This window comes from Polistes canadensis, unplaced genomic scaffold (assembly GCF_001313835.1).
Source record: "Polistes canadensis isolate GaletaPanama2010 unplaced genomic scaffold, ASM131383v1 scaffold_18, whole genome shotgun sequence".
NCBI lineage: Eukaryota > Metazoa > Arthropoda > Insecta > Hymenoptera > Vespidae > Polistes > Polistes canadensis.
In genome coordinates, this window is record NW_014569565.1 from 13,966 (window position 1) to 86,054 (window position 72,089).

The 72,089-nt window shown below is 37.0% G+C and overlaps 2 long non-coding RNA genes across 3 annotated transcripts; one reads left to right on the forward strand and one right to left on the reverse strand.

Annotated features, from left to right (window-relative positions):
- Nucleotides 1-29,183: 29,183 nt before the first annotated feature.
- Nucleotides 29,184-37,391, forward strand: LOC106793753. Of its 2 annotated transcripts, none has more exons than XR_001382458.1 (6): nucleotides 29,184-29,386; nucleotides 32,776-33,306; nucleotides 34,635-34,722; nucleotides 35,970-36,164; nucleotides 36,452-36,772; nucleotides 36,981-37,391. It is a non-coding gene; the product is annotated as an uncharacterized LOC106793753 (long non-coding RNA). The 2 variants fall into 2 exon arrangements; XR_001382457.1 differs by having other exon boundaries at nucleotides 36,873-37,259.
- Nucleotides 31,590-36,606, reverse strand: LOC106793754. Its single transcript, XR_001382459.1, has 2 exons — nucleotides 36,558-36,606; nucleotides 31,590-33,334 (listed from the first exon to the last, which is right to left on the reverse strand). It is a non-coding gene; the product is annotated as an uncharacterized LOC106793754 (long non-coding RNA).
- Nucleotides 37,392-72,089: the final 34,698 nt, after the last annotated feature.

Consider the following 72,089-nt stretch of genomic DNA (forward strand, 5'->3'; position numbering starts at 1 on the left):
TGGAAGATTCTAGCATTAGTCAGATGTGTGCGTGTATGCGTATGCGATACATCGATGGATGGACAATTGAACAAAAACGTAGAAAGTTCGGGCAATAGTTAGTTGTATGTATGGGTACAAGGTAAGTCGACCGACAGTTGAAGAATAATATAGAAGATTCCAGCATCAGTAAATGTGTGCAATGTGTATGCGATAAATCGATAGGACGAAAGGCTCTAACATTACTTACGTTAGTTGTATATAAAGCCAGGAATTAGGAGTACTGGGCAGTTTCGAGTAGACCAGCAAAGAAAAAAGAGAACAGAGAGTAAAGAGTACAATCTCGAATAGATTGATTTAAGAGTAAAGAGTTAAAAGGAAAAAGGGATAATATTATATCCAATTATATTGTTAATTAATAAAATCTCTGCGAATTATAAAAGTAAGCGATCCGAATTTTCTTAACCTGCATCTTTCACATAGAATTACGAAAAATATCCTATGATATATAAAAATATTATTTATTGACAGGGAGCGATCTTTTGTTTGTAATAACAATTTTTCGAGAGTTTGGATTATTATTAAAAAGGAAATGTTGAAATGTATACAGTTTTTGAAAAATAATATTTATCTGTATAGAAAGAAGACCATTAGTTGAAAATCGATCTCTTTCTGTTCGTCGTCAAGCATTACGATTCCAACTTTACCGTTGGCATATATGAGATCACAAAAACAGCAGAGCTGTTTCGCATTCGGTGAGCAAGCCGGTTCACTTGAAAGCTTCTCTACCTTTGGCAAGGGCTACCAACGCCGTCGTCGTCACGTGTATCGGATAACAAGGACCGTATGCGCAGATATCGAAGCCCGAGGCACCGCGAGCGCTACCTCGTTCGGCTTTGCTTTCCATCAAGAGTATAAATATCCAAGAGGCATTGGAAAAGTAGAGAGATGGCCGGTAAAATAAAGTAATGAATTTCTTTTTTCTTCTCTATTTCTCTCTCTCTCTCTCTCTCTCTATTTTCCTCTTTTGTATCGCATCACTTCCTTTGCCTGGAATACTTTTTCATTGAAAGTACACCGAGAAAAAGAGATAACTTAGACAAATATTTCTTCATTACGCTTCTATATATTTCAAAATATAATCCATGTTTCTAAACGTTAAATATTTTTAATAAGATTCATTTAGATTTCATGGAAATATCTTTTCTTACGGATTTTTCATCCGTATAATTCCCTCTCTCACCTTTTACTTGTTCGAATAGAATATTGACTAAATTTGTTTGCATGGATGAGAGAAAGAAAAACGAGCTTGGAACATGAAGTAAGAAAGAGGAATAAGAAAGAAACAGACGTTAAAGAAGGGAACACTCCCTTGAGTACTAAATTTATATTTCATCACTTTTACATTCAATCTCGACATAAGTATTCGTCGACCTACTTCGCTATCCTTATCCGTCTCTTACGTACATTAGGCAAAGTCACGCGAATGCACATTCCTAATAAAACAATAGATATCTGTTTCTTCTTCTACTTCTTCTTCTTCTTCTTCTTCTTTCACCCTATTGAAAACATCGACTTTTTATATGTTCAACACTTTTTGTTTTTCGATTTAATTTGACGTATGATATTATCGAGCCTTTGCACGTGTATGGTAAGAAAAAAGAAATGGTTTTATCAAGCCGAACGATTATAATTGAAACAAATAAATAAAATAATTATATTAATAGAAAATCGCGATCTCTTTTTTTCTTTTTCACTTGAAAGTGATGACAATTGTCCTGTTAAACTACAACCGAAATAGTAGTATTGTTAATTGAAATTGAAAGAACAAAGACGTAAGAAAAAGTTTGTGAGCCGTTGTAAGAGCAACCGATAGCCCAGGGCACTTGGTCTACAGAAGGGTGTTACGTATTTAACTCACGTGCCTTCCTAAGCCCGGAAATCAATCGTTCGTTTCTCGCGAACGAATTCGAGCATCCTTCTGGGATGGATTTTCCACCTGACGAAAATCAAGATCGCTATATTGAATCGTTAACATTGATAGATAAAAGAATATTCTATAGTATTAAAGTTGTCTAAAAAATTCTTTTTCTAATATAATAAAACATAATAATTTATGACATATACGGTTTATCATTGTAAAATTCGATCGGACGTATTTAATCAAAATGTACATGTATTATGTGATAATCCATTGAACATAATGTCTTCCGAGATATCTCATCGATTAGAAATCGCAGAAAATTATTTTTTATGGAAATGTGTTTCGACGCTCTTTATAAATTTTGTGACTAGTATCGCAACACGAGTCGCATGTTGTGTTTATACCAGTAACTTCGTTCCTGAATCGCCAGGGATTGAAACAATGAGAGAGCTGAAAAGAGAGAAATAGATGAACGGTGGAAAGGGGAAGAGAACGTACGGGTTTCTATACGCACAGATATGTATAGGCGAGTTAAGCGCTCATATCCGGTTCTGAAGCATTAAACTTAAGCCTGTATTTTATTGGACGAGCGTATAAATCAAAAGCTTGCGCTAGTCAAATATTGGAAGCTTTGCATGCTCCAATACACGCCAGTGATGCGCAAATCGTGGATACTTGCCTATGTATGCCATATACTGGCTTGTATCTTTCTCTCTCTCTTTGTTTCTCTCTCTCTCTCTCTCTCTCTCTCTCTCTCTCTCTTTCCCTCTATCTATTTCTCTCTCTTTTTGCACCCATCTGCCCATCGCTTAGCCGTTTTCACTAACACAAGCATGTAAACATATCCCAATGTTTATTGTGCTAGAGTAAAACCGTGTTTGATTACTCTACGGATAATAATTAGCCATCCGATATATTTGTTTGACAAATAGGGCATTTTTATTGAAATGATTCGTCAGCCGATAATAGATACGTTGATTCGTACCTTTTACACTATACTGTTTCTACGATATATAATCTTATAATCCTCAAAAAGTGATAAACATTAGAGTAAACAAATTTAGTTGTTTAATTTAAAAGAAATGTTTTTGAAAATTTAATAAACTTGTTACATATATATATATATATATATATATATATATATATATATATATATGTATTGTGACAGGAAAGTACATCAGGAGGGATTCCTCGACGTCATTGCATTCAACAGAACACTTTATTATATACGTTACACCGACTATGTACTCGTGTTGTCCTGGTCAGCGATATTGTTTCAGCTCCATAACGATAGAAACCTCAATTACTGATGCTTATAAGAGACTATCCAAAGAGAAACTAGGAAATAATAGTACGCTGCTATTCGACAATTCGAAAAGAAACGCCCTGGCAATAATCGAAACCGTAAGTCGAAGCTAATCGCTTGTCTTTTCGACAAAAGAAAGACACTTCACCGTCATCTTTGAGCTCGACTCGTCACTTAGAGATAGTATTAATCTCTCTAATATATTTAGACTCTTTCGAAGACCGTCTTAGAGAGCGATCGGATTAGTCAATTGAATTCTTCCGAAGATCGTCTTAGCGTCCACTTTAGTCGTATATTTTTTATCTTTAGATTCTTCCAAGTAATGTCTTTGTAATCGGATTAGTCATTTAAAGAATAGTATTAATTTGTCTTAATTAACATTGAGTGATTCTTAGTAATTCGACTGGTAAAGTCGTTTACGCACTTTACAACTGAGTTTATATTATTCGTAGTAATTCGACTAGTAATGTCGTTTACGTATTATCTGTATTGGTAATACTAATAAATTTGATTCAAAATAGAATTAGAAGTATCGTTTAATGTTTCTCGCGGACAGAAGGAAATACGTAAGTTTATTTAAATACCTTCATTTCTTGCTTCATTGATTTACTGATATTTCGTAATTCCTTTTCACCGGGTCATCCAACTTTATCTGCTCTGTGTTTGTTTCAAGTTCATTAACCCTAGCTGAATGGGCATTTGTAATTTGTTAATTAAGAATAAAACTAGAACACTGGCAACTTCTGACCCCGGTCGCACCAGGTGAGAAGTAGATAGGTAAAATTAAAATTTAACTCTATTTCAGTATATTTATAGGTACATGTAAAAATGAAAAAATATGGCGAAGGATATTTAAACGTGGATGTGTGTGAATGTGACGGAAAATATGTAAGGTCCAAAATTTGTTGGAGAATTTTGGGAATAACAGGAGAAATCTGTCATTACTATAAGATTGGAAGAAAATAGGTATAAGTAGCGAAAGAAGATTGTTACAACTCTCGACAGCAATTGTATTTTATGTCGAGATCTTACAACTCTCGGAAATAAATTGTTTTTTGTTGAACAAGAACCTCATTTATTATAACCCCGTGTTCAAATACTCGCTAAAGGTGCAAAAGTGACAGTCTGTTGAGTAAAGACTACGGAAGCGGAAAAGAGTATTATGTAAGTTAGGGTGATAAGAAGGTAGCAAAAGATACATTAGGATAAGTGAAGATGATTGAGAATACAACGAATGAGATGTAGATGAATGGGGATTAGTGAGAATACAACGGATGATTTGTAAATGTGGCTGAAAAATTGAAGCGTGAAACGAAAAATGTTAAGTGAGAAAAAAAGCCACTAAGGGATAGTCAAATGTTCGAGAAACGTCGAGAAAGAAGATTAATTAATTAAGCGTAACCGGATGTCCGATAAAGCATTGAAAGAAAGATACGTAGAGAAAATAATCGTAAGACGTGTTCGCGAAGCAACTCAAGTAAGACGTATAACACTTATTTCTGGATCATTAACGTATATCTTTAGTAGTTCATATATTTTAATAAACCATCAATTCCTATCATTAATATTATTTAACAAACGTCAAATTTAATCCTAATCCTACATACATACATACAGTAGAGTGCCCCTCAAAGTCGTAAACCAATACATTTAGTAGATTTTCGTCTAAGAACTATTGATATAGTATCTTCAAAATGAAGAAAATACATTAGTATACCCTAATTACATATTTTTAATGAGTTTAACTTAAAAGCATTATTTATAACAAATGAATTAAACAAATAAGAAAATAATATACATAAAACACCCTTATTTAAAAACGTACATGTTGGTATTGTTACGGTTTAGGATATTTTCTCTTTCCCCATTTGTTACGCTCGATATTTTCCTCATGGAGGGCGAAGGTCAAGTAATCCGAGAAGATTTTATGTTAGACCTAAAGGACCTGATACACAACATTTTCCAGACCCGCGCCTCACTGTCGCCTAAATGTTTAGAAAAGCTTCATGTGGTCTAAATATTCAGGGAATCAAGTTTTCTCCTATCGTTCTTCGGATATATAAATTATTTGAAGAGGATTAGTTTTCGAATAACTTCTGGATTTCACTTCTAAAAATATAGTCAAATATTTGTTAAAATGTCAAGCCAATAAGTCTTGTAATTAGCTGAGTTAATGTGCCTATCCAATAAGGAACCAGGTTTGCATTTCATAAGAAATGATTCGTTATGCAAGTAAGCAACTGGTCCAGAAAGTAGGGGCAGGGATAAGTGTTGAAGGAAAAGTGAAGCTAATTCTAATTCTTCTTATATTTTAATCTTATATTAATAAGCTTGTATTTATGTTTTCGTTAATAAGCCCTGTGTATTCTGCATCCTGTAATCGGTATAATGAATAAATCTTTTATTAAGTCTGTTCGTTAATTTGAAGAAATAAAATTGAAGATATATGAATTTTAAAGAGTATATTTCGGTAGAATCAGTTAATCCCGTGGTTAGTATTATTTCATAGTTGTTGATTAAGGTGACAATAGAGGCCTATATCTCCACGCTCCAAGACAGAAATAAGGACTTTATTTTAATTTTTAATCTGCTATCTCTACTGTAATAGAAGTTTAACTAAACTCCAACTGTAAATACCCTCCTTCCCCCTATGGGCCATGCGTCTCAGTTTCACCATTCACCCTCACGATTCCTTAGGTTACTAACTCATGAAGACTTCATGGCTTGACCAAAAACAGACTACATTCTATATTACACCACACGTAACAGTATAATTGTAAAAATAACTATAAAAATAGAAGGAATAGGTACTTAGTCTTTTTCGTGATTAACAATTGATTATTTTATGTTTTTACTGTTATTTAAATGTTTTTTAGTATTATTGTAGAATCAGTTGAATACCTATTAAAATAAGAATAATATAAAGTACATTTATTTAAAAATTAAATATCTATTAATATATTTCGAATATTAAACAATTTCGGTCTAATATTTTATTCGATAAAAATCTTCAATTGAAAGTCATCATTCTTCAGGAACGTTAAAACAAATGTTTTTTAGTTTAAAAAATCCTACATATTAGTATAGTACATGAGAGTATTAGACGTACCTTAAATGAATGTTAATTAATCGAAAAAAATGTATATTTTAATCTAAAAACACGGAGTATAAATTCAACGTACTGTTCTGCTCGAAATACACTGTTAGACTGACTCATTGTCCGTTATGAAAGTCAATTAAAATTTCTTTATTGATTGTTGTTTATATGACTTTTAAAAGAATAAATTCTATTTATTACGAATATTATTTTCATTATACGTGTATATAGCCTTCAGAAAGTGATGTAAACAACAATCAATAGAAGAATTTTAACCGACATTCATAGAGGACAATCTGCCAGTCTAACAGTGTATTTCGAAGAGGACGGGTGCGTTGAATTTATACTCCGTGTTTTTAGATTAAAATATACATTTTTTTTTGATTAATTAACAATCATTTAAGGTATGTAGAATCATCTCAAGGTATTATATAACATTCCTATTAATCTTTTTATTAACTAACGCATCTCGCAATAAGTATCAATCGACTTATCGCATAAATACAAGCACACACACACATAAAACATCTGTGATATTCAATTGGACAATAGAAAAAAGCGATATCCTAAATAAACAACGTGTACATCTCCACTCAAAAAACTGGTTTCTCAGTCTCTCCTTTTCTAACATAATTTTTACTTTAATGGATATTCAACTGATCCTAATAATCAAAAATATTTAAATAACAGTAAAAATGTAGAACGACCCTAATTGTTAAACACGAAAAAACCAAGTAATTCTCCTGTTATACAACATGTACGATTTTAACGTACAGACGCTTTTGTATATTATTTTTGTATTTGTTTAATTTACTTGTTATAAAAAAAGCTTCCAAGTTAAATTCATTATATATGTAATTATGATATACTCATGTATTTATCTTTTTTCCGATCTATTTCCGATCATTTCCAACTATTTCTAATTCGCTATCTTATTATATCGCAAATGTATGTATTAATGGATATGTATGTGTAATTTATTACATTTTTTTTATATAATATATTATGCAAACATTATATATATATATATATGTAATATGTAGATTTATGAAATTATCGTTTCGATAATTTAGGCGTTTATATATTATATTTATACGCAAAGTTCTCATATCTTTGAATAATAGATTCCAAAATGACATGTGATTACAGCTAACGGCAGCCAACGTTCGGCAGGTATCGCTTACCTTCGTCAATCTTCGTCATCTGTTTGAACAGTGACAGCTTTGTTCGCTGGACGCTTCCAAGTTGCAACGGAATTTACTTTGTCAACATCGTAATTACAGGTAATTAACATATTTTTTCTAAGGTGTAACTTCTTTTAATATGACTAATGATCGTTAAAAAGTTAATTTTTATGGTGTAAAATAGGAATAAAAGAAATTCGTAGTGAAAATCGTGATTGTACGTATTGCATCATAATTTTTTCGCTTTGTCGGACATTGTTCTCATAAGTATCGAAATCTTGTAATTTATTTCTATAAGTGGAATTAAGAAGGTATCGATCTTGATACTTGATTTTGGGGTTCGTATATGATGTTTTTAAATAATTAATATTTTCATAAAATACATTACGAAATATATTTTTCCAAGATTACTAATAGTGCAATGATGCAATGCGTATTCATAACTATAGTTGCTATTCTTAAAAATGCCTAAGATTACCGTTATTTTGTTTTATAGACAAAACCTACTTGCAACTATATTTCATAGTCATTTTAATTACAAATAATTTGCGTAATTTATTAAGCGTATATTTTCTTTCAATACATCAATCGATTGTCGAACATGTTATTTTTATTTATGAATGTATGCAAGTATCGTATTTAAAAAATTTTATCAAAAAGAAAAAGTACTGGTTTGTCGTACTTTTCTTGAGAGTCATAACATAATATTTTTGTCGAATTTTCCAATTTATTTATGATATATTAGTTAGTATTTTTCTTGCTTTTCAATAATGCTTGGATAAATAATTATTTATTCATATATAAAAATCGATTGAATTTTGCGGTATTCGATTTTCATAGTTTTCAAATAAATGTGTTCGAGTACATAAATACATACATATAAACATAGAGCATATTTACTTGCATAAATAATAAATTTGAAAATTCAGTATTACGAAACTAGATCATTGTATAAATGTATCTATAATAATAATAATCTATTTGTAATTATAAATATACCTACATAATATACATATGTATTTTTGCTTTAAATTGTATAATACAGTTAATACTTGTTACATTAGAAACCTTTCATTTTATCCAAAAAAAATAAGCGTCGCACTAATGTTCGAACGTTTTGAAAAGTAGATAATATTCTATCGTTAAATATTTTATTCGATTTCATTTATAATGAATAATTAAATATTTTAACTTTCTGATAATTAATATTAAATCAATGTATTTTTATTTTTTTCGAACCATTCAGTATTGTTTAAATGAAGAAAAAATAACTAATATAAGTTGAGTCAGAATTTGTTTGTTAATTATTATCTCTTTGCATTTCGTTATTTACATTGACTTTTGGAAATATGTTTATTTTAATTAATTATGCACACAAAGAGTTATAGAATCAATGTTTTTTTTAATGAAAAGTTCATTCTATAATTAATAAATAATTAAGAAAATATAACGCTTTTTCGGTAGGAAAATATAAAATAATTTACATTTATACTCATACATTATTTTTTCAATATTTTTTCATATTATCATCATATTTAATTTCTTTATGCAAAATAACAGCGATTTTAACCAATTTCAATAATGAACATCGTTTGCTGACACCTATTCTTCAAACTCCTATGGAATTATCTATTACACCACAAAATATTTTGCAGTCATCAAAAATCTTCGTAGTAAGCGAAGAAAATTTAAAGTCTCTTCGATGTTCAATCATATTAAGTACGAAAAATTTGACCTCGCAATAATAACTGATTAGTAACGCGAACAAGACCGTGAATAATTATCTTTTTTGAATTACTCGCGAGTGGTAAATTTTTCGTTGCATGTGTTTTTTTTATTGTTTGTCTACTATGCATGGACATATTTATTAACTCGAAATAGAGTTTTCTTATTTCATCGATTCGCGTCGTATAATTAACAGTACAATTAATTATCACTTATTTTGTTCGGCGCGCGTATTTGCTCGTGATATTAGTGGTGAAATCGGGCTTTCATTTATTTGATATCGTCCAAAAAAAAACATGTCATGTAGTTTACCATTCAAACATCGTTTCCTGCTTAGTCTATTTAATCACGATCTTATTAGATATATCGATATCGATATACCAAAAATTGAACAAGAAGAAAACCTCGAAAAATAGATTCTGGGAATCGACTGGTGGTGGATCGTGATCTTATTTTATTGATATGAGTCATTCATGATTTATTTTTTTTATTATTTTTGCATGAAAAATAAATGAAATATTTAATCGATTTTGTGTTGATGATAAGAAAGTTTCAATAGAGTTATTGACTTAAAATGATAAAAATATACTTACAATAAGAATCAGAAGCGTTTAAGAAAGGTTGTCGAAAATATCCTCTCTAGTATAGATTTGTGCACCTTGATGATAACTTTTGTGAATCATGAAGTTTATTTGTTAAAATTAATATTTTGCTATGTTTTAAATACATGAACAAATGAATAGAAACTTGTCTTTGGTTTTCCACCAAATGGTTAGAAATTATTTAATTTTCAACATGTTTGTTTCGTACATTGCAACACACAGCAAATATATATTATACTATATAAAGTATTTATTTTGATTGTAGTTTTTGTATGCAAGATTTGGATGATTACAATTTTATCAAACTCTTAAAAAATTTGTAATTTTTTTGAATACTTTACAATAGAAATTTTACATAAATATTTGTAATTTCTATACAATATCATTATTTAAACGTCTATGAAATAAATTAATAATTATAAATATTTTTTGGGTAGGAATAACTCATTATAAGGGAACATATTAAAATGAAAAGAAAAGAAAAAAAATTTTTGCTCTCTCTCTCTCGAAAAAAGAAAAGTATTCGATTTCGCGTTGTAAGTTAAACTTTTGCGTCTAGAAAAGTACACTCGAAACGGAGTTTAATTAAGCATAATGCGTTATGTGCGTGTTTCTCGAGCGAGAAAGAATATTATTCATTTCGTTGCTTAAAATAGCGCACATTCATTCGATAACGGGCGCTTTTTAATTAAGACGTACCGCGAAGTACATTCGCCGAGCGTTTTATACGCCCCTTGTTGCTACATTGTTCCGGAGTGGTGTCAGTACTTTACTAAACGCTTATGAATATTCAAATCTACCTTTTACTATCTTGTTTCGAAATATATATTAGTTCTACGCTTGGTAAGCAGCGAAATAAACGGCTTATTTCTAGATTAAATCGCATCGCGCGTTCGCGCCGTTAATTTAACTCGCGTTTCTTCGGCTCCGTTGTCAAAATTTCTTATCTCCGTTCGTGGCTTTTCGTGCGAACTAGAAAAGGAATGAACGAACGTACACATGAAGCTCGCAGTTTCAAAATTACCTTCGAAGGTCTTACTCGTTTTAAAACGCGTGGCTACGTATAATTAAAAGGAATTAAAAACGTACGTGACAAACGACTTACAAAAACGTGTGATCCGTTTTTTTCTCTTTTTTTCTTTTTTCTTTTGTTATAAAAAAAAAAAAAAAACCAAAAGAAATAAAACCATGGAAGGAAAAGGTAGTTTGTAATGCATTAACTCATTTTGAAAAAAGATTTATCGTCCTGAGAATTTGTTCCATTTGTCATCTTCGCTCTTTTGCGTAGAAAAAGATACGAACAGATATTTTAGAAGTAGAAGTATTCGCGTAGGCGTGTTGCTTAATTTCATAATTTTGTATAATGTTCTGAAACAACACCTGAGACAATGAAAACACGAAACTGGAAAGAGAAAAAGTATTTACATATAAAGTTAAGGTTTGCTCGTACCACTATTTTCAGAAAGTGAGTAAGAGAAAGAAAGAAAGAAAAAGGAAAGACAAGGAAATGTTTTAACTTTCCATGATAAAAACGTAGAATTTTTTCTTTCTTGCTAAAAAAATACTCATGTTTTCATCGTTAGACTTATTTTAGACAAAAGCACATAAGTTGTAAATTAATCACTCCCACGAACGAAGATACTCAACTTTTTTTTCCCTTCATTATATAATCTTTCGTGTTATAGAAATCTGACAAAATAATAATAAGTTTAAGCCTTATCTTGAACATATATTTACTTTTATTTTTGCTTCAACAGAGCGAGTTTCTTTCAACGATAGAAAATATCCCGTTTTTTTCTTTATTTTTTTTTGCGGAACAGTGAAGGAGACACGTCGAATACTCCACATCGTGATCCTGGATAGAAAGTCAATTTGCCATGATTCGAAGTAAGTCACGCGCGCGGCTTTCATCTAACGACTTCCGGATAAGGCTTCCGGTCGGCGAGTAGCCAGTTTGGCTAGTTTGTTACGAAATGCGATGCTGTAAATATAGATATAGAAAGCGTTGCTCTAGCAAGGATCGACCCCAACAAGATTGAAAGTCAATCTCCGCTCGGCTGAACTTGATGGGTCCACCTTCCTATGTAGGTATCCTCCTATGTATTTCTTCGGTGAACGATGACGATCTTGAAATTGATTACGAATCTTCCGATTAGATCTTGTAGAAAAAAAATATATATATATATAAAGAAGTAGAAGAAGAAGAAGAAGATGTAGAGAAAATCGTTATGTCAAGGTAATAAAACCGATCGACAAGATACTCGAAACGATTTTAACGTGTTTCGATCGAAGAACATTAAATATTTCTTATCCTTTATATAAAGGACTATCTCCTTAATAATTGAACGGCCGATTATAATACGTTGGCCCAATTCGACATCGCGATTACCATCACCCTTTGTCGCTTACGACAAGTCAGAAACCACGAAGAATGTCCTTGGAAGAAACTCTAACGCCGGAAACGCCAATGGACTTCTCTTTTTGGAAGTTACGCTTCTGGTTTTCAGCCAAGCGCAGCCTCTTAATAATACATCTTCCTTGAATCCACGCCAAACCGATAATTTCAGAGCCGGTGATAGTTCAGAAAAGATGCTGCTGCCATGTTAGAAGACGTTCTTACTACCGGGCATATAAACTTGATATAAACGTGATTCGAAACGTTCTCGAAATACGTGGCTATCGGGGAAATCGCGAAAACGATAACCTCCATTAGCGATAGAAAAGGATTCGTTTGGTGAAACGTTTTCAACCTCGGCCAATTTTCTGTCTAACGTTTGATTTGATCCTTTGTATATTTTTTTCCTCGTCGAATGAATTAAAACGGGATCACGTTAATTCTCATCTTTGGCTCCTCGCAGCACAAACGCACTCTCTCTCTCTCTCTCTCTCTCTCTCTCTCTCTCTTTCTGTCTCTGTCTCTGTCTCTGTCTCGAATTAACGAAAGGTAACGTTAAAAATGAAGAACCGAATCGGACGACAATGGAAAATGATAGGACGCGTTCTGACGGCTTTGTAATCGGATCAGGATCCAGTAGAATGCAAATCGAAACTGGTCAAAAGAGATAGAGAAAGAGAACGGAATAGAAGAGACAGGCATCTCGTTTCGGAAGACGCAATGGGAATTTGCAATAACGTCAGCCTCGAGACTTTGCGACGGCGAGCTTACTTGTACAGACAAAGCTTTGCTTTGGTTTTCGACCACAAAGAGAACCCTGTGCATCGCACACATATCTCTATATATATATAATATATATATAATACATATATATATATACAAACTCTCACACGTTCTTATCAAATATACGCGAAAATACTTGTGCACGTTCAGTACGTGTATACGTACGTTCTGGCGATTTTCATTTCACGCGTTACGCCAGTACGTGGAAGGGCCGACATGCGGTTTCTGCGGCACCACGCGCCCCTCCTATATCATCGTTTAAAATAATATTGCGTCCAGAGGGGCATTCACCGCTCTCATATCCGCTGCGACAAATCACCCTCGCCCGGCTACTCGCCGCCGTCTAACGCCTACCACTACTACTACTACTACTATTATACTACTATTACTACCACCTTCGTTCTTGCTACCTCGACGCACCACTACCCCTGTCATACAACTGGCCCGTTGAATTTAAAAAAAGGAAGAAAAATAGCTACGGGAAAAACGATGAGGGGAAAAAAGAGGAATGAAAGAAGAAAGAAGTTGAGATTTTCCACCAATGTCGCATTCTTATTTCACGTTTCTCCCTGTTTACGTTTATTGCCAGATATGATTAATAACGCGAACGTTTTATGGTAGACACCATTTTTTTTGTATGAAAAAAACATAGGTTCACGCGTAGGTATTTACATATATATATTTATATATATATATATATATATATATATATATATACATAATATGTTTTAGGTATTTCGCGAAATCCTGTAGGATCGTGCCTATTCGAGGATTTTGATTTTAATCTTGATAAAAAGCGTTGATAGAAAATAGCTTGTTAATCCGTGATTATCGTTTGATGCGGGGAGGCTCGTTGGTTTTTTACGTTCTTTTTCAATTTACTTTCGTGTCTGTGTACATCGATTATTCAAAATCGCTCGGAGCTTTTTACACGTTCGGCAAATGAAAGTTTTATTTAAATCGAAATAATTTGCATCCTTATCGCCAGGCTTTCGATTATTATTAACCATTACTATACGCGATCGCAGTGGCTTATTAATAATGACGAAGCGAAGGTGCTTTCGGGCTAATGCACGCAAAAACATACAAATAACCAATTCTTCGATGAATATATTCATTGCGTATAAATTTATATTTAACAAAATCACCGTCTGATTTTAATAATACGTAAATTCGTGCATACTCGTCGAATAAAATGAAATATTGCCTTGTTGGTCGAAACGACGCGAGTTTCATTCGATATAATGATCGAAATTCGAGAGTTTTTGGAGTTGATCACGGCAAACATTCTAACTAACGTAACATAACGTACATAATGTAAACTTGCAAAATGAGCTGGAAACGTATCAAATTGAGCACGTACGCATAGAATTAAATAACGGGAGTTTTAGTTATATCTATCTTTCCGTATTCTAATATTCATCCATTGTGTTTTCCTAATATAAGATAAATGCAATAACGCAAATACAAAAGAAGACGCGATTGTAATAAGCAATTTAGTCGAAAAAAAAAAAGAATGTTTTCGGTCGTTAAAGGCAACGAAACATATAAATACGAGGCGTAGAGCGATCGTTAGTGCAACTATAAGCCACAACCCAACGATATAATGTTAATGAAGCAATTCCAGTATCAACACATTCCCCGGTAATGATCGCGTTACGCCGGCTACTCGTTGCGGACAGAACATAAGTAGAAACAAATGACCCGACATCGGCCGTTCGTAAACGCGGAACTTTTGTCCCTCTCTTTCTCTAGCTAAACTACTAGACTACTTGGTTAACCGTACTCACCGACCACTACTTACAACCTCGTGGCTTCTCCGTACAGCCTGACTTCTTTTTACAACGTTTAATCTAAATCCAACTAAGATCTTACAACTGGCCGAGGGAGAATCGTTTCGAGTCTCTTTCTCCTTCTCTCTTTCCTTCTTCCTCTCTTTTCTTTTTTCTCTCTTTCTTTTTTGCCCGAGGTTCTTCCGGCTCGCTCGTTCTACGTTTCACCGCCTCTGGAATAACGAAGCTCCGAACTAAATGGCAAAATTGTATCGGACAAGGTTCGGTCATTTAACCGAGGACGACTTCCGCGAGTTTCTTTTACGAAATTAGAAAGAACGTTATCAAGTACCGTAACAATTAACGCGAATACTCTATTCTACGTGATCTTTTTTTTTTACATTCGCCTTCGCTCATCTACCGAAAAAGAGATCCATTAATATACTCTCATTGTCAATGAAATCTTAAGTATCATTTAATTCCGATAGATATACGTTCGATATTCTTTAGATATTTTTGTGAACTTAATTAAAAAGTTGGTTTATATTATTATGTATATATTATTCTTATGACTTATACTAATATAATTACATTTATATGTACAGTGAATCACAGGAGTATTCGTAACCGTCCCCACTGTAAATTTTAAATAATTGATATTTAGTTGTAATGCAGACTTTCAAAATTCCTATAAACTAAAACCTATTTTAGGATTATTAAATTTTCAAACTGATATAAATTTCAATGCAGAGAAAAAACATCAAGGAGATATTAATTGTTTAAAATTTAAAGTAATAGTACGAATACTTATGTGACTCTCGCTGCACATATATTACTTCAATATTATTTTTCTATATCGTTTTAAAGCAATTATAAACAATTTCATTTATCATGATTTAAAACATATTGTATTTATACCTTCTGAAGTGGAAAGAAATTGGGTTCATTTTTGTAAATCGCCGTTAAGCAGGAAGATTATAGGATTAGAAGAGTAAATAGGAAATAGAAGAAAATAGCGCTAAAAGTAAAACTTTCAAACACTCTGCAAATAATGTAGAAATGCATTTGTAAATTATCTGTAATTATTATCAAGTTTTTGCAGACAACATTTCATTCCTCTTTCGCTGATATGTCGACAGATATTAAGATCCATTTAAAGAACTCATATTAACTTAAGTCAACTTAAAAAGAAAAGTTAATCTCCGATAATTTATTTTTGATTATCTTAACAACGTCTTTAACTTTCCTTTTAATCGTATGATTTATATTCCTTAAAAAGAGATAACATTATACCGTATTGTAATCGAGCGACGCGTTTACACGTTAAAAAATAACACGTATATCGACTTTTCTCTCATAGTATAAGAAATTTAAAAACAAATAATTAAGTTACGAACAACAACGATCACGCCAACACTTGCAACGAGTTTTATTTAAACTTTATTATATTGTTAGATACAATGTGGAAAGTTCATGAATAAAATACGTAGGTTTGCGATGGCCATATTTTATAATAAGAATAATATTATATCGTTATAACAATATAATACAAAATATTCAATATTTCATTTATATGATATTACGATGATCATAATTGAAATCGCAGGACACCGGCAACGACAACGACGACGACGACGACGACAACGACGACGAATCGTCTTTGACGGACGTCGATTGGACGGAAATGACGTTGGAAGAGGTTGTGAAAAGTCGATCGATTTCACACAACGACGACACTCGAAGCGTTGGCTAATTATTCGAACAAATTATCGACAGGATTAAAGCAATTACTCGTACAGCTGATTAGTGCATGAAATTGGAATTACATCGGTCTCCCGCATTTCTCTTGCTGTCTCTCTCCCTCTTTTTCTCTTATATCTCTCTTCGACAGTCTATTCACTTCTCTCTCCAATTCCCTTGAATCCGAATCTCTATTTTCTCTCTCTCTCTCTCGCTCTATATCTGTTTTTCGCTTTCTCTCATTCGAACCAGTTCTATCCATTTTGTCGCGTACGCTCATTCACCATAAATATGAGATGAATGCATTGTAATATCGGTGATGTCACGCGCGGGGCTAGTAGGTATCATATATTAGTCTCGTCGCCAGACGTGTTAATTAATTAAATATCGCCGATAATCATCACGAAACTGGCTACAGGAGGTATCCGCGTGTCGTTCTCGTCGTGCTTTTGTTTTTCACCACTAAATTATCCTCCTCGCATTGTTCCCCCGGCATTAACATTAATGAGTTTATTGTTAAAACTCGCATGCATTTCGATTAGCTGCCGACAATCAAATTAGTTTTCATCAGTGGTCGTAGATCTCGTGGCAAAACGAGATACATTGATCTCCCGTGAATTCACTTATCTTTACTTTTTTTACAAGGAGTGTTAAAATACTTAGAGCTTTTTTAGGGTTACGAAAAAACCTTATTCGATTTGTACGAGTTAAAGAAAGAAAGAAAAAATAAATAATAAATAAATAAATAAATAAACGGAATCACCTTGGTGATGTACGTTGTCAAAAGTTAATGAATTTTAAACGCGAACATACGTTCGTAACAGTTGGGAGTAAAGTACAAAGCACAGAGATTACGATGAGAAAAAGAACGTGAGGGAATAGAATCGGGAAAGGGAGGACGATTGTTGCAGCGAATGGTTATAGCTGAGGCTCATACGAACGAACGAGGAGCGTTAGTTGGAAAGCTGGATCAGAGTGAGAGAGATAGAAAGAGAAAGGGGCGTTGTATTTTAGGTACGCGCAATTACATCGTGATTAATTAGTCAGCCACGTGGAACCCTCCTTTTCTTCTCCCTTGGGTCTCTGCCGAACCCATCCTCGCGTTCCTCCTCTTCCTTCACCTCTTCTTCCTTCCCACTCACTCTTTCTCTTTCTCTATCTCTATCTCTTTCTCTTTCTCTTTTCCTCCCTCTCGTCGTTTAAAAAGTCGGTCTTTCTAGGTCGGTTTATCGCGCACGTTTTCGTGCGTTTATATACCGTGGACGTAGAGGAAAAAACCATTAACTTCCCTCAGGCTTTCATTTGACGTGAGGTTAATCGAAAAATATCGAGCGCAGCGAAAAACAAACGCACGGGAGCGCGAGCTAGTTCGTCGTCGTTGCTTCTCTTCTCTTCTCTTCTCTACGAGAAGGAGAAAGAAAGATAGAGGGAAATCGTGGCAAACGGCCGGAGGGATAGAAAAGCCCCCTCCCTCACCCCTTCTTCTTCTTCTTCTTCTTCTTCATTGCTCGTCTAGCCATTTTTTCGAATTATTATTTGGTAGGTGAAGGAGAACGCCGCGTTGTTGGGCGTTGACTGATAGAGAGATCAGACCGTAAAGATGCAGGCTCCTGTTAAAACCAAGAGACAGACGTCTGAGAAACGAGCCGTTGTCTCCTCTCGTATTACTTCAATTTTTCTCGCTCATAAACGTCCGTACGATACACAACGTTTACCGTCGATAGCCATGGCTCTTGTAGTTTTTCCTCGTGAAAAATTTGTCGATCCACCCGACACGTCGATCGCGTGCGCCCGAGGATTTAACTTTATATAGGCAATTTCGTTGCTAGATATAAGATTTACGAACGATTAGGCTGTCAGCGTATTTCATTTTAATTCCTAAAAAAGAAACGCGGATTTTGGTCTTATCTGGGGAATTAAAGAAATTCAATGTATTTCATTTTTAAAAGCCCCTTTTTTCTTTCCGTGCAAATTCATTTAAAAAGGTATTACAATTTATAATTTTTTGTTTATGATAGATACGTTAACTAGAATGATTAGTTCCTCTACCAATCGTGTATCTCTATTTATCGATTGAAAGGAATGGTCCAATTAAATCACGTCGATTCGTCCAGTGATGTTTCGTCCATCATCGTGATCGAATATCGACACCTTGGAAAAGCCGGTGACCGATGAACTCGTTGCTGAACGCATAAGTCACTCGTTCTGCGACTCAACAAAAGCTAATAGATGCAACCTCCTTGCAGTCACGTCATTTGAAAATTAATTACAGTTACTTGCAGTGGCTCGTAAAGAACAAGGCCTGAATAATTAACGTAACTGTTGTATCGCGCTCCAAGCTAATTATAGGCCCCTCCTTTTCTATTCACCCGATTAGCATATTCGTTAATTATCGGCCCCACCATTTTCTGTTGCTTGTACTTTTATACAACGAACCGTTTCTCTTCCTTTCTCTCTTTCTCTCTCTCTCTCTCTCCCTTTCTTATACTCTTTATTCTTTTCTGAGCTTGCGTGCATTTATATTCCCACGAACTATGCGTGTCACAAAATATACGTGTATATATTTTGTATGTACATATAAAATATATATATATATATATATATATATTTATTGGTGTCGAATTTATAATCCTGTCCAACATGTCGAGATATGCGGAAATTTCAACACCATTAGTTTTTTCTGTACCCTTTCGACCCATAATAAAACATTTGTAAATTCTTGTAAACGATAATCGATCCCTACAAAAATCTACTTTTCGTCGATACAATTAGTGTTCAAATATTTACGTTTCACTAGCACACTGCAATCAACAGAAACTTCCTTTTAATTTATTTTCACGAAGCGGAATCGAGAGCTGTATTTGGAAAAAACACACTCGAAAGATGCTTGATGTTGTTTTCCCTGCGTTTGTGCTTACGCAAGCGGAAAGTATAAAGTTTTATACGCGTTAGTACATAGGTAGTTAGGTGCTTTTAAAATGAATACCACGGAACGTTTGAATGGTTTGCATTTTTTATGCACATACGTTTATTTGTTACCAATAAATTGAGAGCGTGGTAAATAATTTCATGCTTCGTTACTTTTACGGGTACGAATATTTCCGAGTTTTGCTTTAGCACGTTCTAAAAATAAAAGAATTTGATTAACGAGCAGTAAATCATACTTTTTCAGTATTATTACGTCACGAAAAATGAAAGGGAAGTAGGTATCTCGGAAAGATCAAAGATACTAAAAGCTTCTTCCTTCATTCATCATGTTCTTCCCCCTATTATAGGACAACGAGGGATTCGAGTAAACCATTTCTTTGTCAGTAAAACGATTGATTTGATTCAGACTAAGTGAGAGGAAAGGTTCTTCGTATGAAGACGTATACTTCACGGGGGGTATTGCGACGGCATAAGAATGAAGTTGGGCATATTCGCACGTTTATCGTGTCGCCTCGAGCAAGACACGCGATCTCGACACGAGTCCCGAACATAGTACACGCCTTTCGCGTTCTATACGACCACCCTTAACACGGTTTCTCGTTCAAGGTATACGGAAATCCAGTACCGACGACATGCTCGTAAGAATTGATAATAGTGGCTTACAAGTGTAGAGACGTATTCGAATTTCGATAACAATTCATACGTCGTCATACAATTATTACAATTAATCGTCATCATTGTCGATTTTATTTATTATCATCTACCAAAGCTTTTTTTTTTTTATTACTTTAATTATAACATTAATTCTAAATCGATATTATCCTGTGATATCAAGTTTCTTAAATTGATAGAGAAAATTGTCAAGGAAGAGTGCAGATAGAAAGAGGGACGGAAGTTTGTCGAGCCGTGTGAAAAAACAAGGAAACGAGAGGAAAGGGACTTCCCTTTTAGGGTAGTCCAAACGATCGTGAAAAGAACGAATGAAGGAAGGGTGGTAGTATCGTCGTGTCACGCCTAGACTAGTCACGAAGAACAGTTTGGTCGGAACCCCTGCCGATAAATGAACAATAATGATATTCGAGTTAAGGGTAATGGTTTCGTTTAGGATATAATCGATCGATCAGATAATGTGATATAACGATGGTATATATTTTATTACGAGAAGAATGAATTTATCATTGAGATAATAAAAGTTTTATTCTCTAATCCATTACGTATGAAAAATCTTTGTAATGAAATATAAAATTCAGATGAGATAAAATTCGTAGATATAAAAAAAAAATAAAGAAAAAACTTATAGTAGTGTATAACATACATTTAAAGGAAACTCAACGAGATTGTTATACAATGTAATCGTCTATCGAGTAATATGTTTGAAAAAGACATAAAAGCTCTTCTTGCGAGTTAAACTTCCGCCGCAAAAAATGTGTTTTTCTCGCTTCGCGCCAGTTACAGGCTCGCTCTTACATCTACGTGCTCCGGTTTTAGCGCCGTGCTATCAAGTTTTTGTCACTGTCTGCAAAATGGCAGTGAGAAACGAGCAGGAACCTGTCGTGCCACGGTTAAAATGGTAGATTAAACGTCTCGCTGACGACCAACCCCCCGATCGATTCGCTTCTCTCTTCTTTTCTCTTTCGAATATATGACATCTGGATGAAGAATAACGAAAGTTAAAGCCTAATTGCGATATCTCGCGTGAAACGTTTTATTCTAATACACTATCAATACTGTTGTTATGATAACGTTGTAGAATTTTTGTTGGTTTATCAAATTAGTAAAGAGGCAGTAACACGTTGACGTCAGTTGAAGTTATAAAATATTACAGTTAAAAAAAAAAGAAAATAAAAATATAAAGTGATTTTTATTTTATTGTTTGAATCTCTCGGTAATCATACAATCAAAACGAGTGTTTCCTAGCGAAAGAGCATACGTAAATGGTATTAGCTCTGTTAGAAGTGGGTAATGTTGCACGATATTACTCGTTGAAACGATACTTTTGAAAGCAATATTTTAGTAGAGTCATTACTCAAGTGTTTTTGTTTTGTATTCACAGTCCAGTTAAGTTAGACGAGGAGTGAAAGAAGGATAGTAGAAGAGAAAATGCAAAAGCGTTGGATCGCGACGCCTAAAATAATTACTATCCGAGACACGACGTGAGAGCAACACAAAAGCATATCCGTTACACTCAACGAATACGCAAATGCAGAGAAAAAAGAGAGAGAGAGAGAGAGAGAGAGAGAGAGAGAGAGAGAGAGAGAGAAGGATATAGACATAGAAAGAGCGAATAAACGCGTAGAAATCGTATACGTGTAAGTATACATATATCATATAACGTTACATTTGGATAAGTGGTGTATGCTTTTATGAAATATAATTACTAATTGTTCTCAATCGTGTGTATTCTTTCGATGGTTTTATGTTTGAGCATTTTTAAGAACTTTTTATACGCTTTGAAATGCTTTCAAACATTGCACCCAACCATATTTTTATGTTAAACCGCCTTGATTTTTCCAGCCCATTCTCGCGTCGTTAGATTACATCGTAAAAAGTCATACAAAGTTGACGCTGCATTCAAAAACCAATTCGTAGGAAAAATTCAAAGGAAAATTCGACGCTTGGTTTGTCCATTTTGTACAAGCCAACGAGAGACAGAGAGAGAGAGAGAGAGAGAGATCCCTTCTTTTTCTTTTACGCTCTTTAGCTACTAGACTCTTGCTACTATTATTTTAACCGTGTTATTTTAACAGAGAGCTTCTTATAAAAATGTGCTAGGAAATAAAAGAGGCCACGATAAATAGTTAGAAATCGATTGGCTGATAATCACGACAGAATAATAGCCGTCGATTTTATCACTAACGATTATGTTTAAAATGACATTGTTTATTTTTCTTTTAAATTTTAGTTTCCTTTCATTACTTTCACGAAGTATTTGCGAATACGATAGGAATTCCATAATTCATGGTTGGTTACCTAGTACATATTCCGTTTAATTACGATACGGTTAATTCGTGATTTCACCAAACAAAAGGCGAACGGAGCCACTAACGTAATTATAGTTTATTTGGAATTCGTGAATGCGAGTTGTAGAATGGATAATCTGACTTTTGGATTATGCTTATGTTCATACATTCATATGTACTCTTGTTCGAGATAGAAATTAATTTCTACAATAGAGAACAATAAAAAATTAGGTTTATTTTCGGAAAGAAATTCAACAATGAATTTTTGCGAATTCATAAAGAGCGTATACTAATATTATAATTTATTCAAAATTTTACCCAACAAGTATCGCGTTTAAAAAGAACATAATCAAATCGTCTTAAACGAAGACAAAGGATATTGCATTTTTTAAAACAATCGAGGTTTACTTATTATTCATGTTCATTAGGAAACCGTGGCATGGCTTTACAATAGCGTATAAGGGGGTAAAGAGCGGACGCTCGACAATGGACCCGCGGGTAGGATTCCCAGATCTGAATTTGGAATTCCCAACATCCCCAAGTACCCCGCTTTCGTTCTAGCGTGAAATAAGTCTGGGACCTCGGAGCTCGTTCACCATCTCACTCTTCCTCCCTCTAACCCTCACTCTTTCTCTCTTTCTCTCTTCCTTTTCTCCGGTTCTCCTTCTATCCCAAAGCTGACTATTTGCACTTAGCAACTAGTGGCATGGTACCTAGGTGCCCTCAACTAAAATACTACTTTCCGTCGACTGACCTTTCTACAAAGTAAAGCAATGAATACATTTAGATCGTAAATGTTCCCCTACTTCGGTCCAACAGTCGTCGTTCCATCTCGTGCATTATGTATTTCCCTCTAATGCGTCCATTAAGTGCGATGCAAACGTTTAAATCAAATTTCTATTAACTGTAATTAATGCGCGTGACACCTAGACGAGCCGAAGTTACATTCTTATCTCTGCGAACTGCCGTTACTAAGAGTAGAAAGCACAGTTGCCCGCGTTAATTCTCGAAAAGTACACGAACGAAATTCCCTTTCTACACCAAACTCCGAACTCCTAATTTTCTACCTTTATTGCCTTCGTTACAATCGCGGTTTGATGTATTTTCCTAACGTTTCCTGGAAAAAAAGAGAACAAAATATTAAATCGAAAAAGTATGAAATAACAGAGAAAAGCAAAGAATAGAAAAAAAAAAAAGCAAAATATACGAAACGAATAGAATATCCTAAAAAGGCCTATGAATTTTCCATACGTATACTGTTCGCTACCGAAAAATGAAATAACTTCCACCTACTACTACTACTACTACTACTACTACTACTACTACCCTAGCTCCTTTTTCTAGTTTAAAGCTTTTTGCCAGATATTCGCGAGCAGGTGCACTCGCTTCTCTCTCGATTGGGTCGGTTTCGTCCTCTTCGAAAGAAAGCCGAAAGGTTGGATAAATTATCGGTGACGATGCTTGAAGATGAAGTCACATTCGAATAAGAAATTTTCGAATATAAGAGAGAGAGAGATAGAATATCACCGTGCGGAACGTAGAAGAACGCGCTTCTGTTTACAAGATGAGCGTCGCTGGTTGTAAATCATGGGAGCGAGAGATGGGTTGAGCGACCACGTTGCATGGAAAGAGGGTCGGAGAGCAAGAAGAGGAATGTTCGTAGGGCAGAGCGAGGGCAGAGGGTAGAGCGAGCGAGTCTGTTGGGAAATAAGGAGGCAAAGTTACGTTTCCTCGCATTCACTCTCTTCCCTCTTTCTCCTCTCCTCCTCGCCCCTCCCTCTCTCACCGTCTCTCTTTACCCTCTCCGGGCAGCATCGCCACAGCCTCATCGCATCCTACCTTGCCCTCGGCAAATAGCTATGTAACCCTACCGTATTCGCTTTCTCGCTTTCTCTCTCTCTCTCTCTCTCTCTCTCTCTCTCTCTCTCTCTCTCACTCTAGTTTTATCTCTTTCATTCTATCTCAAACATTATAGCCGTATATTCCAACGTGATGAAGACTTACCTTCGAACCATGTAGTTTGCATCGTTTATTCGTTCCTTGTTATATAAGTCGAATCTACTTACTTTGATACTTTATTTCATTTTGTTGTTAAATAAAAAAAAAAAAAAAAGATGGAGTGGAAGAATAATCGAATAAAATGATTTCTATAACTTTTGGTCTTATATTATATATTTAATAGAAAGAAATATTAGAATTCATTGTGCGCTCAATATCATTTATTAAATTATTTCTTCCTTTTTCTCTTTTTAGTCAATATACGTAAATTGTATTTATTGTCTAGAAAAAAAAAAAGAAAAAAAAGATTTGTTTCAATAAGTTGTCCACTTTTCTTTTAGTATTCTACTTTGCAATAAACTTTATACACGTTTCGCGAAGCAGCTCTTTTTCTTTGATGGCGGTAAAAGCGCTCCCATCTAAGATTTATTTAACTCATATCTGCCATTTCGTGCAAACGCTTCCACCTATCCTACGTTCGTGGCATGGCCATTAAAGCGTCCACGTACGTGCGCCCTTTTTTCTCCAGCGACAATTTCCGAAAATTTTGCCATCTGCGTGGGGTCGATTCGGATATGACACAAGAAGGAAGAAAAAATGATATTGCCTGCTGGTGTACACACAGCGTGTGTTCCCCATCGTTTTCTGAGGGAAAAGAAAATATACCGCGAGAAATTTGATCCTCCATGACGTTAATTTTCTTAAAATGATTAACGACGATATTACGAAATATTTTCGGAAATCGCAAGCAACACCACCGACGTGCTCGTTGTTTTAAATAATCTAATGAGAATATTTTAATGAATAATTTTTAAATAATAAATAAATATGTAAATATCCGAGAGTGAATCTCATTAATCTTGCTATCAAAAAAAAAAAAGGAAAAAGAAATTATATAAAATTCTTTTCTCCTTTTTTTCCGCTTCGTTGCCTCATTTTGGAATAGAGCTACATTAACGTTGAAGTAAATTAAATTAAATATTACGAAAAATCTAAGTCGAACCTTAAGCCATCTTTTGTACTTTTCGAAGAAAAAGAAAAATACATTTTAAAAGTTCGAATTAATAAATAAAGTAGTAATATAAATTAAGTTAAATTAAGTATATTTAAATGTATGCATTAACAATTAATTATAAGAAAATAAAACAATAATATTTAGACTCGTAACGATCGTTGAAATATATAAAAAATCCTCTCTTTATTAAAAATATATACTTTGAATGACAACGTAATTCGAGAACAACGTTTGTTCGAATAAAAGATTCGAATGGGTTTATGAAGAATTGGAGATGGACTGTTCGTTCGCGTGAACGCGAACGATACCATGCGGAATGAGAATATCAAAGGTATTCAATTCAACAAAATTTTGTTTGCAGAGAGGACAATGGGAAATGCGAAGCTCTTTCTACGGTATTTGTAACTAGCGTTGCTTGCAGATCCGTCTGCGAAGCGTCTCGCTTCTCATTTCGAAATTGCATCTTCGAGGCATGTACATAGAGAAGAGGAGAGAGTGAGAGAGTGAGTGAGAGAGAGAGAGAGAAAAGGCGTGCCTCGACGACGATCGACGATCTTGTCGCCTCGGCAAAGTGAATATTTGCATATTAATGTGATTACGGTAGACATTCGCTGGAGGGACAGCTTGTGCACAGGCAAATGGGAAGTGGGAATGAGAGAAACGGAGGGTAGAAATGAAAGCGAAATACCATGAGTAACAAGGAGAGAGACAAAGCAACTTTAAAGATACCAAAGATGAGAGAAAGAGACCCGCTGAGAGAGGGTCGAGAGAAATGAATCACATCATTATGAATAATAATACGACCTGTCTATCGTACTATCTCTCTCTCTCTCTTTCTCCCACCCTTTTTTTCTCTCCTTCTGGTTGTCTGGTTATTAATAGTAATGACTTAGCAAGGGTTTTTGCTTAGGCGATGGTAAGGGTGGTTGTGTCGTGTAAAACACCCACTACTCTTTCGTTAACTCCTTCTCTTCTGTTTCACCGTCCAAACGTCCTACTTCTTCCCGTCCCTTATCCATCAACTATGCCTAACACAAACGTAAATAGTTCTTCGTTTCTCTCTCTCTCTCTCTCTTTCTCTCTCTCTATCTCTATATCTATCTCTTTTTCCTGTCATTGTAACCCTCACTAGCATATACGGAATCCTCTCGTGTAACGCCGCAGGAAAAGCATGTAAAATATTTCACAAGAGCCTGGTTCCTACAGCTGCTCGAGCTCGTCCAGTATAAGCATCTCTCTCTGCCTCTCCCTCACTCTCACTCTCTCTCTCTCTCTCTCTCTATTTATCTATCTATCTCTCTTTCTCTCTGATTGCTATGCAACTGTACGTCGAGTACATCGTGAGACCAATGGAGCAATGTAAACACCCTCGCGGCTCATTGTCACAAGCTTTCGAGTACAATCGTCATGTTACTCCAACTTCAATTTAAATAAAGAGAGTTGAGAAAAGTAATTATTTTTACATATTATTTAATACATTAAAATGTTCGTATGATTGATTTCAAACTTTATTGTCTTACATTTTAAATTTATATCACAAATTATTATTAAACTGTTATCAATTATTTATTATAATCTTTATGAAGATTTAAGATTACGTCATGATACGATATGAGGCTTAGACGAAGCAGTTACGAACGCAATGGTTTTCCGGTGTTCGATTATCAAAAGACTGGAAGAGGATCCACGCGGACCATGATGAACCCGGATCTGGTTACTCTGATATTAAATCCCCCTTTAAAACTACACACTCCGGTAGGGGTTTATATCTACCGAGTCGAGTCTTCGTCCATCCAAGCAAGAATAACCGTGGCAGAACAAAAGGACTGGCCTCGAAATAACTCTATTATTTTTCCGAAAGAGAATAAGCGTAGAATCTCAACGTTGACTTTTCCCATAAAATATTTCTAGTCAAAGCGAGGTCATAAATTCGCGATGATAACTATGATCGTACTTTGACTATTCTTTCGTTTTTTTTTTTTCTTTAGTCGATTATACCAAAAAGACAAAGAGAGAAGGAAAGACCTAAATCGTCGAGTTTAGTATCATATACGGTATACGCGGGCAACTAGCGGTTTGCGGATTGCATGCTGGCCCTTTGTCATCGAAAGATAAATAAGGAAATAATATTGACGGTAGAACTAAGTATACCCCAAGGGTTTTACTATAGTTATACTGTCACGCTTAATAATGAAAAATGGGAATACCGAGGAGAAATAAATTAGAAATGACATAGCCTAGCGACGGTCGTCTTCTATTCGAATTAAGGTGAGATAGCTCATTAACGAGTTATGCACGCGAACGAATTTAAAACCAGGAAGAAAAAAAGGATAAGGTTGCGTGGTTATATTTATTTTGTGTAGTCGTTGAAAAAAAGTACACGCACGTAACGGCAGACACGTGGCTATGGGATCGTTCATTTCTACGGTCCTATGCCATGTCGCACTAGGATTCAAAAGGGAATAAAAAAGATAGAGACAGAAGGAAAAAGAAACGAATGCATTTATTCCACCCCCTAAAAATAATGATAGCGTGAGCCGACACCGCGGTGAAATTCCGAAACCCCGAATACAAAGTACTCGAGAGCTTGGGAGTCGTAGAAAAAGTTGAAAAGTAGTCTGGTTGAAAGAATGGAAGGTAAGAGAGTGCCGAAGTCAGATGCAAGCAAGAGTCGAAAGGAAAGGACAGGCACGCTCGCCGCATTACTTTGTACAAATAACGCTCGCCGCTGTAATTTGCGAAATTCCCGTTATTTTACATTTTAAACTAGAAAATAAAACGGCCTAGCTGGCGGCCGCTTATCCGTCCAACGCGATCTCGATCGTATCACCCTCAGTCACGCTTACCCTGCTACAAGCCGAGCACGACTGCTCTGAAAATTACTGTACTACCCTACGTGGCGTGAGTATTATTTTTTCCCGTTTGCTACCTTTCCACATTCCCCCTCCCTCCCACGACCCCCTACTTACCCACTACCACCTACTTTTCTTCGATCTTTTCTGCGTCCTTTAGTTTTTCATTTGTATCTCTTCTTTGCACGTATATACTATATTTAACATTTCAAATTTGAGAGAAAGAGAAGATTCAAGTCGGGTGTTCGCTCTGGCGGAGCCCGCCGAAAAGTTCGAATATTTTTATCGGTAAGGGATGATTTTCCACCTTACCAACATAGGGGTGACTAGCATTTCACTTTTTGGAAGATAAAACCGAACGCTGTCGCCATCCTACGGACGATGGCCGAACTACGGTTGGTTTTCCAACGTTAGAGGGGTTGTAGGGGTGGTTCGACGTTTGCTCGGAGAGGGATGTCTTTGGTCAAGTGGGGGAACTCTGTACAAGTCCATGTTACCCTCCTCGAAACTTCGTTCTCATTCGTTATTTTTTTAATACGACCAAAATTCTTGCCTATTGTTAAGATATCATTTTTTTTTTAGATAAATATTTTCAAAGACGATCATTTCATAACTATAAAATTAATTAAGTTTATAAAAAAATTGCACACATAGAAATTCAACGAAGTAAGAGAAATCGTATCCTTTGTAAATATCGATGCACTGTTCGTAAATGTTTAGTAGATTCTTTGTAACATTTTACATGAAAAACAATTGTTCGAATTTAGTGATCTCATTTTAGAGGGTTACTTTTTTGTTGTTGTTCTTAATCCATATTTTTAGGAAATCATGAAATTTTGCCTCGTGCAAAATGAGCTGTCCGTGGCGTATCCCCACCAGAAAGAGGAAGAAATAGTAGTGGGGTTGAATCGATACAGCCACGATACAACAGTTGATGTCTCGAAACTCGAAATAGGAATGCGCACGCACCCCCTCCTGTCACGGGGGCTATCGAGCCTCGAAACAATGTAACAGGAGCGGATCGTTTGTCGCGAACAGGTGACTCTCCCGTCACGATACAGACGGCATACATACGTTTAGTTTTTAAACGCTAAGAAACAAAGCCTCCCCCGTCAATAAACAAAACGTAAGTACCCTTCATACTGATCATGGAAAACAAAAGAATTTCATGTGTCATTTCGAGGAATAGATACGAGTCGCGTATGAGAGTCAAACGTTGGTGTTATTTTTCTTTTGTCAATAAAAGTTCTTTAATAATATATCGCGTTGAAATTCAATACTCATTTTTTCTTATCAGACGTTACTTGATATAGTGATTTTAAAAGTGATTGCACCTTCATTTCGTATACATATGTAGTAGACGGATTGTAAGTTTATCACTGTCCTGTCATAAACATTGTCGAATTTTACAAATTACTTGCCATTTTTATATTTTTCTCTCTTTCTCTCTTTCTCTCTTTACCGTCAATTTTTTCCGTACATTTTCTAATAATAAAGCAAGCAATTTTCTCTTTTAACTATGTAATTCTTAAAAAAAAGAAATAATATAATCGTATGGAGAATTTATGTTAATGTGTAATTAGTAATTCTCAAATACGATCGAACGATTCAAGTGTAAGAATAAACAGTCAATATAGTTCATTGGGTATACATCGGACGCTCATCAGTCTGAAATGTCATCCGCCATCTCGAGTAAAGACAAATATGTGCTACGATGATAAGAGAGAGAGAGAGAGAGAGAGAGAGAGAGAGGGAGGCTTATAAATAAAGGCAATGACGATAGCGAGGATGCATACAATCTAATTGGTAAATATCGGCCTACCTAACAAAGCTGTATTTCTTTTTACAATCACGTAGAACAATTAACAATTCTAATGTCATCCTTAACGGTCAACGACAAATGTTTGACTAATGTTTAACTAATGATTCATTTCATTCTAGCAGTCCATTTGTACTTTTCTTTCGGAAAGGTGTAAGAGAATACATTAGAAGCTAAATTCGTTATATATATTTCAATTGTAACGATTCATTCAACATGATTCGATCTGAATAAACATAAAAAATAAATATAATAAGAAAATCTTGAAAAAAACGTTATATATACGCATTACTTAACAAAATTGTTATTCGAATAATAAAACAAAAATCAGAATAAAAGTTTAACAAGATAATCTTCTCGTGATCGCGTTCGCACGAGTAGTTTATTCAAAAATGTTTCTGTATTAACGGAATAGAACGATAGGCAATAGGAAGAGGAAGTAAAATGGGCAGAAAGCCTCGTGAGAGCGATAATCGTAAAATGTGCGAGAGAGAGAGAGAGAGAGAGAGAGAGAGAGTGTGTGTATGTGTGCGTGCGTATGTGTATATAGGGGTAGTATGCGTGAGAGTAGTATTCATGGTGGGTGGTTAAAGTGTCAGGGCGAAAGCAACGATACAAGTTCGAGATGCATGGTACTCGAGAGCGATCGAGATCTAAGGGAAAACCTGAAAGTTCGCGTGCGAGCGACTAATAAAGCGGTTGTCCGGTAGAAAAAAAAAAAAAAAGAGACCGAGCAAAAATATATTTATTGAAATTGAAATATTATCGTGTGTGTCCAAAAAGATAAGATGGAAGGAAAATAAGGGTAACGATGTAATCAAATAATGAATATTTTAAAATATATATATATATTAGGATGAACCAAAAGTTCGTGCGTTGATTGTGTTGTTTCAGATAGTGCAATTTTTTCAAGTCAATAAAATTACTTTATATATGCAAGTGAAATAATATTAATTAAAAAAAACGCACGAACTTTTGATTCACCTCACAATAATATATTTAATAAAAACTAAAAATATAGTGTGTTATGTTATTAATTATTAAAACCAATAAAACAAAAAATAAAGTAGATAATAAGAGAGGGAAGATTTATAGATCAATCATTAACGAAGGAAGTAAAAAATCGATCGGGGTTTTCCATGTGGTCTTGAATCGTAACGCGAATCCTCGAGTTTCGCGATATTCGACGTGTATACCTAGAGGGACAACCACCCTTGCTACCCCTGTCGCTCACACCAACGCAAAACGAACGTGGGCGAAGGTTCGCGAGCGCGCGCGCGCGCGCGCGTATTCGTATTCGAGCTTCTATAACGTACGGGGGTGGACGGGAGTATGAGGGAGTGAGAGACAGATTAATGTGACCCCGTCACCGTTCGAACAAAGCTTCGCACAATGGCCGCACACACCAGGGACAGTGGACGATCGCAACGAGAGACGCTTGCAACGATCTACGCTTACGGATGGCTGGGATGGTAGTTTTGCTATGCGAACGAGCCCTCTGGATATATTACCCGCCACTCGTGGCTATCACCAATGAGATTCAATGCGTGATCATGCCCGTCCGCCAGCGTTCCCTCGTTTTCTTCTCTCTCTCTCTTTCATGTTAGCCCCGATACAAGCAGATATTCTACCAGATAATCATTCTTTTTCCTGTTTTTTGTTTTTCTCCTATTTATACTTTATCTTTTCATCCTATCGCGTTACACTGTTGCCTCAACCCTTCTCACAACGCTTTAAAATTCAACCAGATGATCAGAACAATAAGAGAGAAACAAAAGAATAGTCTAAACAAGTTACTTTCGTGTTATTCCTCTTATTAAATTATTTTTCATAATAATCTGTTCGATTTTTATCTATTTATTGTACATTTCTCAATTAGGTTTCTTTTTCTTTATTTTATCGAATGTTCATTTAAATTCTGTTTGACTAATCTTCGGGATTGACTACTTGCCGCGTTCTCCAAACCGTCCTCTTCAATTATACCCTCGTATTTTCGTTCATATTTCCTCGATCACATTCATCCCTTTTACGTGAAACGGGGGGGGGGCGATGATAGTTGTGACCACACCCCCCGGGCGTGGGTTTTCCTGCGCGCGCAGAAAATTCTTACTTCTTATCGGAGGGACTTCCTATCCTTCCTTGCTCACATTCTGCGAGACGATAGCTAGAAGGTTAGGTGATACACAAACCGATTTGAGAAAAGGATCGGATTTGAATTTTTCCTACACTTTATCTTGTATCTTTCTTTTTTTTTTCGATCAATCTCGAGAAAGAGTATCAAGGGACGACGAGTTTCCATGCAATAAACATATTCCAACCTGGTAGATGGGAAAATCATAAAATAAACAATGGCAATCGAGTTGCGATTGGAAGGATTGTGTTACATAGTTTGAACAAAAATTAGATCCATTTCATGGATTCAATGAATCGTAACGATACTCGATGAAAACGATTTCAGTATAGAAGAATATTTCTTTTCCGATTAAATGAATTTATTTTATCCGATAACAAAATGTTTAATATCAAAGAATTATGGCAGAAATTATGTTTCTTTTTTTTTTCTTAAAATTTCAAAAAGAAATAAGTACGATCAAGGAGATGACGCGGTGGCACGATCGGCCGGCTAAAAATGTTAGTTTCAGGTTCTTGGTATTTTTACTATGGTCTCCATTAAATCACTGGAAAATCTGTTCCAGTGCCTAGCGGCATGGTCGCCACGCCAGTGGAGAATAAAGAGGGGCTTATTATAAGCGACGTTAATTCTCGAATAAATAACCGCGGGCTTGCGCGAAGATCGAGAAGAGAAAGAGGGTTGTTTTAAGAGTAAGAAGGAGAGAGAGAGAGAGAAAGAAGGTGAGTAAAGATTGAACTTGGAAAGAACGATGAAAGAGAAGGAAGAAAGGAAGGAAGGAAGGAAGAGAGGGAAGAAACGAAAAAGGGATGAGAATGTAGGTGGTTGATTTATTTCGGCGCCGCAAAGATCTGGATTCGCGTACGTGTCCCGTGCTTCAAATTACCAACTTATAAACTCTCTTCTTCTCTCTTTCTTTCTTCAGGAAACCCTCCCATAGATCATTCCGTTGTACGAGGAGAAAAGCAATATGTGCCCAACTGTCGACACCTCTTCGAATCGAGAGAAATGTCATCGAAATATCTCTTTACAAATTTACAACCATCTCGTACCTTCGCGGTCGATAAATCCTGCTGATCATCGCGAGTCCGTCTTTGTGAGTATTCCTCTGCCGGTCATCTTACCTGAAACAATAAAGTACAATCTTCGATAATAAAGAAAACGTTCGTACGTATTATAAGTTTGTACTTTAATAAATTGTTATTAAATAACTGTGATAAAATTGTTAGCAATAATTTGATTTACATATTTATGCATATTTATTTTAATTGCTTGAAATTCGATTTTACATCAGATCTTATTAGATAGAAGAAAATGGGACAAAGACAAACGAGAAGAAGAAGACCGAACGGTAAGTCGAGGTCCGGGAAAGTCTAAACTTTTTACAGCGGTGTTAGCGCATTTAATTTATCTGGCGATAATGGAGACGAGGAAGAAGCGGTGTTGCGTTGAGGAGAAGAAGAAACGAAGAAAGAAGGGAAGAAGGAAGGGTGAAAACCTCGAGCCACGAGAAGAACAGAGAATCCTTATTAAAATTCATTAATTTCGCCCATCTATGAAAGTTTCATTTTCATGCAAATCTGAGGAATAATCCGGCTGAAAAAAACCAATTTGAATGACTTCGGAAGAGTCGTGCCGGTCGCTAGGGAAACTTGCTTGTTGTGCGAGAGAATGAACGTGCGTACGCACAAGTTTGCCTCTGTAAATGTGTATGATAAAGAAAGATAGAATAAACGGTACGTCAAACGTGGCAGGATAAAGCGACATCGTATTCTTACTAAACGGTATTATGCAAATGACGATCCCAACTCATGAAATTTTGGATAGCACGAAAATAAAACTAATGTGATGGAGAAGAAAAGCTATTTCCTGTAGAGTTTCGTAAAAACGATGGAGAATAAGAGAAAGAGAAATAAAGAGAGAGAGAGAGAGAGAGAGCGAGAGAAAGAAAGAATGATTGTGAAAAAAGGGTGAGGGGTTGCTCGCAGTGAGTAGAACGAGCGAACAAATCGTCACGACAGGAATCTGGGCCGACGTGCAATGAGTGATCGCGCGTTTCCAGTGGTAACCTCGAGAGAAGCGAAATTTTCCGACCGACAGCCACGTCAAAACGATTTGTCGTCGGCCTTCTAAAGAGAAATGCGAGTCACTCTCCCTTCTCTCTTCTTGTGAGCGGACGACAACCATTTCCTCGAGTCTCAAGGAATCACCCCATGCTTCTGTTTGCTCCTATCTTTGCTTTTGCACACGTGCATTCATGAAGGACATACGCAAACTCGAAGGAGTACAACCTTCTGTCGATTCTCTCTTTTTTTTTTTTTTATTTCTTCTTCTTCTTCTTCTTCGTCTTATTTTCTTTTCTCTTCTCTTCTCTTTCTTTTACCATTTTCTCAGACCGTTCTTATCTGTTTGCTATTTATTTAGGAGGATCGGACGAATGGCACTCGACTGATACCAAGCGGACAAACCCAAGCGATGCTGGAATCACCTCTTAAGAATACACATGCCCCAGGTGACGGCTTATCGCGTTTATGCAACATTACCCTTTCCCACCGTTATTTACACCACTTTCCATATTTTTTCGTTACGTTTAGTATCTAACCGTGCTTTTCTTTTAACGCTCTCTAAAATGCAGTTTGAGAAATAAAAATTATTATCTGTCACTTATATTCAATCTTTCTAAACATATTCTTTTTTTTTTTTGGTTTTACTTTTAAGTCCGACGAAATATTTATATAAGATTTGTTTTTATTCTATATAAAGATTTTACAAACCATAGATTGTTTTATTTGCGTAATATGGTTTCGTCGATATTTATAAGGGTTTTATCCTAAAGAATCTAAAAGATGTTGACGATTTCGTTGAATTCAGTTCGCGTGACAAGAAAACCTAAATGGCGTTGTCGTAAGTCGCGACGCGTTAACGATTGCGATTAATCGTTTCGACGTGTTATCAATTGACAAACGAAAAGTTTCAATCGATACGATTAACCACGATCTCGAGCGTTATTTTGATTTCGACGCTCTCCCACCCACGTAAATCGTATTTTCCGTGATTATCAAATTTGCCCATCGACTCATGCGCGTTCATGAAAGTGCATTTATTTTCAAAGAAATCGATGAATTCGCTTTATTTTCGCTCAGCCGATTTAAATATCGGATTGATTTCGCTCATATGCACGCGACCGTCCCGTCCACATATCCCGACTATTGTTTTGCATAAATTTTTTTTCACACTACGGTAAACATATCTATTTTTTTTCTAAGGTAAAGAAATTCTTCTTTATAAATAACGTACAAACAGAAATGTTCGATTAAACAAACAAATTAATCGGATAATTGGACAACAAATATGGATGAATAAATATTTATATTAGAATTATTATAATATGAAAAAAAATGAGGATAATTTAAAAATAATTATCTTTGTAAATAACGAATAGTACGAATAACATTTTATAATGTCTCTGAGTTAAAATCTTTTTTATTTACTCTTTTATAAAATGTAATTTGCTTAAAGCGTATTTCGTGCTGCAGTCGATTCGAACGATCCCGGTCGAGCGACCGTTGTCGAATTTTATGCTTGAACGATTATGTTAATATGGATAACGAAGATAACACGACCGCATGCATGATCTATCTCTCTCTCTCTCTCTCTCTCTTTCACTTGTTCCATGTACTCTGTTCTCCCTTTCATACATACCTATGCAATTCCAGTATATTTTACGAACACTTCCTACTTTTTTGTATTTTTCTCCAGCCCTTCGATGAAGCAAGCGCTCTTTTGCCTCGGCAGCATCGTTCCAGGGCGCATACGCGAATACACATAAAAATATGCGGACTTGCGAGGCTGCACGAGTTCGCTGCATAATCATGCAGTCGATGAACGCGAGGGAGTTAACCATGCGAGAAAGGATAGGGCAGGGAAAAAGAAATTTACGGGGATCCGCATCGAGTACGATACTATTTTCTGTCTCGTCGTATATCATTCTGTGTTTCCCATCTCTACGTAACCTTCCAATTTAATGCATTCTTTGTTAATATTCAGTATGTTATACATTTTCTGGCATAGGTGTTGTCCAAAATTATTATTATTATTATTATTGTTGTTATTGTTTTTTAATTTTTGTTTTTTTTTAATCGATACCAACACGAAATATTATAGTAATAATATAATGTTAATTTTAATGAAGACTTTTTTCTTACTAGGGATATAATTGTTGCAATCTGATTGATTCGTAGAATATGAAATAAATCGACAAATATCAGAGCGATTTGGAAGCATTCGACAAATCGACAGAGAAAGATACTCGATAAGGGAGATACACGAAGTTTCCATTCGTCTTACCTTAGCGAATCGGAGGTCTGCCCGCTGTCAAGATAAAGGATGTTTAGGACAGTTGGCTGAGTTCGACGATCGATGAACCTCTTCTTCCTGTCAAAACACCACATACAACGGTTACCGTTCCTTTTAAGAGATATGGACAACTCTCAAGGGAAGAAATTGTTGGACGATGAATCAAGAGTTGAAAAGGTGTCGAACGACGGCTGTCGGCCATTATTGTTAGTTCTTCTTCGACTATACTACGTCTATATATTTTATTATTGCGCATGGTTGAAGAAAATACATTTAGTAATTGTTTTCCTGTTATTCGTTTGTTAGAAGTTTTAAAAAGAAAACTAAAAGAAAAATAGGGAAGAAAGATAGGGCGTCCCTTTGGCTCGATTTTACGCAAGAAAGACGAATGAAACGTAGGTCTGGTTTCTCTAGGATAAAAGAAGCCGATATGGTCGATATACGAGCGTAACTCTTATCGCGAAGAAGCCGGCGCGTGGAAGAAGAAACATCCCTCGTAAATATAAAAGGTATAAAAGCTACCCTTTTGATGGAGTGCCCTCTTAAGGGTCAAACTGGTATCGGCCAGTACGTTCACCGCAGGATGACCAAGAAGAGGATCGAGAAGAGAGGTCAACGGGTATGCGAAGGGTAGGTCCTTGAATCGTGCTTAACCACCCTTACTTTACGGTCTTCGTATTTTGTTTAAAATTTATCCCATAAAACACAGACACATTGATGCCATTCGACTAAACGCGTAACTCTCGAACGTTAAATTAACTTTATTTTCGATACTATATAATCGATTTCCAATCAGGCATAATCTATTATTCCATAATATAATTTTATTCCGAATCATTTAAAAAAAGAAAGAAAAAAAACACCGTAGAATTTGATTATAAAATATTCTTTAGAAACTTCGACGTTTATCTAAATAGTAACGATCGATAAAGTTTTTTTGATTATAGATGAAACAAGCTCGTAGAATTGCGTATAATAAAATATATTTTGCAATTCGATATGTTTTCTTAGAAAGTTAACAAACGACATCGAACATGAATAAGAAATAGCAATTGGAAATTCGACGATGGTAGAGCCGATATCGTTTTCATTTTCACCCCCTGGCAATATAGAAAGCTATTTGTCTCCGTAGCTGAAGCAAACTGGTACGATGCGATGATAGAAAGCATCATCGAAATTCAGAAGAAAGCGTCACAAGATATTCCCATTTCCTACGCGCCATCTCGGTCATATGGTATCGCGTGTCGGCCTGTTTGCTTAAGGATATCAGCGAGAGACGCAGCGGTAGCTCTTGCTTGCCAGCTAGGGGTGAATAACTTATGTTTACCCGCATGAATTCTCATATTCAGCGTAGCTTAAAGCTGCAACTTTTCACGGCGTTAAGCGATAACAAGCTTGAATAGACCTGTCATTTAAACGAGTCTCTTAAAAAATCACTTTTCAACAATCCATATTCTGTTTCCCTCTCTTTCACACATGCGGATATTTATCTAACTATTTTTAAACGAATAGAGATAATATATAGATATCTATCAATATTTGAAGTGCAATCTCTCATGGACGTTCGTTTAGATTAAAAATAAATTCAAATTAATCGAAGAATTGTGAAACGTCTTTTAAAACACTTTCGTTTTGTCAATCATATACGAATCGTTAATAAACCTAAACGATTGACTCAAGTTTTAAAATTGTAGAATATTCTATTGCGGGAAGTATTTCATATATGCTAAATTTTTTATATTAAAAAATTAACGTTTGTAATAATTAAACTGAAAATCGCGTTAATAAATGAACAAAATAAATAATCCAATTGAATAATAAATGATACGACAATGCGTGTAGAATTTCATTAATTTTCTTTACATTTTATTTCGTAGAGTTAATCGATGTATTAAATGAGCGAGCGGCCTGTATAACAAAGAACTACGATGGTTTTTTTAAAAAATGTGTGCTGTGAAAGGATATTAAATAAAAGTGATTTTAATAAACCGTGCAGTCGAAGTATTCACGAACGAGCGAATAATAGAGAGTGCGTATAAGCCGAAGATATAAAAGGCTAGCTAGCACATAACTAATGTATATGACAGAGATAGTAGCACAGTCAACTCGAGTCTCGCCATATTCGTTGCACTTCTACTAGCTAGTCGATCTTCAAGACCGTAGATGATGTATTTTGTTAATGTACCGTATGCGTCATAGAAACGATACGCGGATGTATATCAAGGGAGACATACCACTGAGAAGTTATATTTTTGGAAAGTAACCATCCAGCCACAGCTAGCGTGTCGGCCATAAAGCCGTTTTATTTCTTCGGGGGCGGTTTTAAAATTCCACTACTGAAATGGCGCGTGTGTGAGTGTCGGTTGAGAAGGAGGAGGAGGAGGAGGAGGAGGAGATGAAGGAAGTGGAAAAGAGAAAGGGACAAAATAAAAAGAATCGAAAGAGAGAGAGAGAGATGCGTTTCTGTTGGAAAAAGTGAAACAAAAAGAGAGAGTCAGATATAGAGACGTAAGCTCAGCGAGTGAGTCGAGTAACAGGGAAAAAAGGGCATGCGGAGAGTAAAACGAAAAATGTATATGTATATGTGAGTTTGCTTGTGTAGTACACGCTCGCACGTACATTCCATCCCTTTTTAGTCTTGAATTCGGTGGGGCTTCGCTCATACATATGGGACCAATTTACAAAAATTATTCAGAAACCAAGGACATTCAGGGTGCGCCTACGCGCCATTTTTTGTAACACAGTTGGAACACATACATCGTCTATAGGATTTGAGAGATTTTTACTGAATTCGAGGGAGTGTAGACGAAAAAGAAAAAGACATCATGAGCAATAAAAATGAAAGAAAAAACAAAACATAACACTAAGGAGACAATGGTATAATCGTGTTTTCTCGATCGAATTTTTCACATTTGCACGCATGTAACGTGAGTCGCGATTTTTATTATTACATTGTGATTATCGCGACGAGATCGAGATAAAGGGAAAAGATTTAGAGAAAAAATTGAGAGGATGTTTTTGAGAAGACACTGTGTATCACATATAAGAAAAAAAAAAATCTTTTCGCGTCTATTGCTATACGCGTTTCATAGTCGGGAAAACATAAAGAGATGAGAAGAAGGAAGAAAAATAGCACGAGGAGTGTGAGTGAAAGAGAAAGAAGAAAAAAGGAAAGGTAGATAGAAAGAAAGAAAGAAAGAAAGAAAAGTGAGAGAGTAAGAGAGAGAGAGAGAGAGAGAGAGAGAGTGAAAAAGGGGCTTATGAGAATGCCTCGCTACACTAAATAAATAAAGCAAAACGTACAGAAGGGCGTGTACCTGAGACTAAAAAAGTAAACCAAAGAATTGTCGGGCTTCCAGGTGGCCGAAAGAGAAGACAATAGTGGGTGGAGGAAGGAGAGAAAAGTATCCGAGAAGAAGAACATGAGAGAAAGAGAAAGAAGAAACAAAAGCCCGCGGGTGACCCGCCCGACTTTGCGAAATAAAAACTCACTTTACGGGGAACTTTTATTGCGAGCTCAACGTTTCTTTTGTATCCCTTTGCCCCTGTACGCTACAGCGCTTTCAATCGGTTCAACGAATACATAGTTTACCAATGGTCGCGTTGAGAATACCGCCTTTCTTTCTTCCCTAACAACCTCTATCTTTTGCCTTCTACCATTTTCTCGTTTCATTTTCTTATCTCGTAGTTCCTCTTAATTCCTCTCCTTCTTCTTTTGATTCAAACGAGACCTCTTCTAAGAAAAAAGGAGCTAAGTAAAGAAAGAAAAGGAAAAAATTGAAAAAAGAGGGAAGAAGAAAAAGAAAGAAGAAGAAGAAGAAAAAGAAAGAGAAAAAGATAGCAAAACGTAGTAGGAAACCCTCACCATTTTTTTCCTTCCGGCTTGGCCTTGGTCTTTGAAGTTTTCTCTTATTTTTCATTTAGGTATTACGGAAGAGTCATTTAAACAACAAAAACGATCTTCCAACTGGCCGATTCTTGTCGCCTATTGTTGCATTTATTTCGGTTGGAAGTGAATTATGTTGCGAATAAGGTGAAAAAGTTTAAATGGGATTTAACTAATGAGGATACGAATTTAACTAATGACCACTACTAAAGTCGTCACTCGAGATAGTTTTGTATGTTTTTTTTTCTTGTTTCTTTCTTTCTTTCTTTCTTTCTTTCTTTCTTTATGGTAAAGCGTATCTTTTAGAGAGAAAAAAAAAACGTTATGCGATCACAGACGAAAATTTAATTTAATATTCGTTTAGAAATGGAAATACGTGGAAAAAAAAAAAGATACGAACTTGGGCATTGAAAAAGTTTCCTTTTTAATTTTTCGCATAATATTCGGGAATTGTTATAGTCTCCTTTATTTTTATACGTTCTCGAAAATACAACAGCACTCAACGAGAAAAGTTGAAAAGTTATGAAACATTTGTAACGATGTGCGCTCTTCGAAAATGCGATGATTAATTTTTCATGGTTAATTTACCGATTAATTTGCCAGGAGGAAAAGTGGTTCTTGCATCAAGTTGAGGAGGGGGTCTGTCAAGAGCACTGATTGAAATATAGGGTAGAAAGGCCTCAGGCTGCAAAATCGAGGGTGGAATACCGGTCGGATTTAAAGCGGCTGACAGCGTTTCTACGACGAAATATTTCCTTAGAGTTTGTAGAAAAAGCATTCTGTCGATTATTTTGACGCTTCTAGCGACAAATAAGAATACGAAAGTAACTTGAAACAAGAGAGAGTGATAGAGAGAGAAAAAGACTTGTCGAGAACAGTAGAAAAGTATAAACGATCGTTATTAATAACATTAATTTCTCATAATCATTGAAACGTATGAATCTTCTTTTTAAATCAAAAAATCATAGGAACGAGTTCTCTCGTTTGACCAAAAAAAAAAATATGTTTCAACCAGAACAGCGAATGAGTTAGCGAGATTCGCTTTGAATAATAGATAAATGCAAGCTTGAACGATGGATACGTCGGATACGGGTGCACGCCGAATTTCAGTGTGATTTCCTTGGCATTTTTCCGGGTGTAATAAACGAGTGACGTTTGCGGCGAAGTTCGCAATTAAACCGTACATACAAACTGCGCATACCATACGTAACCGATGTACCCTAGGCGCGGAATGCAGGTAAAGCCCGTTTGTTTTGGAAATTGCGTTAATTCGCCGAGCGCAGACTGGCTGATTTTGTGAGTGACGTGGCAATCACTGCGCAATCACCGAGAACGAACGAATCGTAGAAACGAACTGTCGCTTTCCTATACACGAAATGCGGGCGAGCGTGTATGCGATCCTGAAAACCGCGAACGAACAGTCATGAACCACGAATAAAAATTCATACGTGTTAAAAAACATTTTTTAATGACACGCTCGTATCCCGTAATTCGAATGTTTTAGATAAACATATTTTTTTTTACACGATTATAAATTAAAATATTATTTCTTCTGTTACGAGACGTGTATTCGTATAAATTGAAAATATCCTTATATCAAATTTATTGCATCAAAATCGTCATCGTCTTTTTATCGTCGAGGAATTTGGCAATTGCTTGAAAGATTAATCAAATTTATCGGAAATAATGGAAACAATTATTATTTTGAATAATAACAGATGTATGATTGCTTTATAAATAAATACTAAATCTGTTGATAAGGCATAGAATTAATTGCTACTCCTAATATATTAGGTAGCATCTATTTGTTTTTCCTATTATCTGTGAACCGAGATTATTCCGTTGCTTACAAGCGAAAATCTTTTAATTAGAAAAGGTAAAGGAAGCGAACACGAGTGCCTACGGCATATCGGAGCTGCAGTAAACGAGAAAATGTAAAGTGTCATCCTAGTAATTAATCATCTATTAATTGGTAAGAAAAGACGCACGTCATCTAGCGAAATTGCTCGATCTTGAAGGGGGCGACTCCCACCGAGTCAAACGCCTTTACTCGTTATTTATAATTAATTAATATCCGCTCGTTTATGGATTAATCATTATGTCCATGCCATCATCGTTCTACCATAGAACAATACGTGTACGGTTTTGTAATATTTCCCCTTAAGTTTTACGTAATTAATTTTCGTGATAATGCATAGATCGTTCTTTCGCAAATACGTAACGAACTGTGCCGTATGGGAAAGTTCATTTTAGGAGACCGAGCAATACTTTCTACGGAAGTTAATATGCCGACAAAGTTGAAACGTTAACATGTTTGTCGTGAAAGCTTGCATAGTCTATAGAGAGATTAAAATAAAATGAAAAAAAAAAAAGAAGTAGCAAAATAAACAGACGATTTGTCATATATTCTCTTTATAACGTTGGAATGCAATTAACTTAAACATCGATCGACGGAACATGCAAGGATTTCCAAAATGTCATTTGAATTTATTATTTAACTATTCCCCTTTAAAATCGGACAAATGGATGCGTTGTTTATTTTAACTCACTATTTCTCTCTCGGAAGAGTGATTTACATTCGTTGGTAGATACCTCTCTTAGTACTGCATCGTAAATTAAGTTATTCTTTCCGTATAACTCGTGGGAATGCCTCGCACTTATCAGAATCGTATAATGCGATTCAATAATAACGATGCGAGCGGCATTTCGATGAAGAATTATTTTGTTACTCATGTCTCGTATCGTTCAACGTTAATTCATTCTCTTTACGAAACTAACAAAAATTGTATTATCCATTTTGTGATAAATTTTCATCAGATTGCAGTTCAAAATTTACCTTTTGTCATTACCATTTATTCTTCTACACGTATCGTTAAATCTCACCGTTACTCGTATCCCTTGATAATAATGCGAGAGAACAATGAAAATAAAAACTTCACGCAATGAAAAGTTAAGAAAAAAAAAAGAAGTGTTTTTTTTCGGGAGATTTTGTGGGGAAGCAGGAGAAAAGATATTCGGGAAGTCAATAAGAAGTCGGATATTATATCGCATGGAAGTGCAAATATTTTTCCGCAACGCACGACCGTGAATGCAGAATCAATAGAGATGGGGTGGAGGATAGGAGAGGGTGGGGTCCATTGTGCTCTTCTCTCTCATAGGTTACACGCGTCTCGCGTCGAACGGTGGCATGCATGGACCGTACAAAATATATGCGGCATGCCTACATAAAATATCTATAAAGTATAACCTGAGCCTGCCTCAAGTTCTCATATACATTTATACACATATACATATGTATATCTATGTATATCTATATATATATATATATATATATTATATATATGCAACGAGTTGGACCATCACAATACAGAGTACGGTTGTATAAATCACGTTGAAAATTTATTCGCTTCAATAGAGATCTACGTGAAAACCTAACAGATAAAGCGATGGGAGTCTACGTGTATAGGACACCCAGTATACGTATAATGCAGTAGCAGGAAGCAAGATTGCGCCAATTTAATGTAAAATCTCGATTTGAGACGACACCTTGTCGATGAATCCCATATTTTATCAACGATCGGTTTAACTTAGAACCCGTCGTAAATTTGTCCGACTGTATCGACGGTAATACGTGGAAACGGAATTCTCCGACAGGATTTACGTTGTATAATTTATTGATTATTTCTCAGACAGTACATATGTATAATATTTATGTATAGATATAATATATGGGAGTATTAGATTCTTTTTCATTCTTTTTTGGTAGGACAGCAGTAGCAGCAGCGGCAACGGAAGGTCTGCCGGCTGATGACATTCGTGTAGGTAATCAAACGACGAATCAGAACACGACGAGCGTGAATTTTTCTGAGCGAGTAGGAATGTTCGTACCACACGACACGTGTAGCTTATTTTTCAATTTATACGAGACGTCGGCGACCCCAACAGAAGGTATGGTTTTTGTGAAATCAATCACACGTTATTTGCTACCACACGTCTCTCCCGATTGTAGGGGGATGTCCACCGAAAAAGGAAAGAAAAAAGAGATAGGGAATAGGGAGGGTGAGAAACAGAACGAAAAGAACAAGAGGGTGGGAGGATATAGGAATCGAACAGGGAAGATCTGTTCGTATCAACATTGAACACTCTCGACAAAACGATATAAAAAATGTAGAAAATTTATTCGAATAATTTTTTCTCAATTATCTCGAACAAAGATTTAATCGGAGATATTTAATTTGTACGCGTGACAAAATCTTATTATTAGAGAAATATAAATAAATAAACATTTTTAATATTTCGGCGATACACGAATTTATTACGAATACTTTTTAATTGTTTCAACTGTTAACTGTTCTCTGAGAAAATGATAAAGGGATTAAAAATGCTTTTTATTCATTTCAGTACCGAAAGGTTAATCAGGCTTAATCCCTTTTAATTCTCGGCAAACGAGATCCGACATTCAGCCGTATTTCATCCGACGTATAAAAAAATGTTTAGCAGAAAGCAAGTTTGTGCGATACTTTTTGGTAAAATAAGAGAAACTCTAATCCGGAAAAAACCGAGCACGAGAGGAAGAGTGGGTGAAGGAAGGAAAAAAGATAATGGTTGCAGCTGACCGTAGAAAAGAGAGAAATAGAAAGGTTGGAAAAGAGAAAGAGAGAAAGAGAGAAATAAAGAGAGAGAGGACGAGAAAAGCAGAGGAGGGAAAATTATTCGGACACGGATATCTCGTTGTGTTATTCCACCAGCTTCTGAAATATATTTACGAAATAAAAAACTCATTCCAACGTGAAACAAAAGCATCATTTACTACGTTTCACAAAAATATCAAAATACAAGTTTGAAGACTACATCAAACTTTCTTTACAGCTCGATTTACTACAAAATCATTTACTTGTCTGAGGTTGTGGTAAGTAAAAAGGGGGGAAAAAAAAGAACGAGAAAAAGAAATACCAAAAGATCAACGAGGTAGAAAGAAACGTAGAGTAAAGACGACGAGAGTACTAGATAAGAAAAGAAAGAAAGAGAGAGAGATAGAGAGAGAGAGAGAGAGAGAGAGAGAGAGAGAGAGAGAGAGAGAGAGAGAGATAGATAGACAGGCGGACAGACAGACAGACAGGCAGACAGGCAGGCAGATAGATAGAAAGAAAGAAAGAAAGAGAAAAGTAAGGACAAGGGTGTACACGAAGAGACGCGGAGCTTTCGAAAAATTACACCACTAAATTTTCTTGGCAACTACCATCATTTACCTAAACTCTGCAGTACCAAAGCTATTGCGAAACGGAGATAGAGGCCGACTCGTAGAATCACAAGGACAATTGTTTTCCCGGTAGAGCAATGGTAGAAAGCAGTGGATAGAGAGAGAGAGAGAGAGAGTAGCTATCGAAGCAGTGCGAAGCCAACTCGAGATGAACGGTAATTGTTCGCAATTATTGGCCCGCCTGGGGCCAACTTCAGGATCATCTGAACATGCCCAGCAAATTGTTACCACTACCATCCTTCTCCTTTGTATTTCTATTATCCTTCTCTTTCTTCGATAGTTCGGGCTACTTCGTCTTGAACAATCGATATTTCTTGTTAATTCGCTTCGTTTAATTATATATCATTTTTTTTTAAAATCATTTTCGAGATTATACGCGCAAGTAAAATGCGTTGGAAGAAAGTTCTATTTGAAAAGTCATACCGATTCGCAGATATTTCCAAGGAAATTATCTTCCTGGTGGAAACACGGCGATACATTTTCAGCCATTGTGTGAGGATTAACGTTCGGTGGAGGTAACTACGAGGCAGATCAGGATTCTCCTGCGAAATTTACGGTAACTCCATGTTAAACGATAAAACCAACAGCGGGTCGCTGCGGGACAAGAGGGAAAGCATGGGTGGGAGGGAGGTAGAGAGAAAGAGAAAGAGAAAGAGAGAGAAATGGTGGTAGGGGAAGGGATACACAAGCGGAAGAGACCTGAAGACGGGTCTGGTCTCTAGTGTGTGCATACTGCGAGTAGGTTGGTACGATGTTACACTATACGCGAGAATAGTACGTATAGTAACGAGGTCCTCCATATTCATGGTGTACGACATACTCGCGCAAATTTAATCCACCGCCTCCTCTACTCCTCTCTATCTTTCTCCCTTTCTCTACTATTCCCTGGATCACACTAGCTTCCTGTCTCTCTTTCTACCTTTCTCATATATGCTCTCTCTCTTTCTCTCTCTTCTCTCTTGTCTCTTGTCTCGTTGCACCCTTCATTCACCTTGTATGTACCTTTCTCGTTGCCTTCTTGTCTCTCTTCTTCCTTTTTCCTCTTACAATCCACCCTATCCTCAATATCTGAAAGTTTTCTCTACAACCACCGCAAACGCCTTCGATTATGCATGGTCAACATTTACTTCGTATTTCAAAATCGATTGCTTTATACCCGCTTACAATGCTATCAGGGTGTACAGTCTTTAAATCTAATTAAAATCTCATCACTCGTTGTATCTTTTTCTATGTTTAGGTATCAAAATATCGTACAAGTTTAATATATTATATTTCATATAGAAATTTCTTCAAACAGTAATAAGATTATTTTGATAACGTAAAATTCTAATATACGTTGATATGTTATAATAAGAAAAAATAGAGAAATCTGTCAGTGATGACGTTAGTGAAAGTGAGAATATTACCATTTCGAAAATCACACCAATTTTTGTCGGATATAAAAACGTATATATGTAGCAGTCAGTCTATAGAACACATTAGCGTAGACATACAAATAATATCTTTTTAATATCCAAGTATTTCTATTAGGATATAAAATATAAATAAATTTTAAGAGTAGCAAAATATTAGTGAGGAAAAGAAAAAATTTATTCTATGAATCAGAAAAAAAATCTCACATGTATTCTCTAAAAAGAAATTCCAAAATTCTAACAAAAATTCCGTGCGTTCAAATGCCGTCACCACTGTACAATCATAACACGGTGTGGGCGGTCGAGGATAGTGTGGATTTGTCCACGACTTATCTCGAATCAATCCAGTTATAGCATTCTCTTTCACCCTAGCAAGCGTAACCGAAAGGGGGAAAGTAACCCTTAGTCGCGCCGGTCTGTCGGCTGTGTCAATAGCTGATAGCATTAGCGGCACCTATTTCGATCCACTATCATATATTAGACTTCTGGCCAGCTTGACCCATAGTTTGATTCGTTTTTTCGTTAAATCCTTTCTTTGCAGTTGATATTTCTTTTGAAAATGGAATGTACAGGGAATGCAGAATCTCAAATCTGAGCAAGCACCTGTTAAGAAAACTATGTACTCTCAAGTTTCCCAATGCGGAAATTCATGGTTTCCTTATTACTAACATTTTCTCCCTTCTATCTCTTTCACCCTCTCTCTCTTTCTCATTTATTTTTCTATTTGAGAAAGAAAAAAAAAAGAGAGAGTTGTTCGATTCGATCGTATTTTCTGTTATGTCATCAAGGTCGCCCTTGTCACTCTTTCACGCGAACGACAATATTTTTCAGTGGGTTGAGAACAGTGAATTTTTCCCAGCTGAAGTGTGTTGAAAAAAGAATTCAATTTGACGCATCGATTTCACGGTTTAACTGACCTAGCCTCGAGCTGTTTTTTGTTGCCATCTTCCTAGCATTTTCCTGTCTTATTGTTAATATGTATTTTTTCGTCCTGTCAGAACGTTTTACTGCTTATGTGTACACGTTAACGATCTTATATGTATGTAATTTAACAGTTTCAAAATCGACACATTACTTTTTTAGCTAATTACTCGATAGTAATTCTACTAGTCCAATCAAGCGATGCTAAATATCATGAGTTGTTCAAAATTATTGACGTATTATCAAGAAATAATATTTTTATAATCTTTAGAATTGAAAATCTTTTGAAAAAAATTGTAATAATAAAAAATATACGAATATTAATCTATAAACGTCGTTAAAAAGAGTACAATTTGTTCATTGCTAGTTTCGAGCGGACATAACGATCAAAGGAAGATAAAAGGAAATGGTTAGAACGAAAGAGAAAGGAATAGAGGCCCGCAGCTTAGGACAAAGCACCGTTGCATTAAATCATTAATTAGTTTGCCAATTGAATGTACGATAAACCTCAATCAATATGCGGGTACGTATAAATGGCGTAATGCGGTTTTCAAGCTACATTTCGGAGAATACGTAGATGGATAGTTCGAAAACGTTTTCAAGGAACTATTAAATCGAACGAGCTCTTGCATGCGCTCAGTTGATCAGGATGGAAACGTTCCACGTTAAGCGCATTTACCTATCGTACTATCGAACATCACTCCGTTCAATCGAGGAAACAATGGATCACCGCTGCGATGATTCACGTCACAACGATAAACAACAATTATAATTTGATATTCAGGCACTTCCAATCATTATTTACCCTACTCGTCCATATACCATTTCGATCTAGTTTGATTCAGTTACAAGCTCGCGACTAATTTGATGAATATGTTAATGTTGACTATTCTATCGCTCTAAACTACGCCATTGCTAATCGATCGTCGAATACATTAGCATTACGAATGGGAATATTCTTTTCTTATTTTTTTTGCTTTTTTTTTTTGTTTCCTCTTAAATTAGCCGTTTCACTTCCTTTTACTATCTATCATTTACTCTCGTTTTCCCTATTATCATCCATTGACTCTTGATAGATTCTCTTTTCATTTTTCACGTATTTCTTTTATCGGGTAAAAAAGCTCGTGTTACTTTTTTCCCCCCTCTCTCTCTCTGTATTTCTTCTTCTTTTTTTTTTTTTTTTTAAGTGAAATTTCTTTTAGACTACGGTAACAATAAAATTTTATGAAACGACATGAAAAGAGAGAGAGCATAAAGGTTGGGAGAAATAGAGAATGAGATAGAATCCACGGTCGATCGACAGTTGAATGAAATTATGGAAAAGATAAGAAGAATATAAATTGTATTTATTATAATATATATATTTACGAATATTATTCTCGTTATACATACATAAACTTTGAAAAGTAATATAAACAAATATCAATAGAAGAATTTTAACTGATTTACAGAGAGAGCAACGAACCAGTCTAACGGGGAATTTCGAAGAGAACGATGCATTAAATTTATACTCGGTGCTTTTATACTACTATATACATTTCCTTCGATTAATTAACAATCATTTAAGATATGTCGTACACTTTAATGTATTTTATTAATTTCTCAGATTCTTTGCACTGAAATACATTTGTTTCAACGTTCCTGATCAGTGATTTTAAGGGACACTCAATGTTTATTTGAATCAATTGATTATTTTTCACATAATAATACGATTTAATTTTTTATCTGTGATACTAATATACTTGGACAGTAAAAGAAATAAAAAAAGAAAAATAAGAGGAGATGTAGATCAAAGAAATGTTTCGTGTTGTTTAAAAAGTTAATCGTTTAAAAAATGTGAAGACGAAGAGACGAGAAAGAAAACCAAGGAGAGAAATAGTACAACTTCTTTCTCGAGAAACTTGGATAAACTCTTTACTTGGTTGTCGAAAGGAAGGCATTTTACGTTGAAAACTTCGACCTCGATTTCTTCGTTTTTTTTTTTTTTTCTTTCTTTTCCGTCTATTTTCATTCCCCTCTTTTAATTTCAATACGAAGTAAGAAGTAAATGAATAGATGAACGATTTGATTTAACTTAAAATCATAAATTATAACTTATAAGAATATTAATACACTATAAATATATTCTCAACAAATATTCTATAAAGAAGTACACGAAAATGATATCACATAAGGATATTTAACGATACTCTGAAAGTTGCCCGTTTACCGGTTCCGGCTCGCTAGCTGCCCATGATAATAGAATTCAGCTCCATAATCCAGTGTTTTACGAGTGACGATGGAGGAAAAACCGGTGGAAGAGTAGAGAAGAGAAAAGTGGAGTGACGTAGAGAAAGAGAAAGAAGAGTGGGTGGGGGGGGGGGAGGGGGGGGGGGTAAAAGAAAAAAAAAAGAAGAAGGAAGAGGAAAAGGAGGAGGAAAAGCGAAAAAGACAAAAGGCAGAAGGTTGAGCGAAATGGTTACTGAGACTATGNAACGATACTCTGAAAGTTGCCCGTTTACCGGTTCCGGCTCGCTAGCTGCCCATGATAATAGAATTCAGCTCCATAATCCAGTGTTTTACGAGTGAAGTTTGGGGATTCGTTGTAAAAAAAAAGGAAAACAGCAAAAGTGTGAGAGTGAGAGAGACAGGTGGGAGAGTGGGTGTGGGTGGGGGGGGGGTAGGGGGTGATGGTAAAAGAAAAAAAAAAAAAAGAAGAAGGAAGAGGAAAAGGAGGAGGAAAAGCGAAAAAGACAAAAGGCAGAAGGTTGAGCGAAATGGTTACTGAGACTATGGTAGGGATTCGGAGGATGGGGTGGTAGGAAGGAGGCTAGAATAAAGTAGAGAGAAGAAGAGCTTGTTTTCTCCGGAGATAAAAATGTTAATTTAAAAATAAGGCGCTAGTTGGGATTAATAGGGTAATAAAAAGACTCGTTCCCCCGAAGCATTTTTCTTCTTCTATCTCTTTTTCTCTACTTCTTTACGCCGTTTCCGTCTACGCCTGTCTCCGGCTGCGAAATGGGATAATTTAGAATTATTGCAAATTAGGGAGCTAGAATCCCACGTTGTTTGCGAATAATAAAGTCCGTCCCGTGGGACGTCGGAAATCGGAAAGCCGAGAACTGGAGAAGAGAGAAGCGAATTTTCGATAGAAGGGGACGACATTTGCCACCCGGTACGAGACGTGATGGGTTCGATGGATTTTTAAGAGGTATACCAGAGTCACCATTGTTTCGAATAATATATTAAATGACGATCCATCGACGATACGAATGTTGATTTTATTTGCTTGCCTCTCGAAAAGTGCTCTCGTTAAATCGGAAAACAAACTATGTATTTTTAATAGCTCATGCTAGTAAATTGTTCAAAAGAAAAACTGAAATATAATGAGAACTGTCGTTACCGAGAGTACGCTATTATCCGCTTTTAAGAGGAAAAAAGAATTATTGACCGAATAAGTATTTCTAGTAGGTAGTGGTAACTATTAAAGGAGGAATGAAAACGAAACTTATATACCAAGAGAGATCTCGTTGTTCTAGAATCGGCGAATTGTTTGCCAAGCAACGGCCGGCGAATGTGTACCATTTTGTGTATTTTTCTTTTTTTTATCTACGTTTTAATGGTACAGTAATAATTTCCGAAAGCGACGAAACTAATGGCAAATTAACAAGGTTTATATTGAAATTTAAAATACGATTCGTAACGATGAGGACTAACAATAGCGTATATTTTCTTAACGACTTTTAACTTCTACTTATATATCCTTTATTAACGTAAAGGGTAACACTTTCCGGCAAATGTTTTAACGACGTAGTTAGGAAAAGAACGGGACCTGAAACGCAACGAGACCCGAGTCTCACGGCATTTTACACTTGCCAATCGCGAACCAGGTGGTCCGCTTGCGCGAGTCCTCATGTGCATTTTTATATTTCTCTCTTATTTTGTCTCTCTCTCTCTTCAACAATACCTACAAGAACTTTGTAACGATCTTATTCCCGAAGGAATACACGAACGCGAAGACGCGCGGTTCCAAGGAAGAGAGATTTCTTGTATGGGGAAGCTGTATCAATGTTTCTACGATACAGAGAGAATATACTGTACTATACTACTGTAGGAAAAAAGAGAGAATAACGCGTTTGAGAAAGAACGAAAGAAGAAAGGAAAACGGAAAAGAAGATGTTACGAATGTACAGAAGCTACGACGAACTTGGAATGCAGTTTTAGCTAGTACCTTCAAGTGGGTTTCCCTTGCCTATAGCTAAGAAGGGGAGTGGGTGGGTGCCGGGAAGGGGGAGAGTTAGGATAGCTAGCCAAGTCGAGACACGGGTAGCTAGTCTCGACTCGGTCGGCGAGGTTAACTTTTAGTACCCCTTGTCTCGTGCAATAGAGAAAAGTAGCGCGTAAGATCTTTTCCCTTTTCTTCTTTGTCTTTCTCTTTCTTTCTACGTTTTCTTTGGACCACTTTTCCACGAGCTCGACGACGACGACAACGACAACGACGACAACGACGACAACGACGACAAGAGGAAAACGAGGATGTATGTATAGAGAATAGAAACGATGGGAATACGAGGCGATTCCATCGGCGTAAAGGTATAGGGATAACATTTTCTTCCTACGGGAAAGACGAGCCTCGAGCTATTTGCTATTCAGACCACGATCGGTGCTATCTGTTTATTCCGAAACAAGCGCATCTCCGCGAATGCTCGCTGGCCTCGTCTTTCTATCTTCCCTTTTTCGCCCCTATTTCTCAGTCCTTACCTATCTATCTGCATCTCTATTTCTTTTCTTTTCTTTCCTTTTCTTTTCTTGTTTTATCGTTTTTGATCTTATTTATTTTTGATATAAATATATTTTAAGGAATTATATTTATTGCATACGCGTGACGATTATTTTAAAAGTAGACTTATATTAGGTATTATGATTATTTTCTTTTTTTTATATGATTTATTTAAATAATGTCAATAATTTTTTAATCTAATATCATTTAATCAATTTTATACATTTCTTTCGACTTAATCCACTTTTGTAAATTATTGATCACATACGATATAAATGGATCTACATAACATTGTTTTTTTGTTTTGATAGGTTAGATCCACGAATGTTTTAATGTCATTCTTTAGGGAATTAATCACCTTGACGAAAGCGAAGAAACGAGCAGTAAAGAATAAGGGTTGAGTTAGGTTGAATCGAAAGGAGTGGAAAACAGACAAGGTAACGTCGTTCGGAAATAGTCAGACGTTGCGACGCGTTTGTGAACACCAGTTTCTGACCAGACACAAAGATGCTCCCCACTTTGACACTTGACCCAAGCTACTATCGAGACTGTTTTGATCACGCGACTTGGCCACATTATCGTATAGCCAAGCCTTTACCCTTGTTGATGATTCAAGAGACGGTTCTTCGTGCTAGCGTGATACTTTGCAATGCTTTGTAACGCTTTGTAACATGACTCCTGTTGACCGTTTTCTCTCTCTCTCTCTCTATCTTTCTTTCTTTCTTTCTTTCTTTCCCTCTTTATCTATTCGTCCCTTTACCGTAAATATCTTTCTTCCCTGTTCCCCTGTTGCATCTACGAACTATATATTTAAACTTACTCGATCTTTATCTTTCCTTTTAAAGTCTCGTAATATGATATAAAAAACGTTATCTTGTTTATTTCATATAAATATAATGAGAATATTTAATAAAGTTCTTATTCAAATTTTCATCCGCTCTATTCAATAATTTTGTTTTATTTTTCAAATGATTCAATAACGATAATGGAAAGTAAATTTTATTGAATGACATGTCGAAAAAAAAATATGATGGCTATAGAAAAAACGCGCTCAATATTAAAGAATTTGTTAGGATTGTTCTCTTGGAATCGTAGCATGGAAATATGAAAGATGTTTTTCAGACGAATAGAGGTGGTCAGTAGTTTTTTAGTTTGAGTCAAAGTCCTAACTATAGAAAGACGAAGGAAACCAAACTTGTTCGTTGAACTTATACGAAGGAAGTGGAAGGCCACGTACGTGATCGGAGGGTCAAACTAGTGCGGATAAACTATTGTCCATCGAAGGTACAGAAAGAGACGTAGTCGCGACAAGTAAGATAGATACAAAAGAAGAAGATAGAAAGAAAGATGAGGAACGTGAGTACGAGAGTGTAAGAGAGATAAAGATAGAAATTGGGAGAGAGTAAAAGAGAGAGAGAGAAAAAGAGAGATGAAGAAATCCAGAAACAAAGACAGAGAAGGAACACGAATCGATCGGACAGGGAGCTAACGCTCTGATTAAATTCTCCAGGAATTTAAGTGATTTCACATCAATTCGATTGAAGGCATTTCATAGACGAACAGGCACGAATAAGGAGCCAATAAAAGCGCGTTTGTCGGGTGAAAATATCCTGACTTAACACTCGATGGAAAGCATCGCGCGGAATCCGGCTTACAGAAAATTCCGAACGCGGCGCAGATATTTACTCTTTCCTTGTTTATCGAGTATCGTAACGAACGGGTACCACGTATTGCTTTGTAATGTTGAACTACTTGATTCATCGGATGATTATATTTTATGGAGAGAAGAGTAATAAAAGACGTTAAAGAGAAAAATAGAAATAAATGAAAGGCCGAGTATAAATGATTCTTGAATTAATTTCGGTATTATCTCGTGTCAAAATAAGTATACAAAAATCATGCTATCTCGTCACACCTATCTTTTCTTTCGTTATCGAAGAGATATGGGGATGTTCCGTTTGTTTCTATGACACGATAGAACAAAGACAGTTCCGAACCGTCAGTGTTACAATAAAACGGACGCATGAGGACGAGAAAGAAGAGGGAGTTAGGTGAGAATGGGGAAATAAAAGGTAGGAATTAATATTCGAGCGCGCGACTCGTAATTGGATATTGTCCAGTCGAATTAGAGTTTTAATTTCGCTAGATTGCACCGTGACCAACGCTGGCCCGTGTTGCTGCCACCCTTTCGTTTCCTCATCCTCCTGATCCTGTGCCCTTTTGCTTCGTGATTCCCGCTACGTTGAACAAGAGTAGCGACGCTGACGAATTTTCGCGAGAGAAGGCAAATGAGAAAGATCGAGAGGGTGGAAATAGGTGGTAGATGAAAAGAGGTAGTACGGAAAAGCTGCCTTCTCTTGCATCCTTGAGTTTCCTTCGACCATTTTCATATTTTTCATCTCATTCTTTCTCCCTTCAACTCACTCGGTCTATATCCTTTTCCTTTTTGCAAACCCTCTCACTCTCCCTCTTTGTCTTTTCTTTCGTCCCAGCAGAAGCGAGGTTGTGAAGTTGGTAGAAAGGTAAAATATGCTGACTTTTACAGGCGCGCAGAGAAGGGTAGATGGTGGTTCGAGGATGAGAAAGAAGGAGTAGGAGGAAAAGCGAGGAAGAGAGTGAGAAAGGCGAGAACGAAGAGGGACCAGACCACAAAGGCTGCGGTCGGCTCGATTTTACCGGGCAGACGTGTCCTCGGCAATTATCGAACTTTTAAAGTCCGAAAGGACCTCGTTGCCCGTTACCTAATGCCAGACACGTCCATTGTGAAATTGTCGGCGTTCGGTGTCAATGCCCTTGGCTCATATTCGCGGCAGCTGCGAATGAGAGAAGGGGGCAACACGGAAGGGACGTTTAACGTTGGGCCCTTCTCTTACCTTTATCCATGCACCGAGTCGTTTCATTATGGTTACTCCGGATTTGTTCTCAGACGTTTCTCTGAATAATCAGCTTTATTGGGTTTCATGAATTTTGTAAATCTTTATAGATGGCAGAGAAAAGGGAAATGTCGAAATTAGTAGTGCCAACTAGAAGAGAATTCGCTCCTATAATGTATGTACTGCTTACTATTCCGCTTAGGCTTACTTAAACGCGAAATTGTGCGCTCGAGTAGATAGACAGACGTGCGTACACGTGCGACGGAATGCACGTCTCTAGTTTGCAAACTAATCGGCAATTCTCTCTTCCAAGTGTTATATGCATAGGGGCTTGCTTGAAGCGGTACGGACGGTTGGCCCCGGGCGAGATGCATGCATATTTGGCAGCCAGAGCAGGCTTGTACTTTGGTATAGCTTGTACTAGTAACGGTTCGGTAACGGTCCTGATATGCAAATATATTCATTACCTACCTTGGATATATCCCTTTTAACCTCCCACTTCCACCCATTCACCGGGCCGTGCGCGTCTTGTTCTCTTTCGTCGAGCAAAAACCTCGGCGGTAAACGTACGTTTCTACCGGCCGTTGAACAAACAGCAAAATCGAGGAACATCGATCCGATCTATGCCATGCCACGCCACGCTTTACTTACTTACTCGATCTTCGCATCATGGATATCTTGAAACGAGCTACGACTTTTTTCTTTTTCTCTATTTTTATTTTTTTTTTTCTACCAATTCTATGCATACGTTTGCGAACCTTGGTGATTACCTCTACGCTTGATCGAACCGTATTCCGCTAATTAACGAAGAAATTAAAGCTTGATTATCAAAACCGAATATACCGAATACCAAAGTAAAAAAAGAAAGAGAGAGAGAGAGAGAGAGAGAAGGTAAGGGTAAGATTATCGTAGACGGTACTCAGCTTTCATTTCCCGTACACTCGCGTTCAGTCACTCGACGAGAGAAACGAGATGCGTTTCGATTTCAACTTTTACGAATCGAATGGAGCGACACTCTATTCTCTCTCTCTCTCTCTCTCTCTCTCTCTCTCTCTCTCTCTCTCTCTCTCTCTCTCTCTCTTTCTCTCTCTATGTACCTCTTTTCTTCTTTCAAATCAACTTGTGTGCCCGTCGGGGTTCGCTGTATCGTACTAAGCTTGCTCTGACGCGACATTGATTTCCAGATTCCGATTTAGATAACTAAACTGGGCAAACTCGAATGCTTTCGAAGAAGCCGAACGAATTTTCGCTTAGGAGTATTTCTACTGACTGAGCTAAGGAAACTTTGCGTCACTTAATCCGACCTACTCTTTCTCTTTCTCTTTCTCTTTCTCTATTTCTCTCTATTTTTCTCATTCCATCTTTCCTAAGTTGCCATAGCTAGAAAAGTGCCAGAGGTAACTTGAAGACGTAGCACGGGAATCTAGTAAAGAGCAAAGCGCAACAAATGCCACCGTAAGAGTAGATGAGGGAGGCGGAGGAGGGGGTGATAGGGGTAGGGAAGGTGAGATGAGGAGGAAAATCAAAAGAGTAGTGAGAGTTTAGTTTCTCCAACGGTATTCCACTAGACATAGCTTGAAATCGTGTTCGTTGTTCACCTCCAATCCCCTCCCCTTCCTCGCCCTCTTTTCTTTTTTATTATTTTTTCATCGGTTTTCAACCCCTCTATTTCGTGTGAGAGAAGTTTCGGTGCCACGAGCGTGGATTACGTTAGGAGGGATGGGGGGAGGAGGGAGAACTGCAGTTTATTTCGAAAGAGGTACGAAGACCTCGGTTTAGAGTTCTCATATCGCTACTTCGTGGAGAGATCTGACGATGTCAAGGAGGAGGAACGTCCCGTTTGAATATTATATTACTTTTCACGTTTTTCCAAATTTTCAGCTTATCTTTTGCTTCTTTCGCAAATTTGACGTTAGATGTTGCTTAATCACCGATTAAACGAAACTACTTCGAAAATATCGATTTCTTTTTTAACTTTTTTTTTTTCTCAGGATCTTTACTCTTAAGGGCCTCGATTCTCCTCGTAACGATTAATTAAAACGTTGCAGCATCGATTCTAGATTGGGCCGACAGCACGTGTGCACGCTTAAGTACCTACGTGATTACGGAACAAGTGACTTATCGCGCCGGCACAATTCTACGGCCAGCCAAGCTTACAATCAAAAACTTTCGGAAAGCTAACTTTTTCACTTTGCAAGATAGTTCTCGCTGAGTTAACAACAACCTTCCGACACGAAGTTTTCCATTTGTGGAAACAGACGAATTTCAAAGTTTCTCAACGAATTTTAGAACGCGCACGCGCTCGCGCGCACACGTAACATTTCCTCTTCTTCCTCTTCTTTCTCTTTCCCTGGAAAGAGCACGCGCACGCGCGTACCCAACGATGCATGGAGTAATCTCTGTCTCTCTTTCTCTCTTCATTTCTCTCCCTTTCTCTCTCTCTCTCTAGCTGGCAACGAGCTCATCCTACCTACGTATCGCCCCATATCGCACAGAAATTGCTCTCTTGAAACCGCGTAAATGAATCCTCAGACGTCACGCGATCGAAATTTTCAATGAACGCTCTACCTACCGGATAATACATATTATTCGCGCTAAAGATTATACGCATCGTCGACTTACGATCACTCTCTCTATCTCTTACACACACATTCTCTTTCTCTCTCTCTCTCTCTCTCTCTCTCTTTTGTTTTTTCTTTCTCCTTGTAACTATTTTTCTTTTTTTAATCAACCGATCAATTTTTCTCGTTCAGTTATGGTAAAAGTCGAGTATCCAACTAAATTCTTATCTATATCCTTATTTATGTTCTTGCACTCTCTCTCTCTCTCTCTCTTGCTATCTCTCTTTTTAGACTTTAGTCCCCGTGAGGAAGACGGTTTGGCGTGCAAAGGGGAATCTGAAGCAAGCTGCCGTCTGTCCCGAGGGAGTTTCCACTAATTTTCTGTAGGTCCAAGTAGAAATGGACCGTTAACACCCTGGTGTAGAAGGCACGATATAGAAGTGTAAGACGAAGGGAAACTAAATCGAGATAGAGAACCAGATAGACAGACAGACAGTGGGAGAGAGAGAGAGAGAGAGATAAAGAAAGATGACAAGGATGGTAGCAGCTCGAAAGCCAGTCGGGCTATGTAAGAAGAGAGAATCTGGAAGCAGAGGGTGATGTTAAAAGTAAGAGAGGGTTGGAGGCTCGAGTTAAACAGAAACTTCTTCCCCACCCACGAATCATCCCTGTTTGCTTTTACTATGCCTTCTCTTTCTACCGTTTCCTCATCCCTCTCTTCTTATATGTCTCCTAACGGCCGGAAATTTGGAAACTTGACACCATCATGCTGACCGACTCGGCGGCTTCTTCCTCTTCTCATACCGATACTTTGAAGAACTTCCGACTATCGTTACTTTGATTCATCGTCTCAAGATCGGCCCAATTACTCTTCATAGAAAATGATGCTACGTACTTTATTTCGATTGGGGTCATTTTCATCGATCATTTTTTTTATTTCCTTATGTATATATATATATATATACATACTTTCGTGTCATTTAACACACGTTTATTTCGAAAACGAGCGTAAAATGTAAGCGCATAGAAGAAGCAGCTTCCTCGTCGCTTTAATAATACGACGAGAATAGGAAGAAATGGTAGGTAGCAGTGGGATGCACCTCCATGGAGCTTTATAATAGCACGATGGAAACACAATGGTACCCATTCTACCTTTCTCCCTTCATCCATCGTCGTGGTTCGCGAACGTACCACCGCGAAAGCTACCCTCTCACCGGGCCTGCTACCGGTGGTGTACCCCTTACTCTTCCTACCTATCCACCTGCCCACCTTTGGAAACTTTACATAAATGTACTAACTATAACCATTGTTTCGCCGAGGCACCGTTCGCTCCAGAATATCCTGTCCAAGTGATATTTATCGTTGCAGGTTAATGAATTTCTCCTTTCAGACTCCACGTTCATTCCGCTAATCCGTTTTCTCGAGGTATCACATTTTATATCCTTCCTGATCATTTCTTGTTTCACACATCCGAGATTTAGAATTTGATTATTGAAAAGTTAAAAAAAAAAAAACAAAAAACAAAATAAAAGGAAAGAAAAGAAAAACGATATAAATAAGGGAAGAATACTTTCAATCTTGCTACGTTTTTACAAAAATTCAAGATTTTTTATTTACGAGTTCATCGAATAAAGGAATACTTCCTAATTCGCTGGTGAAGCTTGAGTTACGTCAAAAGAAATTGTTCAATGTTTCCGACTCGAGACCATTTGCGCGATTTGAAAAGCAAAGAATGCTCCAACGCCCGCCCTTCTTTTCTTCCACGCAACTACTATCAGCTTCTTTTCTATTATTTCTTTCGCATCTTTTCGTTCGTGCCGAGTCTTTCTTTCGTTCTTTTTTTTTTCTTTTTTTTTTCACTCACAACCACCTCACAATCAGTTCTTCCTTTCTAGAGTGGGATAAGAGCCACGTCTACAAACCTGAAGAAAGGAAGATAGAAAGAGAGAAAGAAATAAAAGCAAGGTTTTCATTCGTAGAATTCCATGTACCGTGATTTGTAGCTAACGGTTAATTCATTTTCCCCGCTGATTCCCCTTTTGGTAGTAGCAGATTGGCGCCGAGAAAAAGCCGCGATGCGGAAAAGTATTGTCCGCACGCGTTCCTCCTTATCAAATCTTTTTCTTTCGAGACTTTTACCGAAACAAAGGGCAAGAATAGGAGAAAGTACAAAAAAAAAGAAGAAGAAGAAGAAAAAGAAGAAGCTTTCTACGAATTCCCTAGACCACTTTCGTCGATGTTTCCTTGTTCAGTCAAGCTTTGACGTCAGGGAATGAAAGAGAAACAGTAAGAAGGATTGAAAGAGGAAGGGAGAAAAAAATCACATCCTGCGGGAAACAATTTCTGCCTACGTCCGAAAAAGAGAGAGAGAGAGAGAGAGAGAAAAAAAAGAAATCTTTTATTAAGGCGCAGCGCCTATAATATTTTATGATCCACTCGGGAAAATAACTACGAAATGGTTTACGGTGTCACATGAAATACTTCGATCCTACGTGATCGGTAATGATTTTCAACGACCACGAAACGTCTTTTTACATATTTATGTTAATAGATATATATATATACTTTTGGATTAAATAAACAATGACAAAGGAAGTTATTTGTTGTTTCTATTCTAACGAATGTTAATGTTATGCAAGAAGCGCGAACGGCAAATTCGATCACGAAACGGCGAAGTTAATTATTACGTTAACACGGAGGGCAGAAGGAATTACAGCGGAAGCGACTCGTATGCATGAATAAACATTACTTTCCGATGTAAAGGGTGCAACGTGGTACGAAAGGAAGAGCTTGCCCGTAGATGCCATAGAGGAAGAGAGACGTAAAGGGAAGGAGGTGGTGTAGGAGGAGTGGAGCTAGGGAAAGGTGGGTTGGAAAAGAAGAGGAGAGGAGAGGTGGTTGCTTTCTCTGTTTCCAGCGTGTTAATTGTCAGCACTCACCGTTGGCACATGTGCGGCGAAACGTTTGGCTATTCATGCAAACAGTTTTCGAAAGTTTAATCGGCGCATCCGTTGGGTGGGCCGTACGCTCGTTCGTTTCGAGTTCATGTGCGGAGAGGGAGATGGAGAAGGAAACAGAAAGAGATAGATATATATATATACACACACATATACATATATACGCACGCATATATATACACATATGTATAGAGAAGGAAAGAGAGAATTGGGAAACGAGAGACAGATAAAGTGGAACAAGGCAAGAGAGAAAGAGAGAAAGAGAAAACATATGGGAGCGAAAGAGAAAATCGGACGAGAGAAAGACGGAATGAGAAATAGAATGAGAGAGGGGAAAAGAGAAAGCGAGGAAAGAGGGCGAGCTGGTGCGAGAGAAAAGTTGTTATCTGTTTCACAGGTGGTGATAAGGCTACGATTTGTTTCCACGTGAGCTTGCTAGGCATAGATTAAAACTGTTTAAGCCCGGCCATCCCCAGAGGCACCATTTCTACTCGAGTTTAATCTATTCATACTGTTCCCCCGCGGAATCCATCCTCCGCCTTTCCAAGTTCAGCTTTACTCTTGGGATACATTAAATGTTCCCACGAATGTCTTTAAGACGTGGCAGAAACGGAAAAATCTAAGAGGAGCATGTCCTTCTTTATTTCTTTTCCCATTTACTTTTTACTCTTTCTCTCTCTCTCTCTCTCTCTCTCTTATTCGCGAAAGAGATTATACCTACAGAATAGATAGAAAAGTTCTAGTTTAAATAAATTTCTTCAAGTAGGTCATGTCGCCGGGAAAATGGTTATTTCGAATTTACTTGCCACGAGCCTCGTAATCCTAACGATTACTTTACTTTAAACGAAAAAATGGACAAGGTATTCCTTGATTTTGTATGCGTACATACGTACGAAACATATAGTAAAACGTATATATCATACATATACGCACCACAAAATGTACCAATATTTTGCTTTCATCTTGGAAACCTACATGCACGAAAGACAATATTCTTCCATGGGCCATGAGTATATTATATTTTTGCGAAATTCTTGTGCTGAAGAAAGAACGAAGAAAATGACAGGATCATAAATGTTGGATCATTCCAAGGATAATTTTCACACTTAATTCCTATTCCCTCGCACCCATTTCCTCAATCATGAAGGTTGAAATCGATGTGGCGAAACGATAGGGATGTTTCCAATTATCGTTAACTATGGGGATGAGTGATGTATATATCCAGTAGTAGTAATCGCAAGTATATAACTACGTAATATAATAGTCTTCTATTTATTTCTTTCCCTTTCTTTTTCTCTTATCTATATATTCGACTGAACTACTAAATCCATTCCCTTATGTATATAAATACATGCTTAAGTATATACATATATAGTTCGTATTCATGTATAATTGGAACAAAAGGAAATCCGTTAGTATAAAAGACTATCATCAGTATTAACCGATTAATAATTATGCTATAATCGAATTCGATATACTTTTATCATTGTTATCAAGCGACCGTAATTGAATTCTTATCGATCTATTTTGTGTCTAAATTATTTTTTCATTTATTCACTTCCATTTAAGCTTTTTATTTCACAAAACGAAAATTCCAATGACGATCTTGGAAATATGAGAATAAGAGTACATCAAATCTCTTTTTAATACATCCTCGAACAATGCTTGAAATCGAGTCAAGTGCGTATTGCGTGCACCTCGAAAGCAATAAATCAATCTCTGGACGATTTACTTCCCTTAAATTCGCCCTATCTCCCAGTTTTCGCGATCAGACATGCGATGTAACAATTACCGTTCGCTTTCCCTTTATCTTTCTTTTTCCTTCTCTCTCTCTCTCTCTCTCTCTCTCTCTCTTTCTCTCTCTCTCTCTCTCTCTCTCTCTCTCTCTCTCTTTCAGCTTCATTCGTAATATCTATCACCAGCAACCCTAACCACCGAAAATAAGGGCTAGGAAGAGATGGATTCCAATATGTAGGGTACGAGCCTTGGAAGGGCAATTTTGTGACAAAAAATATTATATATGTCACTTCTTATTATTTGTCGAATCGTTGATATATCTTAACAAGAACTTATGTTTTTCAAAATGTTTTATTCTTTTTTTTTTTTTTCGAAATATTTTGTCTCTTCCTTTCTCTTACTTTGAAAACTTTCCAAGATGATTCTACTTGTTCATAAATGGATCGTTTTTTAAACGGAAACTGTCTTCGAGACAACGAATAGAAAAGATGTACTGACGGAGGAAACGTCTTCGCATAATTAGTAGAAAAATTAAGCCTCTTGGGTGCTACGTGCGAGCGCAATTAAGATCTGTAGATGGCGTAAAGCGTCGAGATTTCTACGATGCTAATTACACGGCACTTCGCGGTTCTTATGTGCCTACCAGCCAGGTAGGCAGTGGGCAATAAATTCTACGCTGCACGACTAAGAGCCACAGTGAAAAAGAGAGAGAGAGGGAGAGAGAGAAAGAAACAAGAAACAGAGAATGGGAGAGAGTGAAAGAGAGAGGGAGTGAGAGAGAGAGAGAGAGAAGGGGAGGGCAAACACGGCTGAGTTACGAAGGAGAATAATGTCAGCAAATATACAAGCGAGTACAATGGGTAAACGTGTTTAAAATATATTCACCACTGCGAAACACATATATACACATACTCGCCTACCTACGGTACACAAAATGAGTGAGTGAAAATTTAACGTGCACACTACTCCAAAAGGAATTAAGCGCATACATAGAAAGAGAGAGAGAGAGAGAGAGAGAAAAAAAACACGATTACACGATAATACAATAAAGAGATAAGTTGAATATACCTACCCGAGCATGCATTTTTATTACACTCGCAGGACTATTTTGAGAATATCGAGACAAGGATAGCGATAGGAACAAAGAACACGGGTGCAACGTTAAAGAGAATGAAAAAAATAAAAATATTTAATGGAACATAGAGGAGAAACAATGAGTACGCGTCGCCACAGGACGCGAGACGGCCGCTGGCTGTTCTATCTTCGATCAGTTTGCAACATTAATGCGGCATTTACGGTAATGGCATGAAATGACCTGGAAAAAGCCTACGTATTCCATCGTCCGCGACGGTCGTTTCGACTGACCACACATATGATCGAACCATGACAACCGGTCAAAACATGTGTATTCGCTGGCACCCTGTACGCGATGACCAACGGAACTTTCGTAATCGATATTTTAACTTTGGATGATAGTTATTTCCTGGAAAATATATATATATTTATTTGGTTAAAGAAGAAAGAAAGATAAAACAAAAAAAAAAAGAAAGAGAAATAATAGCTATTACCTTTCTAGCAACGATAAGTCCAGAATACGTTTGACTTTACGGTGCGACAATGATAGGGAAAAATTCTAAAATCCACGAGACCATTAATGACTCGACTCGTAATATAAAGTTTTATTTCCTTCCATTTAATTAACGTTATTTTTGTTTTTACGATTACTTGCAAACGAAGAGAAGGCTCTCTATTATAATAACGACAAAGTATAACTTTGGTTGGTCTTGTTAACTCCTTGACAATATCATGAACATTCGTTGTTGTTGGTAAGAGTAAAAAAAATGTTTTTTAATAATTTCCCTACTCGAGCGTAAGCCGTGAAACGAACAAAGGAGGATAACATTATCACGGATTTTGGTTCTACCTAGAAAGGTGGTAGAAACGTGTAGAACACATCCAATTTTATGAAAATTACGTCACTCGGATTAATCTGTTTGCGGAAAGGATGTTGTCGCATTTATGACGCAGTTGGGAAGGTAGGTAGGCAGGCAGGCATCCTTTTCAGTATACGTTTCTAGAAGAGCCCGCATGTCCTTGGGTTGCGGAAGAGTCCCAATGTACGGGTAATGCGCGACCCTTCATAAATCTCTTCGTTGCAGGAACGTAGCGAAGCAAGCTCATTCTATCTTCCCTCTACTGTGTTCGTTGCATCCTTCGGGAGATTCCAGTAAATAAGCTGGCCGAGTTTTAATTATTCCTATTTTTCGCATCCAGGTGGCTTGTCCTCATCACGAAGCTACCGTAAGCTCCTCATCTTGCTCGCTCTCAAGCGGTTCTCGAGATTTAATTATGCAAATCGTCGTGCCACTAGACAAAACCAATATTTGCCCGAGTTCTTATGTTAGATAGAAACGAAACCTCCGACCCTGGTGGCCAAGGATAAGGAAGAGAAAAGAAAAGAGAAGAGAAGAAAAGAGAAGAGAAGGAAGAAATAGAAAAAAGATAAAAGAGAGGGCTAGGACCGAGAAACTCATAATCAGGAAGATTCATTTGCCTTGGTAAATAAAAATATAATCTCTCGCCTCTTTGCTTGCGCCACGAGCACCGTGGATCCCTAACGGAGATCCTCTTTGTCGTCATAAATACATTTTACCCGAACGCGGTAATAGGTTTCCCACTGATTAAAGCTGTCCATTAACCTTTCGCCTCTTCTCGGATAGAGGAGAACGGATTAGGAGATTACAAGGTGGTGCGGTGGCAAGTGAGTTACCTCTTAAAAATCGACTTTCTAGAAAGCGTGCGTGAAACGTGGATCGTTACCACGATCTCTCTTCATTTCGAGAACGACTATCCCATGTTTTTTCCATTAATCATTTCTCCTATTCTCTCATCGAGTATCGATAAGAGTTCTCGTTAAGTCGACGATTCGTTGCCTTTTGTATCTCCTATTCTTTTCCCAAACGATCAATTCTATCCAAATGTTTCGCGAGACTATGGATCTCGTTTCGTAGGAGGATGTTCGAACGTTTTTCCTACAATGCCGTACATTTCAACGATTCTCTACTCCACGAGATTATAAACCGGTGGATACGATCATGGATTAAATGCAAATGGAACACCACTTCTCCTACGCCTATCTGTTGCAGCGTAGCGAACTCTTGCAAAGCAATTTAACTTCTTCCGCGGAAGAATAATTTCATTCATTCGTTTAGAATTCTCTTCTATAGTAGTCAAATGGATCTGGAGAAACTTGCTTAAATCTCGATGAGAAAGGGATAGGTATTAGTAAAGGAAAGGACTAATAAAAAGCATTAAGAGATTCTTTATTCAGTTTTTTTTTTTCAAAAAAATCACTAGCAATAAATTGTTTTAACTCGTTAATTTATTGATAATGAACCACGGATAAATATTTCCGAGAAATGAAAAATTGGGACGTTTTGTCCCGTTAAAATTCACCCCCTCTTTTACTTCTTCATCCTATGCATAGGTAGGTACATGCTCGTACACGATCCCCGATAAAAGTTTCCCCTACGATCATGCGCGAATCTCGTTACAAGGATAATTTTTCCCGTAGGATTTCATCGGGATCGCGTTGGGGCCAAAATATCAGGGCTGCGTTGGACTTTAGGAAAATCGAGAGGTAGCGTGCCGAGCGAACAATGGCCGTAACGACTACCACCGGCTATTGCATGGCGATTATTCATGTTCTCCTTCGGTCCTTCCATGAAATCTCTAATAACGGTGGCTGCATTGGATAGCCAGGTAGCGAGGTTAAAAGCAAGCTTCTCTCGCATTAACAAAAAAAATTATCCTTCTGTGGAGAGGGAAGAAGGACAACGAGATGGAAAGGAAAAAAAAAGAAAGAAAAAGAAGAGAAGGACGACTATATGGGGGATGAGAAAGAAGTAAGGAAAGACGGTGTTAGTCAAGCAGGTAATGTATCTAGTTAAAAGTTTTCGTAGGTTCGCCTTGTAGCAACTGGGTGGAGGTTACGGGGGAGGGGGAAGGTTTAGGAAAAGTTCCTTGGAAGGCGGTCGAAGTACACTAAGGGAAGGGACGAGAAAGAAGGTAGCACTAGAGGCTAGAGATTGTGCATTTGTTATTCATGGGGTCCGACGGTTCAGTTAGCTTTAACATTCCGCCGCGTGAAAAGTAGCCGCACCTTTTACCGCAGCTCCACGTACGTCGTATGCAAAGAGGGGACAACCTTGGATATAAGGGATGAACGATGCGTCGAACGTGTCGACGGAAGAATAAGAAGAATAAGAAAAGAAAGAAGAAGAATGGGTAGCGCGATTCGCTATCCTAGAATATACTACTACAATCGAGTAACGATCGATTTCAAATCCGCTTATCGTAACGCGTTACCCAAATTAGGGTTATATTTATTATTCGGACAATAGGACTGTAACGTATATGCTATCTTTTATTTAGGTCAGTCCATGTAATTAAATCGTTTATGCGTTTAAAGCATTAACGAAGCAGCCTACGTTGGAGAGGAATGATACCTAGCTACCGGTGTTACGTAAAACCGGATCATGATTACGCGTTTTCGATTGGAATTACGAATTAATGCTTGTGCAACCACAAATCGTTAATGCTTATATCCGTTCACTTTTCAGTGTTGTAATCCATCCTTTTTTTTTTGTCTTCGTTTGATATTCGTTTTATCTATATCTTTATTTCCCTCTATATCTTTATTTATCTATCTTTTTTTTTTTTTTTTTCGTTTTTTCTTTTTTTTCTCTTTTTCTCGGATTCAGCACGTATTCCGTGACTCTTTCACCAGGCCAGTATATGCTATAGGTCAATTATAATCCCCCGCTAGTGGCGCTTTTCCATTCTCTCCATAAGAGCAAACGAGCGATTTTCAATGGACAGTACCTGTCGATATTACCCTCGTCCATCTTCTCCGTGTAGTGCTTTGAAAGCCCATCCGAGGGTGGGAACGAGACCGGCGAGAGAGGGTACAAAAGGGACGCCAGGGTACAAAAGGGTAGCCAGTGGCGAGCGCTGGCTAACGATCGGTCGGAATCGGTGTAACCAGAATTAACACCGCGGCTTGATTTTTGCCGCATCGATTTTTCTGTTGACATGAATGTACTCGGCCTCGAAGACCGACCGACCGACCGACCGACCGACCGACCGACCGACCGACCGACGAATTGACCGGCGAATTCTCTGCTTTTCTCTGTACAGGCTGATGCATCCTGTTTAAATGCACATGCGCGTTAATACAAGAATTACCACTGTCACTAGGTATACGTACAGAAAAATTCTATCCCTTTTCTCGAAAAAAAAAACAAAAAAGAAAAACAATAAACATTACCGATTTGGTGATACGCTAAAAAGATATAGAAAGAACATACGTAAGAAATAATATAATACGATGGCAGTGTTCATGTTGGAAGTACTTTAAGTTGGTCGTTAAAAACGCATCGTATATCTCGACGGAAATATCGCGCCTCTTGAGAGAACCATTCGTGGGAGGCGTAAGTGGGAGGGTGGATATCTCATTATGCAATAGCGTCGCCTTTTTGAAAGCACCCTAAATTTCCCGGGTGACAGTTTTTTCCGAGCCACTCAGAGGGAGAGTTGGAAGGAAAAAGAAAATAAAGACAGAGAAAGAGAGAGTGAGAGAGAGTGAGAGAAAGAGAAAGAGTGGAAGAGATGAAAAGAGGGAGAGGGAAAGGGAGAAAACACCAAGTGACGGCGCACAGGTGCGTTCTGTTGCTTGGCTCGTCGACAACGTTACTCGAAAGCTGCAAAGGATGACGATATGAAATTTCTTCTTTCACTCTTTTCCTACGTTCTTCTCGTTCTTTCGTCTTTATCTCTTCGCAAGAGGTACGCTGCAAAGTTCCTTCCATTTCTTCATTCCTACCATGTCATCCTCTTATCGACTTCTTTTACCCTTCATCGATATGATTGTTGTTGCTTTCACGCGTCAAAAAGCCAGCAGCACCTTTTCGTAATCTCTAATCTCTAATCTTTCTGATGCATCCAAAAGTTTTATTACCTTTGCATTTTCGAAATGGAATTCATCCATTCAACCTTTTCCTCTTTTCTATATGAAATTGTGTGGTGTGTATATATATATATATATATATATATATATATATATACGCGTACCTGTATAAGTCGTTAGAAAAAGTTTCAAATTTATACATTTCGAGATTATATTGACTTTCATTGAAATCATTGATCAAAAAAACTGCTTCTTCCCTTTATGGAAAATATAAATAACGTCGATTATAACGAAGAAGAATACAATTTTCAAATAATTTTCTTAATATAATAGAGATAACGTTATGTTCCTTCGTTCAACTAAATATACAATATATATTATAATAGAACTAACAATAAGATCTCGGGTTAACTGGTAACTCCTAAATTTCTATGTTATGCCGTACAAACTACCAGTGCAGCCCTGTATTTATGGATCACCACCGTACGATATAATCTGTATTCACGGTTATACCGCAAGGTCGATACGGGGGTGGGCTGTGGGTGTTGCGGTGTGCAACGTAAATCGCCACTACCGACTATGAAAGTAAGAGCGGGTGCGCTTGAAATCACGTTAAACACGTTACTATCAGACTTTCTTCCTCGTTCTCGTGAGTTAGGTCATGGTTCGACGAATAGAGATAGCCCTTGTGGCAGCAGGCATTCCTTACGATTCCTTTTCACGAAAGAAAAAAAAACAAAGAATCATTTTCTCACGAAACAAGTCGATACGTTTGTATTACTAGCCAAATCTCGACTTTCTCGACTAATTTCAAGCAAGAGGGATGAGAAGTTTCATGGGGGATACGAGCGAGTATCGTACTTTACGACGCGTCATTCTCGCCTAATTTTCGAAGTAATTTATCTTTCGCAACAGGGAGAACGTTCATTAAAACCAAGATAAGATTCGAGATAGACAATCGAGAGACGTTTCATGGTAGTCTTCTCTTCGCGAAAGTAATGCATCGCTATAGTAGAGTTTCGAAATAATACTTGGAAGTAGGAAGGTGTCTGGATAACAAGTTGGTTGGTTGGTTGGTTGGTAGGTTGGTTGGTAGGTTGGTTGATTGTGAGAGTCGCGAGAAGGTGGGGCATAAAGGGGTGAAAACCGATGGTGAATTAAGCCGGTACGACCACCGACGCGTATACGTCTTGCCCAAGCTTAACGGATGATTAATCTATCCGCACCCTCCGCAAACAAGTACCTTCAAAACAGGCACCTTGGCGGGCCACCTATATTCGTTCGTACCACCCACCTATCGCGGCCTCGCTACGACAAAAACGGCTGCTTCCAATTACCATCGAGCTCGTTTGGAATCTCCCCCGCTAATTTGAACTCGCTCCCGCCGACAACTCGTTTTCCAGACCACAGACTCGGGATTTTGTGAGGTCGTTCGCCCACAGTAACGGTACTTCGTCGATTTCCCTAATCCAAAAAAAAAAAAAAAATTCGTTGAGATAGCTCCTATTCGTTATACCCATTCAAATCGAACTTCTCTGTTACTCTTGTATTTTTCTTCTTTTTCCATTGTATCCTGGTTAATTTCGTTGCATCTGGGAAACGAAAGGTTACCTCGTAAATCGAACTTCCACCGTAACAAAATCTTTTATACGAGGCAAATCATTTTAACGAATCAAATGGTGGTGGTGGTGGTGGGTGGTCGCGCTTGTTGGAATTACACTGAATCCGTATTACTCGCGCAATACATACAGTAAACATCGACTAAGCTGCTAGATACAGTACGTTACAAAGCTGCGTTAACGACAGCTATGTAAGCTTCCGCGTTTACAGAAGACGGCATCAAAGACCATACATTACGATACTCCGGTAAATAAACGTTTCACACCCGCAATGTCTTTAACGTCGTATTAATTAAACGAATAGACGTAATTATTCCTTTTCAATGTTGAGACTTGAAATTGAGTTGCGTCCGTCGTATACCTAGTTACCGTGAAAATGTATACCTCTACTTTAGATTCAATAGATTTTTAATTAAAACGTTATATTCTCATTTTACATGTAAAGTTCTACATTGAATATGTACTTTTAAAAATAAACAATTTTCATTTTGTGCGAAAATGTTTAATTTTCTCTATTTTTGTATCATATAAATTAGTATATATATAAGATTAACAAATGAGAAGAGAAAATTCGATTGAAAATGTGATCTAAATGTTAGAATGAATTTCCTTCCTAAGAACTGAAAGCTTTGCGTTCATTGATTCAAACGATCCACCGATCCAAAACGATCTTCTGTTGCAGTAGGAAGATCAACGCTGATCGCGTACCACTGTCCACGAACAGGAAGACGATCGGATGGATCCCATGAATAGTGCGGATGTCGTGAACGGTGTCCGGAACTCGTATATATCTGCCGTCGAGTCAGACAGACAACGGATGTTCCAGTGGGACACCATCGGCTCTGATTGACAACTCCATGCGTGCAACCGCGCACCCCAGATTATCGGGTCTAGAGACCGGAAGCTCGTTCTGCTGACCACCTCGGACTCCGAAGCGAATTTCATCTGGCAGTGTACGATTTCCGCATACGGAGGACGTATCGAGCGAGCGTCTATTCGATTCGGCTGGTGAATTCTGTAGGAGAATATTTCGTAGGACGTGTTCTCCCTTGCCTAGTTCGTGCATTATAATGCGTCACGTAGGATACAAAAATTCTATCATTTTACCATTTCTCGTAACAGCGAGAGAGAAAGAAAATATGCAATAAAAATGGAAAGAAAATGTATTGCAAGGTACAAACATTAAATTTAGTTTATTTTTTGTCCATATTTCAGGAAATTTGAAAAACTCTTCGTTCGCGGGTAAACATCAGGATTGACTCAGAGGTACAAAACCAAACGGAAATACATCTATCCTGTAGGCGGATAAAGGATATCGAACGTCGGCTGGCACCGTCGTCCAGACAATGGGCAAGGATACTTTACTGGGTCCTCTCTTAGAGTAGTACGAACAGCGAGAACACGAGACTCACGAGGAAGCCGAAACAAGCTCGAGAGACGAAGAGAAAATGAGAAAGTGTAAGGAAGGAAGGAAGGAAGGAAGGAAGGAAGAAAGGAAAAGAGAAGAGGACAAAGATAGAAAGGTAGAAGGAGGAAAGAGAAAATGGTAGAGAAGGTAATAGTAAGAGGG